Source organism: Biomphalaria glabrata, chromosome 17 (genome assembly GCF_947242115.1).
Source record: "Biomphalaria glabrata chromosome 17, xgBioGlab47.1, whole genome shotgun sequence".
In the NCBI taxonomy this organism is placed as follows: domain Eukaryota; kingdom Metazoa; phylum Mollusca; class Gastropoda; family Planorbidae; genus Biomphalaria; species Biomphalaria glabrata.
The window spans coordinates 26,735,567-26,796,514 of record NC_074727.1 but is presented as its reverse complement, the minus strand read 5'-3'; the positions used below and the strand labels follow the sequence as shown (position 1 = coordinate 26,796,514).

At 37.9% G+C, this 60,948-nt stretch overlaps 1 protein-coding gene across 1 annotated transcript; it reads right to left on the bottom strand.

Moving 5' to 3' along the window:
- Positions 1-2,375: 2,375 nt before the first annotated feature.
- On the bottom strand, positions 2,376-50,838 carry LOC106069399 (MICOS complex subunit MIC27-like). Its single transcript, XM_056015531.1, has 9 exons — positions 50,789-50,838; positions 49,390-49,451; positions 35,908-36,042; positions 33,577-33,699; positions 32,913-32,967; positions 30,014-30,109; positions 18,236-18,412; positions 7,083-7,114; positions 2,376-2,684 (listed from the first exon to the last, which is right to left on the bottom strand). The coding sequence occupies exons 3-9, from the start codon at positions 35,968-35,970 to the stop codon at positions 2,565-2,567; spliced, it is 666 nt and encodes a 221-aa protein (XP_055871506.1). The 5' UTR covers positions 35,971-36,042; positions 49,390-49,451; positions 50,789-50,838; the 3' UTR covers positions 2,376-2,564.
- Positions 50,839-60,948: the final 10,110 nt, after the last annotated feature.

The window sequence follows — 60,948 nt, the reverse complement described above, 5'->3', positions numbered from 1 at the left end:
AGCCTGCTTAATGTTTACGTAGCATTTGTCGAGCGTTCTGCCCTGCCTTGTGGGGAGGGAGACATACTGGCAATAGTTTGACAGTGTGTTGTCAATATTTAGGTTGTTGAAATCTCCAGTTACGATACAAACAGAGTCCGGGTGTTTTGATTGTACATTGTGAAGCACATCAAAAATTATTTCCGACGCAGTCGCTGTGTCAGCCGTCGGTGGTATGTACACAACAACAACACACACCTGGGTGAATTCTCTAGGCAAGTAGTAAGGCCTAAGTGTGACACACATAAGTTCAATGTTAGGGTCACAAATTTTATTCCTGATGTTCACATTATTGGCGTTGCAGTATTCCTTGTTTATATAGATTGCGAGTCCTCCTCCTTTTGACTTTCCACTATTAATTGTTCTGTCTGCTCTATAAACGTAAAATTTATCGAGATCAACAGAAGAGTCGGGTATCGTATCATTGAGCCAGGTTTCAGTGAAACACATTAAGGAACACTCTCTAAATTGATACAGATGTTCATATATATATATATATATATATATATATGTATGGTACCAGCCTATTAACTAGCAAGGCGGACGTTGTACTCAATCGCTGAACAGAACACTACAGTCTGCTACTTGATGACAAACGTACCGGAGGAGTCGCTGGCAAATGTCCCTCAGAAAATGATGAGAGAGGAGCTCGACGACTCACCGACATTTGAGGAAGTTTAAACAGTAGGACTAATTCATACACTCAAAAAACAAACAAACACACACAGCACCTGGCTCTGATGGACCTCCGGCTGAAATATTTAAAATAGGTGGTGTCTCCCTGTCTGGCCACTTCCCAATAGAAAATGGCGTGAAGCAGGGCTGTGTACCTGCTCCTACTCTATTCGCTATCTTCTTTGGCGTAATTCTGGGTCAAATGAGGCAGCGATTGCACGAAGGCATCTACATCAGGTTTCGTTCTGACGGCAATGTGTTTAATCTTCGACGTCTACTATCCCATACAAAAACAAACGAGATGGTCATTACGGAGCTTCTCTATGCCGATGATTGTTAGCTCACAATTGACATGATCTCCAGAACGCGGTAATTAAATTTGCATTCGCTGCCGCCTCTTTCGGTTTATCTATAAACCTCGGGAAAACAGAAGTCTTGTTCCACACGTTACCCAATAAAACATACCCAGCCCCAAAGATCATCGTAAACGGACAGCCCCTTAACGTGGTAAACCACTTCACATAAATGACGCCTCACTTTCAAGGGAAGTTGACAACCGTTTGGCCAGGGATTCCTCCAGGCGAGAGTTTGGCGGAATAGATCGCTCTGCCTGTCTACAGAAATCAATGTCTACCAGGCGGTGGTTCTCTCAACCCTTCTATTTGGCTCTGAGACATGGACACTAAACAGAAAGCAACTAGGACTACTTGAGCTCTTTCACCAAAGATGCTTGCGCTTCTATCATGGACATACGGTGGCAAGACAGCACTACAGACAGCGATGTCCTTGCGAACGCCGGTATGGACAGTATGGAGGGACTTCTTATGGCCCGACAGTTACGTTGGGCAGGGCACGTATCCCATATGGGAGACGGACGTATGCCAAAGGCAGTCTTTTTTGTTGAGCTTAAAGGTGGTCGACGTAACAGAGGCGCTCCACGAAAACGCTTAGGCGCCAACTTGCAGCTGGGTTAGCTTGGTCACGTGAAACACTGCACACTTACATTGCCTTTATTATTAAATGTAGCATTGTCCTGAACACATGTGTGTGTGTTTTTGTGTTTGTTTCGAAGTCAAGATTCGTTTCTCTTCTAATAATTGGAACATCTTGATGAAATCTTATGGTGCTACTGTGCTAGGAACATTTGTTGTTGTTGTTTTTAAACAAAGCTGTCTGTCTGGTCAAAAGATATAACAGCGTTCAATAATCTAAAAATTATGCATTCAATAATCTATATAAATAATTGAATATAATACAATCAGAAGACAATCATTACATAAGATCTACAAACAAAATTTCATTGCTCATTGTGTGTGTGCTGTTTAAATTTTGATGTCAGGGTCTTTCAATCTGTGAAGCAGCTGCTTCCTATCGGTGCTAAAAAAATGAGAAGCTACGTTGTTTTTTAGGCAAAGAAAACGTAGCGAATTTGAATTCTAGTTATAAATTCATATTTGACAATTAATGAATTAAAAACATTATTACGATACGAATATTTACAAAATAAATTAGTTTCATTAAATGAAGTCGTTTCATCCCATAAGTACCGTAAAAATATCTTTGAGGCAAAAAAATAAATATTGAAAGCCATACAAAAAAAAAAAAAAAATGCAAGAAAAAGAAAACGACCTCAAAATTTAACAAACAAAATGAAATCACAATTGAATATATAGCTACTGATTTTATTAGTAAATAAATCTTTGGGCTTTCCATCTCTCTGAAATTTCCACATTTAATGTTTTCACTTACAGTCACATTTTATGTTTGTATTGCTTGTTATTCATATTAAATGTACAGTATGTGAATGTACAGTACAAAATTAGTGTGTCAAATGTATAGATCACAATACATTAGGAGGATCTTGTGCTATACATGTCTTTATCTTCGGGGTTGGACTGACCCAGATCTCCTTGGAGTTGACCAGCTGCTGGTGGTGTGTAGGAGACTTCGGTGGCCATGAATTTCAGTTTCTGGAAATAGATGTGAGAGAGAGATCATAAAACAATACAAGCCAAGAAACAAGTCGTTGTCAAGAGTAGTTTAGACACGCGTGTATTTTACTTTCTCAGTACTCTGTGTTCAGTTTGTTCTCGACTAGTAAAACCTTGTGTATGGGGCGAGAGCGGCGCGTGTAGTTTTGTTATGAATCGTTTGCTACGTCACAAAGTCGGTTGACATTTAGTGGTCATCCTTTGTCCTCAGGCAGTTAACCCTCTGAAGTTGGTTGAAACGGATGGTGTGTTGGTCAGTAAAAGATTATTTGTTCTTTCAAAAAGTACTATTTCCTTGGACTTTTATTGGTAGGAATTTAGGACCCTGTGAGTTACTTATTTGGGATAACTCTTATTATATGTTCTATGAGGTTGTCACTATTTCTAGTTTTAGAGTAGAAGTTGAGTTTTGTTTGTTTTTGTGTTTCTAGAATGCGAGTGTTGGAGTTGCATTACTGAATTTGATTCTTTGCCAGTGTTGGCGTTGTTTATCTACTCAGAAGTACCTAGTACAGTCTTGAGTGTCATTCTCAGATTGGAGATCATAGACATCGATGAGTATCAGTGGCCGTTACACAAGAGTTGGTGCCAGATGGGAATCAGTTGAGGTCTAACTCTATCATTGCTGATGTCGGTCAGCGCCTCGTTTACTATGAAACCATGGTGACAAGTTTGTAGCAGTAGCAAGTGCTAATGTGTAATTATTGAATATATATATAAGGCTAGTCTTCGAGTCCGAAGATTAGTGAGGAATGCAGTATTTCCCGTGGCTGCGCAGTCCCGGCTATGACCTACATATTTTGCCACATCCAGGGCAAGCATAACTTTTGTTATATTGTTTGTTGAAAAACAATTGGAAAAGAAAATGCTGGAAATACAAAAGCCATTGACAGTAGAACTTTTTCAACGTTCCTTACACTTTCATAATAATTATCACGATTGTATATTGGAGAGACGTGCATTGTATCCACAATCATCTGACATACACAGGTTCAGAGTTGCCTACAATTTTATCCAACAAATGAAGCTATTCAGCGCTGAATATTTTTCTTGAGTTTATTACAAAGTAAATAATCCAAAGTACAAGTCACTTAAACAATGACTTGAAATCAGAGTAAGGCAGTGTTTCTCACATTTCCTGGCAACGACTCCCTAGATAACAATGTTTTTGTTCGAGCCCCCTTTAGAAGCTGTGGGATTCCACAGTGAGGTCGTAAGTTTTTTAAAGAATGTAATAAAAAAAGAAAAGAAACTTAGTCATAATTTTTAGGTTTTATTTTTCATTTATATTATTTTACACTGTGTATAGTGACGTCATGACATTTCATTAAAACGTTGCTGTTGTTGTTTTCGGAAATTGTGTTGCCTACGTCATTTGTAAGCATTGTCAAAAGTTCTTCCTGGAGGTAGAATTGAAGATATGGCAGGTTTCCGCTCAAGTCGGCAAAGGGTCGGAACATTTTTTTACCGCCCCCACCCCCAAGTGTTTTTGGTCGGTTGTTGGCTTGTAGCTCCAGCAGCTTGTACAACTAAACCGATGTAGCTCCAGCAGCTAGTACAACTAAACCGATGTAGCTCCAGCAGCTAGTACAACTAAACCGATGTAGCTCCAGCAGCTAGTACAACTAAACCGATGTAGCTCCAGCAGCTAGTACAACTAAACCGATGTAGCTCCAGCAGCTAGTACAACTAAACCGATGTAGCTCTAGCAGCTAGTACAACTAAACCAATGTAGCTCCAGCAGCTTGTACAACTAAACCAATGTAGCTCCAGCAGCTAGTACAACTAAACCAATGTAGCTCCAGCAGCTAGTACAACTAAACCAATGTAGCTCCAGCAGCTAGTACAACTGAACTGATGTAGCTCCAGCGGCTAGTACAACTAACCGATGTAGCTCTAGCAGCTAGTACAACTAAACCGATGTAGCTCTAGCAGCTGTACAACTAAACCGATGTAGCTCCAGCAGCTAGTACAACTGAACCGATGTAGCTCTAGCAGCTAGTACAACTGAACCGATGTAGCTCCAGCAGCTAGTACAACTAAACCAATGTAGCTCTAGCAGGTAGTACAACTGAACCGATGTAGCTCCAGCAGCTAGTACAACTAAACCAATGTAGCTCCAGCAGCTAGTACAACTAAACCAATGTAGCTCCAGCAGCTAGTACAACTAAACCGATGTAGCTCTAGCACCTAGTACAACTAAACCAATGTAGCTCCAGCAGCTAGTACAACTAAACCGATATAGCTCTAGCAGCTAGTACAACTGAACCGATGTAGCTCCAGCAGCTAGTATAACTAAACCGATGTAGCTCCAGCGGCTAATACAACTAAACAGATGTAGCTCCAGCAGCTAGTACAACTAAACCGATGTAGCTCCAGTGGCTAATACAACTAAACCGATGTAGCTCCAGCGGCTAATACAACTAAACAGATGTAGCTCTAGCGGCTAATACAACTAAACAGATGTAGCTCTAGCGGCTAATACAACTAAACAGATGTAGCTCCAGCAGCTAGTACAACTGAACCGATGTAGCTCCAGCAGCTAGTACAACTAAACAGATGTAGCTCCAGTGGCTAATACAACTAAACCAATGTAGCTCTAGCAGCTAGTACAACTAAACCAATGTAGCTCTAGCAGCTAGTACAACTGAACCGATGTAGCTCCAGCAGCTAATACAACTAAACAGATGTAGCTCCAGCAGCTAATACAACTAAACAGATGTAGCTCCAGCAGCTAGTACAACTAAACCAATGTAGCTCCAGCAGATAGTACAACTAAACCAATGTAGCTCCAGCAGCTAGTACAACTAAACCGATGTAGCTCTAGCAGCTAGTACAACTAAACCAATGTAGCTCCAGCAGCTAGTACAAATAAACCGATGTAGCTCTAGCAGCTAGTACAACTGAACCGATGTAGCTCCAGCAGCTAGTACAACTAAACCGATGTAGCTCCAGCGGCTAATACAACTAAACAGATGTAGCTCGAGCAGCTAGTACAACTAAACAGATGTAGCTCCAGCAGCTAGTACAACTGAACCGATGTAACTCCAGCAGCTAGTACAACTAAACCCCATGTAGCTCCAGCAGCTAGTACAACTAAACCGATGTAGCTCCAGCAGCTAATACAACTAAACCGATGTAGCTCTAGCAACTAGTACAACTGAACTGATGTAGCTCCAGCAGCTAGTACAACTAAACAGATGTAGCTCCAGCAGCTAGCACAACTAATCCGATGTAGCTCCAGCGGCTAATACAACTAAACAGATGTAGCTCCAGCAGCTAATACAACTAAACAGATGTAGCTCTAGCGGCTAATACAACTAAACAGATGTAGCTCTAGCGGCTAATACAACTAAACAGATGTAGCTCCAGCAGCTAGCACAACTAAACCGATGTAGCTCCAGCGGCTAATACAACTAAACAGATGTAGCTCCAGCGGCTAATACAACTAAACAGATGTAGCTCTAGCGGCTAATACAACTAAACAGATGTAGCTCTAGCGGCTAATACAACTAAACCGATGTAGGCGTTTTATACGTTTGAATCAATACACTTTTAGTCACGTGAACAAACTTTTTTGTGAACAAAGACTCAATAGAACTTGTAATGAAATAAACTGAGATTTAAACAAACATCCATCTCACAACAAAAAAAAAAGTCTTTACTCTTTCATGTCTTAAGATCGTCTCACATTTGCACTGGGTACATTAATTTCATCATTGTCACTGCATAATCACCAATCAATCGCTTAACCTCTTCTCACCGCCGCTTAGGAAACACACACTCCATAACAATCCTTTTTGTCAGGAGGTTGCGCCCTACCCCCTCCCGTGAAAATGTTTTAAAATTAAAATTAATTACCGGTAATATATCTACTTACAGTGCGGGCTATTCAACTCAAAACAAATATTACAAACAACCAGCGAAAATTCAAGGCCAGAAATGAGTAGGCACTTATGGAAAAACTCGTGGGAATCCCTTGCACGCTGCTCTATTTTTTTTTGTTATAGTTTCAAAAATAATTTCTTATGTACGAATATCGTTTATATTTTCAAATGATAATGGAGTAATCAGAATTGATATAAAATATTTTAGTAATTTTTTTAAAAGTAATCTTGAAATAATGATTTGACCGCCCCCTAATGACGGCCGCCTGCGTGCAATTGTTCATTGCACAATAGGCAGCGGCGGCCCTGTAATATATATATATCATACATATATACATACATATATATATGTCATCTACATCACTCCGACTGTGTGTGTGAATGATGTTCTTGTCAGGTTCCAACTCAGGACCTTAATTTTGTTAACCTATTCAGCCACATATATAATCAATCCTTAAACCTAACAGTAGTCACTGGGATTATATATTACCTTTTGTGGTAGCTGCACCTTAGCGTCTTGTCCTGGAAAATAAGAAAAACACAAGTTACAAAATGAGACATTTGATAGAATACATTGGCAGAGTAAACACTTAATAGAATACATTGGCAGAGTAAACACTTGATAGAATACATTGGCAGAGAGTAAACACTTGATAGAATACATTGGCAGAGAGTAAACACTTGATAGAATACATTGGCAGAGAGTAAACACTTGATAGAATACATTGGCAGAGTAAACACTTGATAGAATACATTGGCAGAGAGTAAACACTTGATAGAATACATTGGCAGAGTAAACACTTGATAGAATACATTGGCAGAGAGTAAACACTTGATAGAATACATTGGCAGAGAGTAAACACTTGATAGAATACATTGGCAGAGTAAACACTTGATAGAATACATTGGCAGAGTAAACACTTGATAGAATACATTGGCAGAGTAAACACTTGATAGAATACATTGGCAGAGAGTAAACACTTGATAGATTACATTGGCAGAGAGTAAACACTTGATAGAATACATTGGCAGAGACTAAACACTTGATAGAATACATTGGCAGAGAGTAAACACTTGATAGAATACATTGGCAGAGTAAACACTTGATAGAATACATTGGCAGAGAGTAAACACTTGATAGAATACATTGGCAGAGAGTAAACACTTGATAGAATACATTGGCAGAGTAAACACTTGATAGAATACATTGGCAGAGAGTAAACACTTGATAGAATACATTGGCAGAGAGTAAACACTTGATAGAATACATTGGCAGAGTAAACACTTGATAGAATACATTGGCAGAGTAAACACTTGATAGAATACATTGGCAGAGTAAACACTTGATAGAATACATTGGCAGAGAGTAAACACTTGATAGAATACATTGGCAGAGAGTAAACACTTGATAGAATACATTGGCAGAGAGTAAACACTTGATAGAATACATTGGCAGAGTAAACACTTGATAGAATACATTGGCAGAGTAAACACTTGATAGAATACATTGTCAGAGTAAACACTTGATAGAATACATTGGCAGAGAGTAAACACTTGATAGAATACATTGGCAGAGTAAACACTTGATAGAATACATTGGCAGAGTAAACACTTGATAGAATACATTGGCAGAGTAAACACTTGATAGATTACATTGGCAGAGTAAACACTTGATAGAATACATTGGCAGAGAGTAAACACTTGATAGAATACATTGGCAGAGTAAACACTTGATAGAATACATTGTCAGAGTAAACACTTGATAGAATACATTGGCAGAGAGTAAACACTTGATAGAATACATTGGCAGAGTAAACACTTGATAGAATACATTGTCAGAGTAAACACTTGATAGAATACATTGGCAGAGAGTAAACACTTGATAGAATACATTAGCAGAGTAAACACTTGATAGAATACATTGTCAGAGTAAACACTTGATAGAATACATTGGCAGAGAGTAAACACTTGATAGAATACATTGGCAGAGTAAACACTTGATAGAATACATTGGCAGAGTAAACACTTGATAGAATACATTGGCAGAGTAAACACTTGATAGATTACATTGGCAGAGTAAACACTTGATAGAATACATTGGCAGAGAGTAAACACTTGATAGAATACATTGGCAGAGAGTAAACACTTGATAGAATACATTGGCAGAGAGTAAACACTTGATAGAATACATTGGCAGAGTAAACACTTGATAGAATACATTGACAGAGTAAACACTTGATAGAATACATTGGCAGAGTAAACACTTGATAGAATACATTGACAGAGTAAACACTTGATAGAATACATTGGCAGAGTAAACACTTGATAGAATACATCGGCAGAGAGTAAACACTTGATAGAATACATTGGCAGAGTAAACACTTGATAGAATACATTGGCAGAGTAAACACTTGATAGAATACATTGACAGAGTAAACACTTGATAGAATACATTGGCAGAGTAAACACTTGATAGAATACATTGGCAGAGTAAACACTTGATAGAATACATTGGCAGAGTAAACACTTGATAGAATACATTGGCAGAGTAAACACTTGATAGAATACATTGGCAGAGTAAACACTTGATAGAATACATTGACAGAGTAAACACTAGAGCTGAAGTCCAACGTCTCGGAAAGACTCCAATCACCACGCCTTAAAACATCTATTGGACACGTGACTTTGATAAGTGCCTATGCTCCAACTTTGAGTTCTACACCAGAAGCCAAAGACATCTCAGTGAGATCTCAAATAATGAGCCTCCTCGGCGATCTCAATACACGTGCTGTATGGAACAAGTCTGCTTGGGACAGCTGTAGTGGAGGATTTGGTGTCGGAAAAGTCAATAAAAATGGACCAAGGCTCCTCGAGGTTTGCTCACTACACTTCCTCTGTGTCACTAATACCTATCTCAAGACTAAACCCCAGCACAAACACACTGGCACCAACTAGATCTAATCATGGTAAGACAAAAGTGCTTAAAATTTATCAAGCTTACTAGGTCCTATCATAGTGCAGACTGTGACACAGATCACTCCCTGGTATGTTGTAAGATCAATCTTCTCCCTAAAAAAATCCGCCATACCTAGCAGATTGGAATACCTCAATCTGATGTAAGCAAGATACCTTTAGATACAGTTTGCGGAATCTTTTAAACGCGACAACAAAAAATGCTTCTGGAACAACAACTGAAGTTGGAACCTGAGAGCTAAGTCTACTAAACAATAGGGTAACGGTATTGGCATACAAGTATTAAGTGGTTCCATGATGATTTAATGCTTTCTATCTGTACATTTGAGATTACTTTGAGGTTTGATCATTCTCTCACCATTGTTGTCCTCCCTTTGACATTATGTTGCATTCCATATTTCACAAAGGTAATTCTTTTGTATAAATGTTACTGTGTTCCAACCTGTAATGCACATGTGGGTGTGACGGTCCGTCCACTGAGCAAAAACAATCTGACCCATAAAATTACGCTGACATTATTTATTTCATTTTGGCCACATTAAGCCCAGTGAAAGGTTTGTATCCAGAGTATTTTCCTCCACCTCTCTCCCATCTTTTATCGCTTTGACTTTCCTAGCTCAAAGCACATTGGCTATTCATTCAGTTTACTCATCTGGCCTATGGCTCTATTGTTCTGTCCAGGTCTGTTAATTGTGATAGCGCGAGATGATGAATTCCTTTCATCTTGAAAGGCGCCCGACTATCCCTTCTCCCTGGTCTAGACCCTGAGCGCAAGTCACGCTTATCCTTTGACCAGGTGTTCTTAAGACCTCATGGGAGGCGCTAATCTCGAATGGATGTCACGTTGACATTAAGTTTCATTCCATTGTTCATGGTCAACGGTTGTATGTAAATAATGGCGTCATGCTTGATGACCACTATCCATATTTCTTGTTTAAGTTACCCCTCCCTTTTGAATTATGATCATTCCCCTTGGACTGATCTGATCTCATTGACCTGCATTGTTTGTGGCAAGTGACCTTATGTGATTCTATTACTGATGGCTATGCCCGAAGAGAGCACAATGCCCTTTTATATAATGAATGTCTTGAGCTCTGTCTTTTTGTATTTCAGCTTGATTGCTGCTAGAGACACTAACTGGTTCCAGCCTGCTACTGGATCCGAATTCTTGATTCCTCCCTGTTACTATATCTGAATTCCTGTTAGTTCCTGCTGAACCCACCCTGTGGCTGGAGGAAGGAACCTTGGCATCAGCGAACATTCAGTACCATTTTCTACATCTGAAGTTAATTATCAGCCCCGCAGCCTGCCTAATCATTGCTGATTTTGCCCAATTTCCACTGCGTCACTCCCACTTCGAGGACATATAACAGCGGCCGGGCTATTCCTAATTCAACACTACAGTATTCAACTGCAGTACTTCAGCTGGAGCTGGTACCTCCCAAGATGATGCTCGTGCTAGCAGACTAAAATTATCTACAGCTGCACCAAGGCAGGGGGGGACAACCCATCCAGGAACATAAAGAGCTAAGTCATACACAGACAATAGGACATATATATATCTGTCTAGTCAGCCAGACAATAGGACATATATATATCTGTCTAGTCAGCCAGACAATAGGGCATATAGATATCTGTCTAGTCAGCCAGACCATAGGGCATATAGATATCTGTCTAGTCAGCCAGACCATAGGGCGTATAGATATCTGTCTAGTCAGCCAGACAATAGGGCATATAGATATTTGTCTAGTCAGCCAGACCATAGGGCATATAGATATCTGTCTAGTCAGCCAGACAATAGGGCATATAGATATTTGTCTAGTCAGCCAGACCATAGGGCATATAGATATCTGTCTAGTCAGCCAGACAATAGGGCATATAGATATTTGTCTAGTCAGCCAGACCATAGGGCATATAGATATCTGTCTAGTCAGCCAGACAATAGGGCATATAGATATTTGTCTAGTCAGCCAGACCATAGGGCATATAGATATCTGTCTAGTCAGCCAGACAATAGGGCATATAGATATTTGTCTAGTCAGCCAGACCATAGGGCATATAGATATCTGTCTAGTCAGCCAGACAACAGGGCATATAGATATCTGTCTAGTCAGCCAGACCATAGGGCATATAGATATCTGTCTAGTCAGCCAGACAAAAGGGCATATAGATATCTGTCTAGTCAGCCAGGCCATAGGGCATATAGATATCTGTCTAGTCAGCCAGACCATAGGGCATATAGATATCTGTCTAGTCAGCCAGACAACAGGGCATATTGATATGTCTAGTCAGCTAGACCACAGGGCATATAGATATTTGTCTAGTCAGCAGTCAATATGAAGATTTATTTCTATCACTTATCTTCACTCAAAAACAGGTTGCTTTAGTATTTAGAGGTATCTTTATTCTTCCCACCATTGTCATCCCTTGCCTTTTTACCGTTTAAACATTAAACATTTATATCTTTTTTATAACTTAAGTAACATTGTATTCTACCAGTGCGTTTGTTTCCCAACCTGTAATGCACACTGGTCTATGGTGGCGTGAAAATGGGTGCCATTCCCAGCATGACAGTTGGTCTTTGGTGTTGTAAGAAACCCTTAGACCTAATGATATCAAAACTAATTTATTGAATAATTGATTGAATTTCATTAAAATTGCCCTAGCGGCACATGACAGTTCCATAGACGCTGAATGAACAGGGATGACAAGAGCATTTGAGGTGATTAGAAGAGCCATATGAAACCACGGTCAACTCTTGCTCCAGTCTTCTAGACTTGGGCTGGAGGCACTCAGCCCCGAAATAACATCCGCCTATTTATTGGAGCTGTCATTTTGATGCAGTGGGTGGCCTTCAGAGTGCCACCCTGGCAGTTTTAAATCTCAAGCAACAACCTTTTTTTTTTACAAGCAACAGCAGCAATTTGAGAACTCATTCCTAAGTAGTGGTTCGAATCCTATGACCAAACTATGACTCGCAATGTTGCCGATGTGAAGAGAGCATATAGACCGTGTTGCATAGCTTGTACCCCAGCACAGAAAGTTCAATAGGAACAGGCCTGAGCGGTAATAAATCTGTATCGGAGCTACCAGACATTACGCCTAGTTTTCAATTAGTCTTTATTCCTCGGTGCCCTATCAGAGTTCATCTCAGGTGTCATACATACTATCAGATAAATCTGGTATATGTCATACATACTATCAGATAAATATTGTATATGTCATACATACTATCAGATAAATATAGTATATGTCATACATACTATCAGATAAATATAGTATATGTCATACATACTATCAGATCATGACCCCTTTATCCAAGGCCCAGGAATGCGCCCCGGAGAGGAAACTCTGGTGCTGCTGCAAAGCGGCTAAAACAACACGGGAGACAACAGTTACGGGTTATAAGTCCAACTTGATTGGCGTAATGTATGGACGCCACGGGTTGTCTCTGACGGTGGGAGAGGTCTTCGCGCCTCACTGATCAGCTACCGCCCGCCTCAACCTGGGCAGCCCCCAGTCAGTTAGGTGCTGATCCGCCACAGCCTGCCTGCTCTAATGGGTGCTTAGAGCTTAGTTTAAAACGACAAGTAGGCTGGAAACTTGCACCAAGCAACAAAAGAAGAAAAATTAAACTGAAAAAGAAAATCCCTGTCATGCGACTGGCCACTTGGAATGTCAGGACAATGTGTCCTGGTCTCACTGATGATCTAAGGCAGATCGACGATGCAAGGAAGACGGCAGTTATAAACAACGAGCTAAAAAGGCTACATATTGACATTGCAGCCCTGCAAGAAACCCGACTGGCCGAAATCGGCATGCTCCGCGAGACTGACTACACTTTCTTTTGGAAAGGGAAGGCACAGGATGAGACTCGAATACATGGTGTGGGCTTTGCTGTCAAGAACAGTCTTCTTCCCATGATAGTCCCTCCAGTTGGTGGCTCGGAACGGCTACTAAGCATAAGTATGATGACAGCATCTGGAAAAGTCACTCTAATTAGTGCCTATGCCCCCACACTATGCTCGCTTCAGGAGGACAAAGACAAGTTCTATGAAGACCTCAAAGAAGCCATTGCAAACATTCCTCAAAAAGAACATATGATCCTTCTAGGTGACTTCAATGCCAGAGTAGGATCAGATCACACTACCTGGCCAGACTGTCTTGGGCTTTTTGGAATCGGAAAGATGAATGAGAACGGACAAAGACTGCTTGAATTCTGCACATACCATAAGCTCTGCATTACCAACACATACTTCAGAACAAAGCCACAGCACTGTGTCTCATGGAGGCACCCTAGGTCTGGGCACTGGCACCAGCTGGATATGATACTGACACGAAAAAAGGACATTGGAAATATACTGCTGACACGTAGCTACCAAAGCGCGGATTGTGATACTGATCATACTTTAGTGTCCTGCCGGACAAGACTGCTGCCAACTAAGATCCACACTTCACAGGGAAAAAGAAAATCACGCCTGAATACTACTAGCACAAAAAATCCTGATCTTTGCACCGAATTTGAGAACAAATTAGAGGAAGCTTTTAAAAACTTCTCTGTGACTGAGGTAGAAAAAAGCTGGACGTTTATGCGTGATACAATCTACCAAACATCATCACTGGTCTTTGGAAACAAAACCAAGAAAAGCGAAGACTGGTTTGAAGCTAGTCTACCAGAAATGGAAACTGCCACTACGAACAAAAGAGCAGCCATGCTAATCTACAAGAAGGATCCCACCCCAAGCAACTTAAAAAGGCTCAGAGCTGCACGTAACAATGCCCAAAGAGTAGCGAGACAATGTGCTAACAAATACTGGCAGGAGCTATGCGAAGATATTCAATCTTGTGCCGACTGTGGTAACATAAGAGGACTATATGAGGGCATGAGAAAAGCCTTTGGACCTCACACCAGCAAGTGTGCTCCGCTCAAGTCAAAAGATGGCTCAATCATCAGCGATCGTGCGCTGCAAATGGAACGATGGGTAGAACACTATGCAGAACTCTATCAGATTGAAAACGCCATCTCACCAAATGCTGTTTCCAACTTCCCATCACTTCCAGTTTTGACGGAATTAGACGAAACGCCCTCAGTAAAGGAGCTGAGCATTGCCATTGACATGCTTGCACATGGGAAAACACCCGGAGGAGATGGCATTCCTGCTGAAATAATTCAGGCTGGAAAACATGCCCTAATCAAACCACTCCATGAACTGCTAAGCTTGTGCTGGGAACAAGGAATGGTCCCCCAAGAATTGAAAGACTCCAACATTGTTACAATTTATAAAAATAAAGGCGACCGCTCTGATTGTAACAATTACAGAGGCATCTCACTGCTTAGCATAGTCGGAAAGGCTTTAGCTAGAGTATTACTAAAGCGATTACAGATCCTGGCAGATCGTGTTTATCCAGAGTCGCAGTGTGGCTTTAGGGCAGGTAGATCTACAACAGATATGATTTTCTCTCTGCGGCAGCTACAGGAGAAGAGCAGAGAACAAAAGCAGCCCCTCTTCATAGCTTTTATTGATTTGACCAAGGCCTTTGACCTTGTTAGCAGAAGCGGTCTGTTTGCTGTACTAGAGAAAATCGGCTGCCCAAATAAGTTAAGAAAACTAGTGTCAGCTTTTCACGAAAATATGCAGGGCACCGTTCAGTTTGAAAGTTCTTCCTCCAGGCCATTCTCCATTAAGAGCGGTGTAAAACAAGGATGTGTACTGGCCCCTACACTATTTGGCATCTTCTTCTCAGTCGTACTATCCAGTGCTTTTAAATCCCTGGAAGACGGAATATACATCCATAGCAGATCCGATGGAAGGCTCTTTAACCTGGCACGTCTTAAAGCCAAAACGAAAAGGCGTCGTATCTTGATAAGGGAGCTGCTGTTTGCAGATGACGCGGCACTCGTATCTCACTCACAAGGAGGTCTACAGAAGCTAGTGAACGCCTTAGCAGCTGCTTGTCAAGAGTTTAGCCTTACTATAAGTCTCTCCAAGACCGAAATCCTGGCACAAGACGTCGCAGAAATACCTATAATACAAATTGGGAACCACACCCTTTCAGTGGTGCAGGAATTTACCTACTTGGGTTCAACAATTGTCAGTAACCTAGACTTAGACATCGAGCTGACAAAAAGGATAGGAAAAGCTACCACAGCATTGGCAAAACTCTCCAAGCGCGTCTGGGAAAATGGTAAATTGACCACAGCGACCAAAATCCTAGTCTACAACGCCTGTGTTGTGAGCACTCTCCTTTATGGCAGTGAAAGCTGGTCAACATACATGTACTAAGAGCACAGATTGAATAGTTTCCACTTGCGCTGCCTGAGACGCATAATGGGCATCTCTTGGAGGGACCATGTCTCCAATCAGGAAGTTTTGAGATTGGCCAATATGAACAGCATGTATGCTCTCCTGACACAAAGAAGATTACGCTGGCTCGGACATGTCACCCGAATGCCAGATGGTAGAATCCCGAAAGATATCTTATATGCTGAGCTTGTGGAAGGAGTCAGACCCAAGGGCCGCCCAAGACTAACATATAGAGATGTCTGCAAGCGAGACATGAGAGCCTCAGGCATCAGTGAAAGTATGTGGGAAAACATAGCCAAAGACCGGAGTGCATGGAGACAGACTGTGCGTGCTGGGACAACCCTTGCTGAGAACAAAAGAATTGAAGCGGCTTTAATCAAGAGGGAAAAAAAGAAAGCTGCCCTGTCTGCTAGCCCTAAATCAGAGGCATACACATGTACGAATTGTGGCAAAGTCTGCCGTTCTAGAATTGGCTTGATTAGCCACACCAGATTCTGCCCCGTCTCAAGATTAAGCCAAAACCAGTGACTCACTTGGGCGCATCCATTGCCTTTCGAGACAAAAGGAGCCATATATATACTATCAGATCACACAGACTACAGATAAATAGAGTATATGTTATACATATTATCAGATCATACAAACTCCATATAAATACAGTATATGTCATACATACTATCAGATCACACAGACTTCAGATAAATACAGTAAATGCCATACATATTATCAGATCACACACACTCCATATAAATACAGTATATGTCATACATACTATCAGATCACACACACTCCATATAAATACAGTATATGTCATACATACTATCAAATCACACAAACTCCATATAAATACAATATATGTCATACATACTATCAGATCACACAGACTACAGATAAATACAGTATATTTCATACATACTATCAGATCACACACACTCCAGATGAATACAGTATATGTCATACATACTATTAGATCACACAGACTACAGATGAATACAGTATATGTCACACATACTATCAGATCACACACACTCCATATAAATACAGTATATGTCATACATACTATCAGATCACACAGACTACAGATGAATACAGTATATGTCACACATACTATCAGATCACACACACTCCATATAAATACAGTATATGTCATACATACTATCAGATCACACAGACTACAGATAAATACAGTATATGTCACACATACTATCAGATCACACAAACTCCAGATAAATACAGTATATGTCATACATACTATCAGATCACACAGACTACAGATAAATACAGTATATGTCACACATACTATCAGATCACACAAACTCCAGATAAATACAGTATGTGTTATATTAAAGAAACAAAAAATTATACATGTATTCAGTGATGGGAAAAGACTTTGCAAACATTTTAGGAAATTTTCTACACCCGCGTTTTTGAAATGTCATTGAACTGACATTTCGCATCGACTTAAAAGATAAGTTTTCTGGGATTCTTTTTAAATAATGTAGAATTAATTAAAATTAATTTTTTTAAAAATAATTTTGTATTACATATTAATTACACTGCATGAGCTTTACTGCACATGCAAAAAAAAATGTATGCAAAGTATTATTGTTTGTATATTATTTAGAAGAGTGGAGACAGCTTTTTGCAGACCTGTGCTTTATATTTGGTCAAGACAGTCTAAGCACTCTATAATATATCATTGCTTGACTGGTATTGTAACAAGCTATCTCTCTCAAACAACCCTAAAGAATTAATGTGTTTGAAAATCAAAACATGCTGGAGTTTTGGCAATGCTTCAATAGTTTGAGCTTCTGTTTAGGGGCCATCCATATCAAGTGCACAAGGTGTCAGCCAGGCATGAGACTGAGACTGAGAACTCTACTCATATCACTCAATTCATATAACTCTACTCATATAATGCCCAAGGAGTTATTCAAATTCTAGATCTAAATCAATCAAATTAAAGAATCCAGATATCTTATCTAGATCTATCATGAGTGATTCTAATCACTCTACATGTAGAAGTTGAGCTCTAGGACTAGGGTCTATAGATCTAGATTCTAGACTAGTAGAGAGAATGAGATTTGTTTAAAACTAGAACTTCACTATAGGGTCTGTGCATGTTTAAAACAAGTCTTAGTTCACATTCTTCCCAAAATGGAAAAATAGTAAAATGAAGATTTTGTTTCTATTTAAAAAAAAAACTGAAAAAAAAAAATAAAAAAAAATTCAGAATTGTTGTTTTTTTTAACATGTCATGGAAAATTTGGATTTTTTTTGTTAGCAAAATGGATCAGAAGAAATTTGCAGAATTCTGAAATTTTTTGGAAAATTCCCATCACTGATGCATTATACAAAAGTCTACCTTGTTGGGTTTGTGGCCAGATTTCAGAGAGTGATGACTTCACACCAGATTCCTTCCATAATTTTTGAATAGTGTCTGAGAATTGATTGGCTAATTCTACACTTTTCTTTGGATAACAAAGTGAAGCACAGGACAGACCCGCAATGGTTCCATAGGTTAACTTTTTGACTACTCCACCTGAACATAACAATCAAGTGGGAATAAAGTGGTATAGTTCATACAAATGAAAATAATGAATCAATTAGTTTAGACAGCAGCTAAAACAACTAATCATAAAGTGTAAGAACCCATGGTCCTGCACTGTACAAACCAGGTCCTGCACTGTACAAACCAGGTCCTGCACTGTACAAACCAGGTCCTGCACTGTACAAGCCAGGTCCTGCACTGTACAAACCAGGTCCTGCACTGTAAAAGCCAGGTCCTGCACTGTACAAACCAGGTCCTGCACTGTACAAGCCAGGTCCTGTACTGTACAAGCCAGGTCCTGCACTGTACAAGCCAGGTCATACACTGTATGGTCCAGGTCCATCAACTCAATGTCCAGCACTGTAAACTCCAGGTCCAGCAATTCATGGATAAATTGTAACTAAAAGCATGCATTTTTTTTATCAACACCATAAAGTCACTCTGTAACACAATTTTTACTAGCAACAAGCTTATAAGGCATTTTGTCAGTTTGCAGCATTTCATCATTGGCCTGGTTTTAATGGCTAGTTTGGTTAATATACACATTCTAGAGTGTCAGTCAGTACACATGTAATAACATTGTCAGTCAGAAGTCAGTTAGTACACATGTATTAACACTGTCAATCAGTACACATCTAACAACACTGTCAGTCAGTACACATCTAACAACACTGTCAGTCAGTACACATCTAACAACACTGTCAGTCAGTACACATCTAACAACACTGTCAGTCAGTACACATCTAACAACACTGTCAGTCAGTACATATACACATCTAACAACACTGTCAGTCAGTACACATCTAACAACACTGTCAGTCAGTACACATCTAACAATACTGTCAGTAAATACACATCTAACAACACTGTCAGTCAGTACACATCTAACAACACTGTCAGTCAGTATGCATGTATTATCACAATCAGTTATTACACATGTATTATCACAATCTGTTAGTACACATGTAACAACACTGTCAGTCAGTACACATGTATTAACACTATCAGTCAGTACACATATAATAACAGTGTTGATCTAGATATTTATGTAGGTCTATCAATAAAAAAAAAGTTTGTGAATCTAAACCAATGACTAACATAGCCTATGAACAAGGCCTAGCAGTCACTGTAATAATGAGGTGATCATAATATTTGTGTCCTATTTAGAAAAGACCAAAGCAATGTGATTGGTAGGAGAGAGACAATGTCTAATCACAAAATCTCATCCCATTTTTTTAGGTGTGAAGAATGTACTGTCTAATTGAATCATAGAATCAATATAAATGTTTCTAAGCATCTCAATAACAAATGTTTTACTATTGCAGCTTTTTACGCAGACTTGAGCTGCAATTTGAAAAACCATCAGAGTTTTCCTTTCAACACTTAGACATCTACTGTAAATGTTTTATAGCAGACTCAATCAATACTAAGTTAATTACCATAAAGTAGACATGTTCATAGACAGCACAAATTGTATAGTACATAGCTCAATTAATAGATTAAAAACCAATAGAATACAAGCTCTTTCATAGAAATTCTATTACAATTATTTACTGATTAAATTACTAACTCAACTTTGTACTACACAATTATGAACTAACTTATAGTGTGACTGGCTCTCTTAACACCTAACTAGAGTCTGTCTACTTTCAATATAATGTTAGCTGAAGGTCAGAGGAATTAACTCTAAAACCTAGGAGTGTTATGAAGTAGAAATGGGAATCGAACCCAACTTTAAAGTTTTAAAGAGCATAACCAAATAGTGCTTTAGAGTTGTCTGCTCCAAAATATTTCCCTCTAATATCCTGGTATCTGAGGCAATCAAGGAGGATAATTTCCACAAGTGTGTGATATAGGTGTGGCCTATTTTAAGTCTGGAAATAGTCATGCTTCCACGCCGTGTCAGACCTTAAGATGAGGACCGCCACCTAACGTCCGCCACAATCTGTCTAAGCTTGTTGTGGGTCTCAGTCTCCCTCCCATCTTGCCACTTTCGATAGGTTGCAGAGGCAATACTCTGCCTCAGGTCCGAGCAGGGAATTTGGGTTCCTGACACCGCTTGATTTAGGGCTCATTTTGCCATTTCATTTCCCTCTATGCCCACATGGGAGTAGATCCAGATGAAGGTGATATCCCTATGGTCAGCTGTTATTTGGTCCAAAAGCTTTAGGCTCTTATGTAACAATGGAATGTCAGTCTTCATCCGCCCCAAAGCTTGCAATGCAGATTTGGAGTCGGAGCATATGAGAAATTTTCTCCTGTCTGATGCTTTTACAGCCATAAGTGCAAGCAATATTGCATGTAATTCGGCCGTAAAGATGGAGCATCCATCAGGGAGTCTATGGGAGATAGTTTTGTTCCAAAAAGAGCAGGCACATGCAAGCTACTCATCCATCTAGGATCTGTCAGTGTAATGGTGCCACAATCTCCGTAGTTCTCCTGCAGTTCCTTAAAGTGAACTTGTAGTATGCTTGGGTCTGTATTTTCTTCTTTAAAATTAAGAAGGGATTAATTTAATTTAGGTTTATTCAACAACCAAGGATGGTTCATGGTTCTGTAGGATTTCTATTTTAGAGACTTGGTCAAGGGTGGAGTTAAATTTTGGATGAATTCTCTCATTTGAAGGCCCTATGGCTGTATAATGTTAGGCCTTCGATTGTATAGTTCTACCATCTGTATGGTTAAACATGAGTCAAAAGCAGGGTTTGTGTGGTTGGATTTTAGCCTTCATTACAAGCTTTTTCATTTTGATGTCCATGGGGAGTTCTCCCGCCTCCATGTGGAGACTTGGGATTGGTGATGTATGAAATGCGCCAAGACAGAGCCACAGGGCAGCATTTTGTATGGGCTCCAGTATTTTAAGGTATGATTTCCTAGCTGCTCCATATATTATGGATCAATAGTCTACCTTGAATTGGATCAGACTCTATAGCAGCAGCAAGGTTTCCCCAGTCTGTATTGCTGAGTACTCTGAGCATGTTTATGACTTTTGGCATTTCTTCTTAAGTTCCTTAATATGGGGGAGAAAATTAAATTTTGAATCTAGGCCTAAAAATTCTGTAGTTTTAACAACAGGAATCTTATTTTTGTCTAAAAGTAAATCAAGGTCTGGATGGATTTCCCTTAAATTACAAAAATGAATGCTAACAGTTTTGGAGCCCGAAAATTTAAAACCATTATCGTTTGCCCAATTTTGAATTTTAATTAAACATAATTGTAATTTTCTTTCTAAAGTATTCATGTTTTTGCCATATGTTATCAACATACAGAGAGCACTCTAAGCCAGGGGACAGAGCCTTATAATGAAAGAATGCTGCCCTGGGAACGCCCATCTCCTGGTCTTAAGTGCCAGAAGCGGAGTTGCCCATTCGAACCTAAATGTTCCAATCCTTTAGGAATTCTCTCATAAAGCAGGGAAGGTGTCCCTTTAACCCCATAATCTTTCATTTTTCCAAGCTGTATCATAGGCCTTTTCTATATCGAAAAAATGTTCTCATCTTATAAATGCATTCCTAATGTAAGATTCCGCCTTACCAGGTGGTCAGTTGTCCGCCCCTGCCAAAATCCACACTGATAGTTAAAGAGTAATTTATTTCTCTTGAGGAACCAGACCAACCTATTATTTATCATTCTTTCCATGGCTTTGCAGATGCAGCTTGTTAGTGCTATTGGGTGATATTTAGCTAGGTCCGACCCATCTCTTCCCGGTTTAGGTATTGGTATAACTGTGGCTTTCCTCAAACTGTTTGAGAAAGCACCTGATTGCCATACACAGTTATAGATTTTTAGCAGGGTTGTCAATGTGGGATCAGGAAGATGCTTGAGGATCTGATAATGAATTTCATCTTCTCCTGGCACTGTGTCATGTGATTTGTCCAGGGAGTCCCTCAGTTCTTCTAGTGAGAATGGCTTGTCATAGCCTTCATTGTTCTCTGATCTGAAATCAATGGGATGTCTCTCCTCCCTGATTTTAACTTTTTGGAATTCTGGCATGTAGTGCGCAGTGGATGATTTAACTGCTATTGAGGATGCAAGGCAGTCAGCTATATCTCTGGGGGATGTAACAGTTAGTCTTTGGTTTTTCAAATGCCCTATTGCATTTGATTATTTACCCTACTGCCTTCCAAACTGCTCTAGCAGAAGTTTTGGCTTCCAGACTGCCAGCAAAATTTGTCCAGGAATTCTTTTTGGCTGACCATATGGTTTGTCTAGCCTTCGCTCTAGCAATCCTGAATAACTTTATATTTTCCTGGGAAAGATTCTTTCTAAATGCAGCCAGATGTTTTTTCCTATCGCCAAAAGCACTCTTGCAAGCTGGATCAAACCATGGTTTACTAGGCCATTTTGGATTTGCAAAGGTTAAGGGTACAACTTTCCTGGCAATATCAAGTAGCTTGCTAGCAAAAATGACTCTGTTCATGAAGGATATTTTCTGTGATATCCTCAAAGCCTCTTTTTTGAATTGTTCCCAATCTGCTTTATTCAGCTTCCAGCGCTGAGGTCGTCCCAATGAATGTAGATTGTTAGCAATGATGATTGGGAAGTGGTCACTTCCCCATAGATCATTGCTTTCTGACCATTTAAAGTCATCCAGAAGTCAAGGAACACATATAGTGAGGTCAATGCAAGTGAGAGATCCAGTTCCTGGATGCAAGTAGGTCGGTGATGTTGGTCATGTTGGAGGAAGATATCCTCCAGCATACGACCTTTTGTGTCAGTATTGATGGTTCCCCACAAAGCGTTATGGGCACTGAAGTGTCCAAGGGTTATATAGGGCAGAGGGAGTTGTTCTATTAGGTTTTCAATGTCTGTTGGAGCAACTGGAGGTATATACAAGCTGCAGCAAGTCATAACCTTGTGTAGGGTTATCCTAGCTACTAAGCCTGTAGTGTGGTTTGGAGTTCTACCCTATCATGGGGGATGCTGTCCTTCAAAAGGATACAAACTCCACCTGATGCTCTCTCTGCATCTTCAACAGCCCTGCTGTACGTGCTGTAACTGCAGAAACTGATACTATCTGAGGTTTTCAGAAATGTTTCCTGTAGGCAGACAGCTACAGGAGTCTCCAGTCTATCTTCTTCTTCTTCTTCTAGCCAGCTTTATTGCTGCTGAGCTGTGAGCTCTTTTGCAGACTGTGCGAAGGAAAAAAGTGTGCTGTTTTCTTCAGTTGTTCAGCACAGCCGTACAGGGTGTTGGTTATGTTGGGCTGTAGTGGAAGTAGGGTCTGCCTAATCCAGTCTATCAGTAGCTGCATTTCCCCAAAATTGGCATTGAGGCCTCTACAATCCCACTGCACAATCCTGGAATCCAAGGTTTATTGACTTACTTGGAGCTATTAGGCCTTGGAAGGCCCCCAAGATGTTTCCCTTTATTCACACGACCTTTGTGTTTTTAGACAGGTTTGGAGAGAGGAGGAACCCCCCCCCTTTTTGGGGGAAGTCTTTCTCTCTGGAGACGAAAGATCCCTTCGGTTAAAGCAGAGGTTATTTTCTCCTCCCTCACTTTGGGTATCTTGTACTAAAAACGTGACCTCAAATCAGTGAACATCAATACTAACAATTGGGAAGACATAGCTCTAGTCCGCAACAGGTGGAGAGAGACAGTGACCAAGAAAGCTATGGACAGTGAAAGTACATGGGTCTCAGCCCAGGAAGAAAAACGCACAATCCGAAAAACGGCCAGCTCCTCTACCACCGAAGCAAAAGCCACCTTAACCTGCGCTATCTGTGGACGGGAGTGTCTCTCCAAAATAGGGCTCCACAGCCACATGAGGAAGTGTGCTCTGAGATGAACCAGTCATTTTACGACTGAAGGAGGCCAATTAAGGCTTCTCCCCTTAGGGAGTTGATCAACCACTAATTCAGTAGAGGTTGGGGTGTCTGGCTGGGTTCTCCCAGAGTAATGGTTTTCTCATGCTGCTCAGTCTCCATGCCTTCATCAACCAGCAAAGAGAATCTGTTCTTTAGCATGACCTTCAATCTTCTTCTAGCCAGCTTTATGCTGCTGAGCAGACTTTTGCAGACTGTGCCAAGGAAAAATAGTGTGTTCTCTTAAGTTGTTCAGCACTGCCATACAGGATGTTGGTTATGTTGGGCTGTAATGGTATAAGGGTCATCCTAAGGTGAATTAGGGAGGGGCATTCAAAGAGGATATTGTTTAGTTTAATAAGGGCAGGGGCAGTGTCTACAAAGGGGGAGCTGTGTGGAATTTTTTTGTTAAGATGGTAATTTAACAGAGGTGTGTGTCCTGTTCTTTGTTTGTAGATTGTTAATACTGTCCAGTTTGTTTGTTGTTTGGCATGGTCATTTCAGCATGACCTTCACAACAGGGCTTTCATTCTGCTTTGGAGGTGGCTTCGTGGTAGTGTTGGAGGAAGTGGTGGGGGTCAATGTGTCCATCTGTGTGGCTTATGACTTACCTATCTTAACCACAGCCTGGGCAGAGGTCTTTGTCAAGCCGAATTAACCCTTGGGTAGGGCCAATACAGCCAATTTCGCCTGGCTGAAGGTACATACATTTCTTGCTGTGTACTCCAGCACGGCAACCTCCTGTTTCCACACAGGGCAGTCCTTGGAGTAGGCTGAGTGGCCAGCCTGACAGTTTGGGTATTGAACTGGGCTGTGCAGCCCTTGTCCTCATGACCCTCTCCAGCACATCTGGCACACACAGTGTTCCTCTTGCAGACTGTCCCGGTGTGTCCATAACTCTGGCACTTAAAGTACCTCATGCATTAGGTATGTAGGGTCTCACTGGAACTTGTAGGAATCGGGGCCTTCACATATTCTGGCCGTGTCCTAGTTTTGAATGTGAGGATAATAGTGGCGGTTTTGACCTCCTCAACATCCCTACGTCTGGTAATGCACTGGGCATGGGTGACTCCTTCAATTCCCTCCACGTTTTCCTTCTCGGAACATTCCGGCAGGTCTCTAGAGCTGATAACATCTCTGCTGGTGTGGCATGACTTCCACATGGAGATCATTAATACTTCTGCACCGTAGAAGCCCATCAAAGTGTATCTTGATATCAACTTCTACAAGAAGTTCAGATAAGTTGTGCAGCTTTGATACACTCTTGGGCTCTCCCACCACTGCGTTAAGTTTCTTGTAGATCAGGTGTGGGCAACCTTTTTGTATTGAGGGCCGCATTAACAAAATTTTGGGAATGGGGGGACCGCATATATGTATATATATATATATATATATATATATATATATATATATATATATATATATATATATATATATATATATATATATATATATATATATATATATATATATATATATATATAGTGTGTGTGTATACTTACAACTTAGAAAAATACGCTAGTTAACTGTATAATGTCTTTTAATTCATATTTATACTGTATCATACATTCACTTTTCCTTTTTTTCACATTCCAAATTGAGGAATTACTAGAGTTAGCAATTTCTGAAACCAATTTAACAATTTTTTTTTTTAATTTGCTATTGTCTTTTCATATTACATTTCACCACAAATGTACAGTTGTACTTAATGTGAGGAATTTAACTATTTACACTCATGCGTAATGTTCCTGAATTGTGGAGCTAGCTTTCTAGTTGTTATACTTGTGACTGCTGTCAAATTATAGTCATTCACCATCGACCTGTGATTACACTTTTTTATTTTCCACAAGAAAAATACTTGTTCACATATGTATGTGTACCAAAATAATGTTAAAACTTAGCTGCAAAGTTTTTTTAAAGTGTGGAAATACAGCTTCTGGCACCCATTAAGCTACCGTGGAAGTACTGACTTGAACTTCTCTTACAGGTTATAATTTGCATGGCATTATGTTCTCTGGAGCTGAATCAGCTTCTGCACTAAATGGTGAGCTGATGGTATTGAAAACTGGTTCTTGACGTCTTAAAATTTGCCTTCATAAATTTCATAATTAAGGAATCCAAATAAGTCAGGTAATATTAACCATTTCACTAGAAATATTTTCACCTTTCAACAAAGGAAAATGACAAAACCTATTTTCCCCTGCTGGCCTGGAGAAATTGGAAAGCCTTGTTTGAAAAATTTAACATGCATTACATAAGCAAGCAGCCCATTGCAATAGCTACCATGAAAAACATAAAATATCTTCCACTCTTCATTAGAAATATTAGTTTCAAAGTCACAGTCAATATCCTTCTAAGAATATGGACATTTCTACTTTGAGAATTTATATTCTTCTCATTACCTTGCCCATGCTAAGCCAGCGGATGCATCAGAATATTTAGTTTATATATCTACAAGTACTTTTCTATACTGCCTGTGGTTATGACCGTAAGTCTGATGTTTTTATTAACGTATTTTCTTTCGCATAATATGATGAGAATTCATGCAGCTTTGTGCAAACTTTTCTGTTTAGAGTTTATGGTTGGGATATTCTTTAAAAAAAAAGTTTTTCTCAGTCAAAGATTGAGCTACATCAGTTGTTACACTTGCCATCTTGTTCCAATCATACCCAACATTCAACACAGTTCTTCAAAGCATTGAAGAAATACTGGCCTGAGATTGTGTCTTTGACTTTATATAATGAGAGAGTTTGTATAATTTGTAGGGAAATTTAGAATTATTTTTAATAGATTAGCACTTTATATGTGGGTACACAAGAGTTCTGTAGGTATTTGCGGGCCGCATAAAACACTTCAGCGGGCCGCATGTGGCCCGCGGGCCGTAATTTGCCCACCCCTGTTGTAGATGAGAAAAGGGCTCATCTTTGTCAGGCTTTTCCCCTCTTCTGTGCACCTGACCACCATAAACGATGGTCACAGTGTGACCAACTGTGACCAGTCGGTCGACCCAGAGCAGGGGTTCCATGACAATTCATTCACTGACATTTTGGTCAGCTGACAATTCATTCACATAACTATTTGTTCACCCGACATATCGCTCACCAACAACTTGTTCACCAACAGTTGGTTCATGACAAGCGTTCACTGACAATTTGTTCACCGACAAATTGTTCACAGACAATTCATTAACCGACAAATAGTTCACAGACAATTAGTTCACTGGATAGTAACACATTGTTAATATTATTTATTCTTGTCGCGCATTTAATTTTGTTTACATCCAGTGAACGATTTGTCTGTGAACAAATTGTTGTTTGAACGCTTTGCTGTGAACCAACTGTCGGTGAACAAGTTGTCAGTGAGTGATATGTCGGGTGAACGAATTGTCGTGAATGTTTTGTCGATGAACCAATTGTCATGTCCCCGAGAGCAGACAATCTGTGCCTCAGGTCTAGAGGAACTTAGAGCCAAAGTACTGTGTTGTAGTAACATATCTTCAGATAGGCACCTACTCAAATACCAGGATCTCTTTATACCCCCCCCCCCTTTAACCTTAACAGTCCATGGCAAACTGTCACAGTCTCAGTTGACATTGCTTGATTTAATGTTCACGTCATGTTAAGAGTTAAAAGACACGTGGAATTCCTGATGTAGAAAACAAGAAGTAGAATGAATAAAATTGACTTTGAGTTCAGTCAAGTCAGTCAAGTGGTATTCTTTGGACCGGGTCGTCAAGTAATATTTTAGTCCGCAACAGACAGTAGCGACTTAGAAAAGTCTGTAGTAATTTCAGTTAGAAAGTAACTTGTGGGCAGTTGTTGTCAGTGGTCTTTTTGAGACAGGTATTAGTTAATCTATATTTCTACACAGTGTTACCCGCTGAGATGCGGACATGATTTGTAATCTAGAGAGTTTAAGGTATTGGATATATTTGATACCGCTGTTATGCGGATAGGATTGTTTATTATTTCTTGACTTGTAGCACTAACAAAGAGTGCAGTATTATTATTATGTTGTAAAATAAACTTTATATTTGTCTGCTGAAACGGACTTAAGTCAGTTTGTAGGGTCTTTATTTGTCATGTGTCAAGAGTACTCCAGGAAGCAAGAACCCAGCATTTCATGACATTCGCATTCTTCAACATTACACCATTTAACCTTTTACACAAACGGACTGGTCTAAGAAGTAGGGAGATTTTTAAGTTAAGGAGACAGTGATGGGTAATGAAGGCAGACTGAGGAAAAGAGGAGGCAGACACAATGATAGAAAAGAAGTAGGGCACTTTTGATCTCCAAAAGTGCTAAGCAAAGAGGAGCACAGTTTAACGGCATGTTTAGGGATGATTACTTTTGTTTCTTCGAATCTCCCATTTCATTTACGCACAAATATTAAATGTTACAACACCCTTCATGTTGATACCCAAAATGATATAGGAAAATTGGACACACAAGATGTCAAGGACAAGGCTCAAGACAGCAGGAGAATTTTCCAAGAATTAAATATAACTGTCAAACCATCTAGCTGAAAACTAAGGTGTTTTTTTTCTAGAATAATACAAAATCTTGATTCAGTTTGGTTAAGGTAAGGTTGGTCGTTTAGTTCAGTTCGTATGAATCAGTTTTAAAGTTCGGGTTGGGTTCAGTCATAAGTGAGGTTCAAGTTTGATTTGAATTGGTTTGTTTTCCATCTCTATAATATGAAGTTAGCTCGCTACATGTGGACGTTGGAGTTTACAACTTGTGGAACTAACTTTGAGGGGATGACCAGGTAATAACACTGTCAGTACACAGGTAATAATACTTTCAGTCAGTACACATGTAATAACATAATATATAGAACAATAAAAACAACACAAGATACAGAAATTTTAAAAAGAGAATTAGATGAAAAATGGCAGTTATTAAGAGTAACAAAAAAGCTAAAACAAATTAATTCCGCTTATCTTATTCATGGTAAACCAGTAATACAAACTAAAAATGCAAAATACCTAGGTGTTATAATAAATGAAATCCCCATATTGATGAAACTATCAAAATATCAAACAAAGCATTAGGGTTTATTAAAAGAAATTTCTATAAATCAAATAAGAACATAAAACTAAAATGTTATTTAACCTTGGGTAGGCCAATAATAGAATATGCATCCTCTGTTTGGGACCCCCCCAACTCAAGAAAACATTAAGAAACTGGAACAGACACAAAATAGAGCAGTGAGATTCATAACAAACGAATATTCACACTTGACTAGAGTAACACCTTTAGTTAAATCACTAAATTTAGAAAGCCTTCAGGATAGAAGACTTACAAGTAAAGTAGCAATTATACATAAAACACTGAACCATAATCTTCGAATACAAAAACAAACAAAATTTAATAAAATACTCAGAAAGACACAAGGCACATTCCTCATCCTATATGCTGGGACAAATTAGTACAAATACTCCTTCTTTCCTAGTGCTATTACAGCATGGAATGGGTTGCCTGAGCTAGCCAGGAAAACCAGTGACTTGGCAGAATTTAAATCATTGGTTAATATGCATGACTGAATGCATGACGCATAGGATGTAATCATCTTCTTTTTTGAAGTAACGTCTGTATTATATAAGATAAGATAAGATAACACAGTCAGTCAGTCCATATGTAATAACACAGCTAGTCAGTACACATTTAATAACACAGCCAGTCAGTACGCATGTAATAACACAGCCAGTCAGTACACATGTAATAACACAGCCAGTCAGTACATTGTCACTCAAAAGACATAGTGTAAGAAAAAGGTATTTACCTCTGTAGCCCAAGACAACTCCACCCATACCAGCCACAGCTATAAAGATGACACGAGGTAGTTCTCCAGGATTGTTCTGTATGTAGTCCAAAGTTGCTGGAAACATAGTTTAGTAGACACATTGAGCTACAACAAAGAGCAGTCATTACAGTCCAACCATTAAGAAAGAGTGCAGTTTTAGGGAGATAAGCAAAACCAGTTTTAATTTACATGTCAGCTACAGCATGTGAACACTTTGTGAACTAACAGCCTGATTCATACACAAAACTGAGACAGAACCTGATTCATACAGACAAAACCTGATTCATACACAAAACTGAGACAGAACCTGATTCATACACAAAACTGAGACAGAACCTGATTCATACACAAGACTGAGACAGAACCTGATTCATACACAAGACAGACAAAACCTGATTCATACACAAGAATGAGACACAACCTCTTTAATAGACCTCTCAAAGTAAATATTTTCGTTCATTATTCTATGTTACTGTGCTTTTGCTAATGTTTTTAAAATCATAGTCCTAATCCATATATATATGATATGCATGATGTATTTTCAGAAATATAAAATGAACATAGTAACATAGTAAAAGCTTTATATTTTGTCTAAAATAAATGTATCCTTATAATTACAAGTAAACAAGATAACAAATAGAGTTTGTGTAATCACAAGAGCTGAAAGGAGGCCCCCAACTGAAGATACATAAGAAATATTCCGAATGATGTGTAAGGACAAAATATTTTCTCACTATGTCACAAGGCTTAGTTAGACTAAAAATGTCTGTTTTAATACGAGAGAGTTGACAAGGGTTAATAAACATTTTTGCATTCCTTCTTATAGTATCTTATTTAATGAAATAATTCGAATGATGGCAAAGGAAAAAAATCCACTACAACACATGGTCTAAGAATATTAATTCCAAAGCTTAAGGATGAGTGCAGTGCTACATACACATGATCTCCTGCAGCCATTGTCCACATGATCTAGTCAAACTTAATGTCTTTTTCATCAAAAAGAGTAAACCTTGGTGCATGAGTTCTTACAGCATTTCATTTGATTAAATCACTTAAAATGACGTCAAAGGAAAAAAAAAAAAAACTTTCCACTATGACACTTTGCTTACTTAGACTAAAAATTTCATTTTCAGCACGGAAAAGTTGACGAGAGTTAAGAGACATAATCACTTGAATTCTTATAGCATTTCATTTTTAATAACTTTCCATATCACGACAAAGGGAAAAAAAATGTTTTCACTACATCACACAGTTAGACTCAAAAATGTCTTTTTAAACATAAGAGAGTTGATGAGTTTGATGAAAGTAAATAGATATAAAAGAACACATTTTTTATAGCATTTCATCAAGCTAAATCATTCAGAGTGATGTAAAAAAAAAAAAAATCCCACTACATCACATGGCATGGTTAGACTAACAAAATGTCTTTATAAACATGCGATAATTGACAAGGGTTACATTGGTCCACCCAGTTCTTATAGTATTTCATTTAAGGAATTCATTCCCATTGAAGTCAAAAAAAAAAAAAAGATCCACTTTGTCACACAGTCTAGTTTAACTAACAAAATGTCTTTATCAACAATTGAGAGCTGACAAGGGTTACTATACATTGGTGCACAGAGTTATTATAGCATTTTATTTAAAGAATTCATTCCATTTATTGTTAAATAAACAAAAATTTCCACTACATCACAGTTGGAATTAAAAAGAAATCTTTAAACATAAGAGAGTTGATCAGGGTTAATAGACATAGGCTTTTAAGTTCTTATAGCATATCATTTAATGAAATCATTCAGAGTGACATCAAAGGCATGGTAAGACTCAAAAAGTCTTTTTTAACATAAGAGAGTTGACGAGGTTTACTTAACATTGTGCACGAGTTCTTATAGCCTTTGCTCCAATGTAATAGCAATATTAATCAATGTAAATGTAAAGATAAAGATATTCAGAATCCTGAAATAATGTAATACCGATAATTAAATTTTAGAGATGGTCTAGCATGACAATTATATGTACCATAATTTAGAGGAGAGATTTTTATACAATTCTTTGGTGTTAAGAAGTTGCTTTCCTTAAAAATACGGAACATAATATTAACGATAATGAGATTTTTGTGACATTTTAACAAGAAAATTAATTGTTTTATATATTAGATGAGCAATTTCAAAATTCAAGCAGTCATTTGGTGTTAGTAGAATTTTCACGAAAATCTTGAACAATCTTTCTTTGTTAATTAAATTTTGGCGATGATTGGGATAAATAGTTTAGTAATATAGGTCAATTTCTTTTTCAAAACAAAATCTGAAATGATCATTTAGTGAATCTTTTGTGATGTTTCAGCAAAAGTGATTTCAATCATTTGTAGTAAAAGACTTTCACCTTTTAAAGTCCTAAACAGCCTATTGTCAATATTTTTGTAAAATAAGTCATTTGACATAAATTTGTTTTAAGATGAAAGTCTGGAACAATTTGATATTGATAATTAAACTATACTGATGTAAGAATATTAAGTGTAACATAAGTCAGAAATGTAATCTCAAACAATTATTTGATGTAAATTAGTTTTTTTATAAAACAATATCCCGAACAACTTTATAGGTAATGAAATGTAAATCAGTATAGAGATTTTCATTTAGCGTTATTTATTTTAAAAATCCTGAACAACTTATTTTTTTACACAAATTTTTTAAAATTTAAACCATTTAAATATTACTTTTATTGTTGTTATAAAATCATTTTAATTCTACATTATAAAATACTATTAGATTTACATTATTCATATATTTTGACTTGTAAAACAAATAAATCATTAATTCAAATCAAATGTTAATCTGGATTAATTTTTCACTTCTATTGAAGTCATGTGAATGTAACATACCTTTAGAGTGATCAATACTGGTCTGTGTTTTAGCCTGAAATGTTTTAAAGCTCTCCTGAAATCAAATCATAATGGAATGAAGAAAAATATGAAATTTATGTTAAAAAAAAATAGTATCAAGCCTATCTTTAATTGCATCACTAACATTTTTTATTAAGCTTATCTTTAACTGCAACACATTTTCATTTGAATTTTTTTTTTCAGATAATATTCTATTGATTAATGAACTTTAATTAACTGCTTATATTTTACATTAGAAATTCATACAAAGAAGTAAACTACAAATTTAAAAATCTAACAACCTGAAAAAAATTCTCATTAATTAGATTTTTTCAACATTATGGAAAAAAAAAATTTGAAGAAAACTCATTCAATTTCACTTTCCCTGTTTATCACACATTAGATCATCAGCACAGAAAAGAAGGCAATTTATATGATATTTTAAAGTAAAGATATTGTTTCTGAGTCTTATATTCTATCTTAAAGTACAGATATTGTTTCTGAGTCTTGTATGTTATGTCTAAGTACTGAATGTCTTTGGAGTCTTGTTTTGTTATCATTGAGCATAAAATATTAACTTAAGGTTGTAATTAATTTTTGAGTTGTCAGTCTCTTATCTCTTAATTACTTATAAATACATTTTGAGTAGTCAAGAAAAACTCACTTCATACTGACTGAAAAAATCCACAACAGATTTCCGCATACTGCTAATGTAGGCTTCAACAACATTGCGTGGAAATGGTTCTTCTTTAAATGAATCCTTATTATTCACAGGATATAATGGTAACTAGGAAAATCAAAATGTTTAAATTTTTTTAAAAAGTAAAAAGATAAAGATCCCCTTTTGACCTACCAAAAGTGGTTCAAATGTTTTTCTGAGACCAAATCAGTCAATGCCATACTAGATAAGGTAGACTTCTGTGTTGCATGTTTGTTGTAAAAATGTTTTACCAAATCAGTCAATGCCATACTAGATAAGGTAGACTTCTGTGTTGCATGTTTGTTGTAAAAATGTTTTACATGTTTCGGATGTTCCTTCAGAGTTGAAGTTTACTTCCTAGTCCAAACGTCCCGCAGGACGACAGGGGATGGGAGCGGGCAGGGTTTGAACCCTCGACCGTCGATAAATCCGAACAACAGTCCAGTCTTGGACCTTATATTCCCGCCACATAAAAAAAATTCCATCCAATAAACTATCCAAGGAAAATTCACAGATTGTGGTTTGACCACATACCAGACTGAAATCCTACAAATGTGATCCATGAACAATACCTAATACCCATGACACAGCAAAAATGTCCCATTCATTAAACTGGTCACGTAGTCCATATGCCTCCCCAAGCAACTATGTGTTCACTCTCAACAACACTAGAGTACTCTCAAGGGCTCAACAGAAGAAATGTGAAATCTACACTCATGACTAAGAAATGCTAGACATTGGTTACTTCTTAAGGCATGGAGTCATGAATGTTGGTCAAGCTAGGAGGCAACTAAGAGCAATACAAACAATGAAGAGTGAAAGCAGGCAACCCAACCCACCAGTATGTGCAGTTCTCTTTGGACTTCATAGACATCTTCAAGTTCATAGGGAATGAGATTGTGTTCATCATGAAGGGGGTGCTATATATATACTATATGATATATATGTATGGCCTCCTTCAGTCGCGAAGCGACTATGGATATTCTCATGGAAATGGGATGAATGCCTGGGCATAAGTTGTGGTCGGAACGATGTCGCCCACACAACAGTTCCCCCCACTCCATGCAGCTGATGTATCCAAAGGAACAGCAGTGCCGATACAGTTTGGGGTCAGTGGCGTTGCAGGTTCTGCCAGAGTGTAGCACTGGGTGCTGTAAACTGCCTTAGGGTCGCCAGCTCCTGATTTTTCCTCAGGGTTGACTCCCGAAGCCTTTCCCATGATTGGGTATAGCTGCAAGGCAACAGAGGTTTGAATTCAGAGTTTTCCTTCTCCTAGGTGGGTAGCCAGCCTTGGCTAACGAGACCCTCCTGCCCGAAGCTTACTGGTTAAGGCCCCAGTTACTTGCCTTTGCCCCTTCTCCTGTTATATATATATACATATTGTTACGTATTTCTGAATCTTCTGGCTAAATGTACTAGTAGACACACAAATAAAAACACTGCAAAGAACTTGATGACTCAACTTTCAGTTTCATATAACTTTAATGACTATTAACTCTAACAATTCGTCACTGTAACATGTAGCGTAGAAGACTGTACAATATCTGTCAGTTTACAGTTAGCTATACTTTGTTGCAATTCATCTCTTCTCAACTTGCATCGAGCCGTATTCCACAGAACAGACCAACGACACACTTCCCAGTGTCGCTCCAGGTCACCCAAAGCTGAACCAAGTCGTACTCAAGTCTACAGAATCAGAGCCGCACACGTATCGACTGTAACGGCTCAAGTCCACTGTAGTTCGCTGTATAGACTTTAACGACAGTAGTCCACTCCAGTTAACTCTACCCTGCTATTATCATCTGGAACAACATGTGAGGAAACGTCACATCCTGTCTTTGTTTTTACATGTAGATTCCAGAGAACACTCGCTGCTGTGTCATCTTGCCGGGGTCATACGTTGACCTCTACCTAGTGTCATCAAGCCGGGGTCACACGTAGTGACCTCTATCTGTCACTGTTCATTAGTAACTGACCCTTCTTAGATCTGTTCGTCCCCTGGAACAACATGTGAGGACACGTCACATCCTGTCTTTGTTTATACATGTAGATTCCAGAGAACACTCGCTGCTGTGTCATCTCGCCGGGGTCATACGTTGACCTCTACCTATCACTTCATTTGTAACACTATATATAAAAATATAAAGATTCCATACTAACAAATAAGTAAACTTCTCTCATCCCCTAAATCTTGCAATGGCTATGTTACAACATCTAAAGTAAGATTCAACAGATAGAATGGCTACATCATAAAGTAAGCTCAAGGGATATGTTAAATAGTAATAGTAAACTTACTTCACGTATTTTATACAATCTTTTTTCTGGTGTAGAACTAGCCACTAAATGCTGACTCCTCATCCTGTAGCCAACTGCAATACCAACAACTGGTACTGTTCCAGCCACAATAACTAGCCTAAATATTTGTTTAGACTAAAACAAAAACAAAACAATTTCAATCGTTTTAAATTACTATTAACATTATAACAAAAATAAATGACGGAAATAAGTATTACACACAAACTCTTAAGCCCTACACTAAACATTGCACACAGTTTAAACTCAATCACATGAACATTGACAAAAAATGATTGTGATCCTATAAACTATACATTAACCACTAATAACAAGAGCACACAAAAATATATATATATATGTTCACATTACATTTTCTCTTAAGCATTACATAGGAAATTTAAAACAAAAAGTTACAATTTGTTAAAATCCTGAAGCAGAAGTGTTTTTAGAAAGCTTAATATCTACTCTGTCTGTTAAAAAAATTTGTACACGTTATTTCTCCCAAACCCAATCTGGGGGCAAGCTGAATTTAGCACAATTATTTCTTTTACCTGACAAAACAAGAATGAATTAAAAAAATTAAACAATAAGTTAATTAACTAATTAACTATTGGTAATTAATTATTTTGTTTGGTATCATGAATAAGGGAAAGAAATAGTGCTGATGTGGTGGTATAAGTTGAATTAGCCCCTTTTATAATTTGTAGATCACCACTATTCACCACTTTAAAGTTTGAAGCTAACAATAGATAACAATAAAACCTTCTATTTTCAAAAGCGATTCACTGGCATCTCATACTGTATTGGCTAGAGGAGGCTTTAGCCCTCCAGTTCACAGTCAGATTGCTCAACTTTGTTTTTTTTTGTGAATTCATTCAAAAAGCGATCACCCAGATATATCTTTCTGTCTCCCCTACCCTTTTCCAAGTGGTCCAGACAAGTGATATGATCATAGCATACTGAGAAAGATAACAGCATGAAATTATGCTAAACAATAATAATTGGTAAAAATATTTGTAATCGCAAAGATCCATTACAAATTTTATTAGATGATTGATCCAAATTAAAACTAGGCTTTATATATAAGCTTTGTTGTGTTTTTTTTTTTATTATTTTTTTAAATTATGTTTTTCTTGTTTTATGCATAAAATCTTAGCAACATTTTTCTCAAACAAGCGTCCAAGGGCGGTTTGTTGCTAATGATCTTAATAGCAGGATTTAGGATTTTATAAAGTTTATTTTTATTTTTAATATAGTAAATTTCCAAATGATATTTCTTTTTTTTTTTTTTTTTGCATTGAATATTAAAGAATTGTCATGACAGTATTTTTTTATGTTATTTATTTTTATTAAATAATTATTCATGTTTGAGCTCTCTGAGAGCAGGGCAAGAGCCAAATCATCTGCAAACTTAGTTTAAAAAAAAACGCCTATCTGATTAAAGGTCATTAGTATATAAAATAAACAAAATTGGCAATGTTTAGGGAAGTGACGTTTGACTGAGGTAAAAACAAAATCTCAAAGAACCCGTATGTCAAGAATTTACTGACTAATTTATTAAATATAAATGTTTCTAAGCATTTAAATAAAAAATGGTAAAATGTTTACTATAACAACTTTTTACGCAGAATTTAAATATGTCAATAACTCAAATTTGAAAAACCATCAGAGTTTCCCTTTAACACCATAATCAATCACAACCGAAATAGCTTTGAAAACATAATGGGGCCATATGGCTCTGCAGAAAGTTTGGTGAGTTTGGTTCGGGATGGTGTTTAGGATGTTGTATGGGTTAGAAGTGTCCGCATCAAAGGAATCAAACAGTCCTGATGTAAACTGAGGTAAACTAAAGATAACAACAAAAACCTATGGTCATACATTAAGTCTAAGAAAATGGAAACAACAGGCGTAGCGCCATTAAAAGATGAACATAACATAATACATAATGATAATGAAACTAAAGCAAACATTCTAAACAAATACTTTGCATCAGCATTCTCAGCCCCAGGAGACAAAGACATATTACTGAATTTGAACCAAGTAGACAACATAGAAGATATAGTAGTACAAGAAATTCAAAAACTATTAGCCAACACCAAACCAAATAAAGCTTCTGGACCTGATGGTATTCCAGCTAGATTACTCAAAGAACTAAGTAATGAGCTAGCCCCAGTGTTCAAAATACTCTTTCAGGCTTCACTTAACCAGGGCAGAGTACCAAAGGACTGGAAAGAAGCTAATGTCACCCCCCTATTTAAAAAAGGAGAAAAATCTGACCCAGGGAACTACAGACCAGTATCACTTACCAGCATCACATGTAAAATCCTAGAACACATAATATGTAGCAACATCATAAACCACTTAGACAAACATAATGTCCTCACACCATACCAACATGGCTTTAGGAAATATAGATCATGTGAAACACAACTAATAGGACTAATTGATGATTTTTCAAAAGGTTTAGATAATAGTGAACAAATAGATGCTATCTTACTAGATTTTTCTAAGGCTTTTGACAAAGTTCACCACCATAGTTTGCTTAAAAAATTAAAATATTTCGGCATTAATGGTCCACTGCATCAGTGGATTAAAGACTTTCTGATAGGGAGAGAACAAACTGTAATAATAAATGGCTCTAAATCAACACCGATAACAGTAAACTCAGGTGTACCTCAAGGTACAGTCTTGGGTCCACTACTATTTTTAATTTACATAAATGATTTACCAAATTGCATTAGTTCAGGAACAAAAGTCAGATTATTTGCAGACGATTGCATAATATATAGAACAATAAAAACAACACAAGACACAGATATTTTACAAAGAGAATTAGATGAATTACAGAAATGGGAATCAAATTGGAGCATGTCTTTCCACCCAGAAAAATGTCAGTTGTTAAGAGTAACAAAAAAACTAAAACAAATTAATTCCACTTATCTTATTCATGGCAAACCAGTATCACAGACTAAAAACGCAAAATACCTAGGTGTTATAATAAATGAAAAACTATCATGGAATCCACATATTGATGAAACTACAAAAAAATCAAACAAAGCATTAGGATTTATTAAAAGAAATTTCTATAAATCAAATAAGAACATAAAACTAAAATGTTACTTAACCTTGGTTAGGCCAATAATAGAATATGCATCCTCCGTTTAGGGACCCCTCAACTCAAGAAAACATTAAGAAACTGGAACAGACACAAAATAGAGCAGTGAGATTCATAACAAACGAATATTCACATTTGACTAGATTTACCTTTAGTAAAATCACTAAATTTAGAAAGCCTTCAGGACAGAAGGCTCAAAAGTAAAGTAGCAATCATACATAAAACACTGAACCATAATCTTCAAATACAAAAACAAAATTTAATAAAATACTCTGAAAGACACAAAGACAAAGGCACATTCCTCGTCCCATATGCTAGGACAAATTTGTACAAATACTCCTTCTTCCCTAGTGCTATTAGAGCATGGAATGGGTTGCCTGAGCTAGCCAGGAAAACCAGTGACTTGGCAGAATTTAAGTCATTGGTTAATATGCATGACTAAATGCATGACGCGTAGGACGTAATCATCTTCTTTTTTGAAGTAACGTCTGTATTATATAAGATAAGAAGATAAGAAAACATCAGTGATAATGGTAAGCATTTGGTTTCTCACTGTGCATCCAACAGTCTTTCAGTTAGAAACAACAATATAGCTTGCATAGTATATATGACTTTCTGGGCACTATAACAGTTTTAAAAGATTCTTTTTGAAAAAATGCAGATTTTGTCTCTCGTCATTGGTCATGGATACATAAATAGGGTTATTTGTTAGAAGTTAAATGTCAGGATATAGTGCTTATGAATGACAGGGTTTCATTGCAAATGAGACAAGCTTATCAAGTTTCAACTTGTATTGAAAACTTGATTTGTAAATGAAATTTTTTATTGTATTAGAAAACATGAAAAGCAGCATGAAATGTATCCCTGAGCCAAACTTGGCCAGTGGGATGTAGTTTGCCCATCACTGATCTAGATTCTAGATCATTAATTTTTAGTAAGTAGATGTACTAGTTAGTGTCGACCAAACTTTTCATTAACGGAACACTTCCCATATTCTGAAAATTTAGCAGAATGCTTTTATTTATTTTTATTTATGTAGAAGCCTACTAATTAATAATAAATCAGTAGTTTGTGAAACACCTATATTCAGGTCTTGCGGAACACTAGAGTTCGGCGAACACAGTTTGGGAAACACTGCAGTAGACTATAGTAAAGTATAGTTACTAATACTAGAGTAGAATGTAGAATCTCACTATAGTCTATAGTTAAAGTTAATTAGATCTAGTACTAGATCTAGATTCTAGTAGAAGTATTACTAGTATTAGATCTACTACATCTATATGACTGAGCTAGTTAATCCAGTAGTAGAGTACTAGATTCTAGACCAGTGTTTCTCAAACTGTGCGCCGAAGATTTGCAGATGTGCCGCAGGAGTTTTCAGAACCCCATAAGTGCAGCGTTACTGTAGGCCGCCTAAGCAGACGAACAGCAGTTTTTGAATTGGTAACAATAATAATAAGCGATGCGTTTCATGTAAATTTTGTAGTCGTATGCTAATAATAACAAATTATCAATAAGCATTATTCATTGTTATCTGTGGAGAAATACGTTAGCAAGAATGAAACTTCTAAAGCGTTAAATGAAAAGCAAGGAACCAAACAAAGGTACAAAGAAGATTACATCGGATATGGTTTCATATCTTCTGGACCTGACGATGCTTCATTGCCATTTTGTCTGATCTGCAATGCAACTGTATCGAATGAGGCGCTTGTTCCAAGCAAATTAAAGAGACACTTGGAAACAAAACATTCAGCTGTAAAAGCGCAACCGAAGGAATACTTGGAAAACATCAGGACTCAACAAACGAAACAAGCTAAGTAACTTACGAACTACCTAAAGCTGCCAGAAAAGGGATTAATTGCAAGTTATAAGGTTGCTCAGTTATTAGCAAAGCGCAAGAAAGCACACACAGAGGCTGAATCTGTCATTGCACCAGCAAGAGTTGTTGAAACGAACGTAGGTCCCGATGCCACCAAAATAGTTAAAAAGTTCCTTTAAGAAATGATACTATCTCGCGCAGAATTGAAGACTTATCGTCAGATTTACAAGATCAAATCTGCTAACACTTCGGCGTGACTGACGATGAAGTGTCTCTCCTGTGGTCTCTTCAAGTTGATGAATCCACTAACGTTAGTGGCAAAGCCCAGCTGCTAGCTTTTATTCGGTTCATAAAAGATGAAAAATGTGTCAACGAATTCTTATTTTGCAAAGACTTACCAACTACGACCATAGTCGAAGATATTTTCAATGTGGTGAACGAAGACATTTTCTTCTTCAAACTACAAAGTGGAGAAACTGTGTCAGCGTTTGCACCTTCCATGCAGGGAAATAGAAAGGGATTCGTCACTCTTGTGCGTCAAGAAAATCCAAATGAATTAGTTGTTCAATGCATGATCCACAGAGAAGCTCTTGCCTTCAAGTCTATGCCGAAAGATTTGATGTCTGTTCTGGATCAAGTGGTTGAAGTTGTAAACTTCATCAAATCTCGACCGCTAGCATCCTGACTTTTCTCTCAGCTCTGTAAAGCAATGGATTCAGAATACAAATGTCTCCTGTATCATACCAACGTTCGTTGGCTCTTCAGGGGGAAAGTGTTAAAGCATGTCATCCAACTCAAGGCTGAGCTAGTTTCATTCTTGGAGGCTGAATAAAAAAGACTTTGGATTTTCTATTCATGACGAGATCTGGTGGGTTAAGGTGACATTTCTCTCTGATTTATTTGACAAATTAAATTCATTGAATTTAAGTCTTCAAGGATCATCACTACATCCCCAAAACTGAAGTCAATTGGTGAAAAATTGTCTTTGTGGCAAAGTAAGATCTCGAAAGGAGTCTTCGACTGCTTTCCTACTTACAATGAATGTGCTTCACCCCCAAAATTCTGGACACTTTGACACACCTGCAACCAGCATTGCAGCATTACTTCCCAACAGTTGGAAGTCTTGAATATGTATGGGTCAGCTATCCATTTGGAAACAATGAAGCTACAAATCTTACAAATGAAGAAGAAGAGCAGCTCACTGATTTGAAAAATGATGCAGTTCTTAAGTCAAATTTTGTGGAATATAGAGTGGACATGTTTTGGATTTCAATCAACAAGTTATATCCTGCAATCAGTTTATATCTTTATGGTTTGTGAATTAGGATTTTCAGCACTGACTGAAATCAAGTCTAAGAAAAGAGAGAGACTTTTTACAATAGACGATGAAATGCGAGTTTATCGACTTTGAAGCCTCAATTAGATCGCATTTGCTCTCAAAAGCAGGCACACCTTTCACATTGAATGTAATACTTAAAAAAGGTAAAATAATTTTTCATTTTATTATAAAACAACTGTTGCTCTTCGTGGTGTGCCACGAAATATTTGTACTTTTTTTAGTGTGCCGGCAGACAAAAAAGTTTGAGAAACACTGTTCTAGACCTAAATCTATATTTAAATACTAGCTAACTAGTACATTAGATCTCAGCTACTAAATTTACTAGATCTAGGTACTACTTGTAGAGACTACTATGTTTATGTAATATCTAAAGATAACAACAAAAACCTATGGTCATCCATTAAGTCTAAGAAAATGGAAACAACAGGCATAATGCCATTAAAAGGAGAATATAACATAATACATAATGAAACTAAAACTAACATCTTAAACAAATACTTTGCATCAGCATTCTCAGCCCCAGGAGACAAAGACATATAACTTAATTTGAACCAAGTAGACTACATAGGCGATAAAGAAGTACAAGAAAAGGGAGTCCAAAAACTATTAGCCAACATCAAACCTAATAAACCATCTGGACCTGATGGTATTCCAGCTAGATTACTCAAAGATCTAAGCAATGAGCTAGCACCAGTGTTCAAAATACTTTTTCAGGCATCTCTTGACCAGGGCAGAGAACCAAGGGACTGGAAAGAAGCTAATGTCACCCCTCTATTTAAAAAAGGAGAAAAATCTGACCCAGGAAACTATAGACCAGTATCACTTACCAGCATGACATGTAAAATCCTAGAACACATAATATGTAGCAACATCATTGTTACGTTTTCATATTGGATGAGACTCTTTAGACATGGAAACGACAAAGCACATTTTATAAATACTTTAATCTTTATTAACACTGAAAACACTTTCTTGTTCATATTCCTCCATTTTGGTTCTTCTTTTCCTTTTAACACGCAATCGCACCATTTCACATTTTCACTAAGATGCGCACGTAACACCCCCCCCTGTTTAACAAGTTCGATGTACATCGAACGTCCAAAATACAAATCACTGAAATTTTATCAGACTATTCCAAGTTTTTAAAAAAAATCTGTAACATATAAAACCATAAATTAATAACCAAACACAATGTCATGTTAATACCATTACAATTTGAACATCAAATAATAATTATATTAATCACAATAATAACTGTTATTATGAGCAATTGAAACAACTTCTGTTGATATATATCTATAAGTAATCATATTTCTATTAATACAACTCCCCACTCATAATTTTATGCCTGTACAAAACACCCTCATTCTAGCCGTAATCAAATATTTAATAAACTAAGTCTGTCTTGCTTACAACACTCCTAATACCATAGATACCATAGACCCAATGCTATTTACGTCTTAGTTTCATCAGGCCTATATAATAATTCCAGTCTTGATGTTTCTTTTTATGTATTTCTACCACACAATTTCGATAATTTTCTTACAAATGTAATTTTAATAGAATAATTATAATCAAACAGAACCACACAAAATTAAATACATTGTGCAAAATCTACGTATCTACTTTCCACTACTTATATTCTTTTACATTTCCTATATAGCCTTTACTAAACTTCTATAATGTAGTATCCTTAACCTATATGCATATGTAACAACAATATCCAATTCATTACACATATATTTATTCATTGTAGTATAGAACAATAATTAGTGTCCATCATTCCTACCTTTTCTAATCATATCTATATAATTCTAACATTATTGACATGCCATCCTTGCCGCTTCCCTCCTTTGCAATGATGTCCCATTGTGATCCCACTACAGAATGGTCTAGCTGTACTGTTTTCTAGATTGCGAATATTCCTCTCTTTTCTCATATACACCTCCCCACTATTGTACCTTAATTCCTTAACTCTGATTAACTGTTGACACTGTCTTCTAATATGCCCCCTTCTCCCACAATTAAAGCATAAGATGTATGGACTTGTACGTCTGTATGTGGGTTTAAATCGCTTTCCCTGCACCACTGATTGCCTTACTTTACTTTGATTTTCCAATTGTATTGCTTTCTACCTTATCTGTTAATTCTTTCTTCTCGTGCTCTCTGCTACCCACGTCGTCTGATGTATGGAATCTTATGTCTTCTTCCACATCCCCATTTCTACATCGAGTAGACTTTATCCCATAATATTTCTTCCAATTCTCAATCTCCCTTACTGAACATATTTTCACCCCATGAATGTTCCCAATAATTAAATCTATCTCACCCTGCTCTACAACATAAGCTTCTACTGCCCCCTTAAAATACGGTGTGTCTATACTAACTTTAGCAATTGGTAATTGTACAATATTCCCATTAAACATAACACACTTCCTAGATTCGCCTGTATATTCATGGTCTTCCACTAATTTCTTATTCACTCCTATAATAGTGCTCCCTGTATTCCTGATGGTCTTGGCTGCCTTGTTCCCTACGAATGTCTGAAAAATCTCCAATGTTCCAGTATCAGATGACAATGATAAGCCTTGCTCTATTTTACCTTTCTCCCAGTCCTTTCTTTCCAGTCTGTTTCCTTGATATCTTCCGTTGCGGCTATCATATTGTCTTTCATTTGTACCACATCTATAATGTCTATCCTGTGTCTCCCTTGTTCTGTGAGAGTTATTCTGTGTCTCACACGTTCTGTTAAAGGCAACTATTTCTTCTATATCACTGCCTCTAGATAATTTCTTCTCAGGATGTGCCACTTTATAAGCCCTTATCAGTCTTACTATGTCTTCTATGGATTTCGGTTTCCTCTCCAACAGAAATATTTTTAATTCCTCCTGACACTCGTACATCACTTTGTCCAGCATGAGAAATGTCTTAAGACTGTCAAAGGTTTTTTCTACCTCAGCGGTTTCTATCCAGTTATCGAAATGGCTGCTCATTTTGTCCAAGAAGGTCTGCGGGTCATCCTCTGGTTCTATCTCACAATTAACAAACTGTTGGCGATAGAAAGCTTCTGTTTTCCCGAAAGTTCGAAGTAGTTGTTCTTTCACAATGCTGTAGTTACTCTGGTTCATACATATTTTTGAAGGCACCTCCGCTGTAAATGATCTCGACAATAAGCATGTCCATTTGTCTTCAGGGTACTCCAGTTCTCTCATTTCTATTTTGAACTTCTTCAAAAAAATGTCTATGTCCATTTTGTCTTCGTTGAATATCAAACCTTTATATTTTGCCAGTTTATTCCCTGTAGAGTCACTCTTTCTTTTATCATTCTCTTTTCCTTGGTCTGTGTTTAACTTTTTCTCTGCTGTCTCTTTTTCAAACGCTAATCTTTCTCTTTCAATGGCAACTAATTCATTTTTCTTTTCCCTTTCAATTGCTACAACCTCCTTATCCTTTTCTCTTTCTATTTTGTCCTCCTTATCTAATCTCTCCTTTTCTTTTTCTCTTTCCATCGCTAATCTCTCTTTTTCTATGGCTAATCTCTCCCTCTCCATTAACCTTTCTTGTACGTATTTTCTTAGTTCTGACCTTTCAAGCTCCAACAACCTTCCCTCTTCCTTCAACGCTGCTACCTCAGCCTTGTCCGCCATAGTCTATTACTAATAATATCGAATCGAATGTTCTCCTGTCTCTAGATCTAGACTTTACTATCTCTACTGTCTGCTGACGGAGATCCCCTGTGTATAGAGGAATACGTGGGTTTTACCTTTGCCTTGGGCGCCACTTGTTACGTTTTCATATTGGATGAGACTCTTTAGACATGGAAACGACAAAGCACAGTTTATAAATACTTTAATCTTTATTAACACTGAAAACGCTTTCTTGTTCATATTCCTCCATTTTGGTTCTTCTTTTCCTTTTAACACGCAATCGCACCATTTCACATTTTCACTAAGATGCGCACGTAACAATCATAAACCACTTAGACAAACATAATGTCCTTACTCCACACCAACATGGCTTTAGGAAATATAGATCATGTGAAACACAACTAATAGGACTAATTGATGATTTTTCAAAAGGTTTAGATAACAGTGAGCCAATAGATGCTATCTTAATAGATTTTTCCAAAGCTTTTGACAAAGTTCACCACCATAGATTGCTTAAAAAATTAAAATATTTTGGCACTGATGGTCCATTGCAAAAGTGGATTAAAGATTTTCTGATAGGGAGAGAACAAACTGTAATAATAAATGGCTCTAAATCAACACCAATAACAGTAAACTGAGGCGTACCTCAAGGAACAGTCTTAGGTCCACTACTATTTTTAATTTACATAAACGATTTGACCCAGAGATCTCAGAGGGTTAGGGTAAACAATGTTATATCAAATGCACGCATAGTTAACACAGGGGCACCCCCAGGGGGCTGTGACATCACCATTGTGGTTTTGTACACCAATGATTTTCAATCCGATAGTCCTTTTTGCTCCTTCACAAAATTTGCTGATGATGCGGCTCTTCTTGCCCTGCTCTCAGAGAGCTCAGACGTAAATGAGTATTTCAGAGAAATAGAACACATTGAAAAATACTGTAAAGATAATTTCTTATTATTAAATGTAAAAAAAAAAACAAAGAAATGATAATCAATTTTCGTAGGGAAAAGAAGGAAAATTAAATTGTTTCTGTAGCTGGAGAGACTATTGAAATAGTGCAAACATTTAAATACCTTGGTACTATCCTAGACAATAAACTCAATTTTACTGCAAATACTGATTATATCAGCAAAAAAAGGGCAGCAAAGATTACGATTATTAAGAAAACTGTCCTCGTTTAATGTTAGCGAAAAGGCCTTAGCTATGTTTTATCACGCTCACATCTGCAATATTTTAAGTTTCAATATTACTGCCTGGTATGGCAATCTGAGCATTAAAAATAAAAATAAACTTTATAGAATCCTAAACGCTGCTGGTAAAATCATTGGCAAAAAACAAACCCCATTTGGACAGTTGTTTGAGACAAACATCTATAAAAAAGCTAACAAGATCCTCGAAATAAAGAATCACCCTTTGTGTCAGGATTTTGTGATTTTACCATCTCAAAAGAGATACAAGACACTGATAGCAAAGACAAACAGACACAAACACACTTTTGTTCCCCTGGCAATTAAATCATTAAATAGAAATAATCTGATATAAACTTTGTCCCATGTAAATTATGAGTGAGTCTGGTGTGAATGTACACTTTGGTTTCTTATAGTTATAATGTTTTTTTGTTTGGTGTAATGCACAAATTGTAAGACAAATTTCCATACGGACAATAAAGATTATTATTATTAAATTAAATTAAATTATTATTATTCAGGAACAAAAGTCAAATCATTTGCAGACGATTGCATAATATATAGAACAATAAAAGCAACACAAGATACAGAAATTTTACAAAGAGAATTTGATGAATGGGAATCAAATTGGAGCATATCTTTCCACCCAGAAAAATGTCAGTTATTAAGAGTAACAAAAAAACTAAAACAAATTAATTCCACTTATCTTATTCATGGTAAACCAGTAACACAGACTAAAAACGCAAAATACCTAGGTAATAAATATATATATATATATATATATATATATATAATGAATATATATAATATAAATATAATAAATGAAAAACTGTCTTGGAATGAAACTATCAAAAAATCAAACAAAGCATTAGGGTTTATTAAAAGAAATTTCTATAAATCAAATAAGAACATAAAACTAAAATGTTATTTAACCTTGGTTAGGCCAATAATAGAATATGCATCTTCTGTTTGGGACCTCTCAACTCAAGAAAAAAATTTATAACAAACGAATATTCACATTTGACTAGTGTTTACCACCTTTAGTAAAATCACTAAATTTAGAAAGCCTTCAGGACAGAAGACTCAAAAGTAAAGTAGCAATTATACATTAAACAAGAACCATAATCTTCAAATACAAAAACAAAATTTAATAAAATACTCAGAAAGACACAAAGATAAAGGCACAGTCCTAGGCTAGAGCATGGAATGGGTTGCCTGAGCTAGTCAGGAAAACCAGTGACTTGACAGAATTTAAATGGGTGAATGCATGACCTGTAGGGCGTAATCATCTTCTTTTTTAAAGTAATGTCTGTATTATATAAGATAAGACTAGATCTAATCTAAATCTAGTAGATCCAGAACTTTAGTAGTAGATCTAAATCTAGTTTAACTTTAGAGTAAATATTGAGGACCTCTATTACTCTATAAAAACAGATATTTATACTATTTATAGAACAGATCATCTAGTACTAGGATTAGGAGGATCTAGTTAGTAGTCTAGAGCCTAACTAGATAGTAACTAGAGGTCTAGATAGTAGATCTATAATCTATAATCTAGACTATAAAGAAATACTAAACTATAAATTTATTTTTAGGCTTCAACCCTATTCCCAGTCGACTGGGTCAAATTAGGTCAAAACCTTATTCCCAGTCAACTGTGTTTAGGTCAAATCCTATTCAGTTACAGAATTAAATGTTTTATTTTTTTTTTAAATAATAAATTTAAAGGAAGATAACAGAAAATAGCTTTAAAATTATTTTGAGGAATAAAATAAAATTGGTTTGATATTGTTATAAACCTGGTGGTGGCACAGATGGGGGTAGCGGTATGTGTGTAGTCAGCCGACGGTCAGCTGAGACGAGTGTCAACATGACGGTTTGGGAAAGATCAAAGCTCATGAGTGTCATGAGGGATGTAGTCATCTGACCACCCAGAATGGTCGAGCAACGTTCTGTCCAGTTCTAGAAGGCCATTAGGGACCCTAAATAAAGAGCGGAGGTGTTGCAGTGAAGATGGTTCAGAAAAGGGGTTCAGAGCCCGGTTCACTACAGTCCGGTCGACTACAGCACAGTCCAGTGTGGTTCAGCGGTGTGGTTCTGTACGGAGCATTGCAACGCAGTTCAGTGCGGAGTACTATCAAGTACAGTTGAGACGAACGGCATTTTGAACTTGGTCTGTGATCGAGTCCAACACAACGAGCCCAGTGTGTGAAGTCAGTCCTGAACTGTTTAACACAGTGCAAGCCCGGAACGAGACGGAGAGGCCAATGCAAGAGTTGATATGGAGAGATATTTGAACAGCCTGTTTTACGTGTTGCCAATTGTTTAGTATTGGCTGTAATTTATTCAACTATTAAAGTGTTACGTTACTTTGGAGCCCTGAGTTGTCAAGTTCTTTAAGTTGGTGGTGTAAGGTGCAGTTTGCAGAGAGCCTGGATAGTGAGATTCATTAACAATATTGATAAATCTTTACAATTTATTAAACTCTATAATTTTTTCTCTTTTGAAACTTCTTCCATTCCAACTTCAGCACATTCATCACCATAATGTTTGTTTTCTAAACATAAAACATGGTTTTCAACAAAAACATTCACATCTCTCTCTCTTCCCCACCCATCTCTCTCTCTCTCTCTCTCTGTATATAAATATATATATATATATATATGAGTATGAGATGAATGTTCGGGCTTTAGCTGTGGTCGGATCTATGTTGCTCACACATCGGCCCCCCCCCCCTCTACGCAGCTGAAGTATTTAAAGGAAAGGCAAGTGTCAATACAGTTTGGGGTCAGCGGTGTCGCAGACACTGCCAGCTTGTATAAAAAATATTTAAAAAACAAACATTTTTTAAAACAACCAAGCTAACAACATATTAGATCTATACATATAGGCCTAAATCTAGATAGAAATCTATAGATCTATAAATTTAGATTTTATGGATCATTTCAAAAGACATAGATAAAGGAAGGTAAAAACACAAATAAATAACACATCAATCGTATTAAAAAAAAACAAAAAGGAAAATAATGGTAAAAAAATTCACAATAGACAGTATATACAAACAACTAAAACGAAGACAGAACAATAAGAAACGTATTGTTAATTGTATTGACACCAAGTCAAAATTAAAAGAAAATAGCATTGCTTTAAAAACACAGAAGTAATGTTAATTCTTGGTATTTTTGAAGACACTATCTTGGGATTTCTTTGGATAATAAACAATAACAAAATAGTAACAAGATGGCTGACCCATTCACTCCTTCAGAATTACCCATTCACATTCTAAATCTAAGTTTAATCAAATCTAGATTCTAGACTACTACTATCTATCTCTAGATGAGTAGATCTAGATTAATAAGAAACTTCTTGGAAATCCCATCAACCATGCCCAAACAGTTATAATTATAAATATAATTGAGTTCACCATGTCATTAGCTTTCTAGTAATTCTAGTCTCTCTCAACTATAGTCTATCTCTTTTTAGACTTTAAATTTTCCTCTCTGTGACACTGTCTCATTCAACTCATTTTACTCTGTGTCTGAGTCACTGAGTGACACTGCCTGAGTTCTGACCCTGTGAGTGTGTGATAAATTTTAATTTAAATTTATTAATGATCATATGATATTATGATAGTCTAGATAATCCCCTCTATATTTATATCTACTATTATCTAGTCTAGAAGGTATGATTACAATGATTATGATCATGCTAGCTAGATCAAAATATCTAGTTGTCGATTCATTTCTCCTTGAAAGAACCGTTACGTTACCATTTTCACAAATTATCCAGACCAAATTAAATCTAATAAATCTAAAGTATCGGAAGTTTACAAACTGAGTTTTCTTTTCTTTTTGTCACTGGCCTAAAAATCTTCTTCCAATTTACTGGTTTTCCTGGCTGGCATATGAGACGAGGAATGTGCCTTTATCCTTGTTTCATTTTGAGTATATTAGATTTGGTTTTTGTATTTGAAGAGAGTTTGTGCTATCACACAAACTCAGAGGCGGCTCCCGTCGGATCACAATCGGATGCCCTATTTGCAAGGAATATTCGAGATTGTCAAAAGTAAAAATGTTTCAAAGATTCATATGACGTTGTAAAAAATATGTTTTTTTTTCTGTAAAGTGTTTTACATGTTTCAGATGCTCCTTCAAAGTTAAATATAATCTACTTCCTAGTCAAAACCTCCCACTGGACGACGAGAGATGGCAGCGAGCAGGGTTTGAACCAGGGACCGTCAAGACAAACAAGCAGGCATTAATGTTAACTTAATAGCTATTAATAACCTATTATTGATAAAGTTATATATATATATATATATATATATATATATATATATATATATATATATATCATGGGCGTAGCCAGGATTTTTTTTCGGGGGGGGGGGTTTGGGTGGGATTTTTTTCTCCCCCCCCCCGCGACCCCTCCCCCAGCGAAATTTTCTTTTTATATGTATTTATGTGTGTGTGTACATAATCTTTATTGCATTCTGACTCTTCATTCTTTCGGAAGACGTTTATTGTGCCCTAGAGTAGGTTCTTCCATGAGTTAGTGGGAAAATTGTAGATTCCCGCAAATACTAGCAAGGGGGTTCTGGGGGAGCGCTAGGAGCTCCCCCAGCGCGGGGCGAAGCCCCCCGCCGCCAAGCACTATTTCTGATATTGAAAGCCAACAAAATGCATATTCTGAGGTATCTACAGTGCATTTTCCTGCTATTAAAAAGTTTTATTTCAAAAACCTAATGTGCTATTCTTACTGACTTAGACCCTCCCGCGCCGTTCGGAGCATTTGACGTCAAGCTGTTTCCATAAAAATCTGTCACTGGTAATGTCTAAAGCCTCTTCCCACCTGCCATAAGGACCTCAATGAAAGAGTGGCGTCAAGTTGCACTAGGATATCATTGCAACTCTTCTTAAGCGTAATCCATTTTGTCGGAGAACATGTCCCGCAAACCTCATGCGTCGCTCTCTCACAATCTTACTAAAGGGTCGACTCCCAGTTCGGCATAGGATTTCCTTGATTTAAACCCGATCTCTATAACGGACTTCTAAAATCTGTCTAAGCCATCTTTGTTGAGCCACTGTACATTTAGTATTATTCAATTTCGGCAGATTACTATTCACTGCAGTTTATTAAGGGAGCCCTGCCACTGATAAAAATGTGTAACCACTCTTGAATACGCTCTTGGAATTAAGTGACTGTAGTTTGCTTTAGATTTTATATCCAAAAAAAAGTTTTATCGTCAAAATCATCTGTTGGGGGTTTTCCACCTCAAAATGCTCTGTAGGGGGATCTTAAACTCAAAACCATCTGGAGGGGTTTTAAACTTTTAACAAACTCCATCTGTAGAAGAGGGGTTTAAACTCAAAACCCCAGATTGGATTGGCTACGCTCAAATAATTTTAGTGTGTAATTTGCTTTTTTTTTTATATTGAAGAGGTATTTTTAGCATTAAACCCCTATGAATGGGGGTTTAAACTCAAAACCCCTTTTGGCAACGCTCATAGCATTTTGAGTGCGTAATTTGCTTTTTTTTCTTACACTGAAGATGTATTTTTTAGCCTCAAACTCCCCTGGCTGGGGGTTTAAACTCAAAACCCCTTTGGCTGCATTCATAGATTTTAGTGTGAGTAATTTGCTTTTATTTATATTGAAGAGGTACTTTTTAGCTTCAAACTCCACTGGAGGGGAGTTTAATCTCAAAACCCCTTTGACTACACACAAAACATTTTGAGTGTATAATTTGCTTTGTTTTTATTATTAAAGAGGTATTTTTTACCTTCAAACCCCGCTGAAGTGGGGTTTAAACTAAAAACTAAGTCAAAACCCATTTAGCTACGCTCATAACATTTTTAGTGCGTAATTAACTTTTTTTATATTGAAGAGGGGGTTTATCGTAAATTTTGGAGGGGGTTTTAAAATCAAAATCTCCCTTAACTGTGCTCTTGGAATTAGGAGATTTTCGTTTGCATTTTTGTTTTGTTTTGTTTTATAGAAGAGGGGGGGGGTTAACTGCAAAAACCCCAAGTAGGGGGTTTAAAACTCAAAACCCCTAGTAGGGGGTTTTAAACTCAGAACCCCCTGGTAAGGGGTTTTAAACTCAAAACCCCATTGGTTGTGCTGGGGCAATTGATGGTTTAGTATTAAAATCTCACCTAAAATAAACAAAATCAAAGCAAAAAATCATTCACTAAATTCCGATCCCCCCCCCCTTGGGGGGGATTTCATTTCGGGGGGGGGGGGGGTTGAACCCCAAGAACCCCCCCCCCCTGGCTACGCCCATGATATATATATATATATATATATATATATATATATATATATATATATATATATATATATATATATATATATTGTTACGTATTTCTGAATCTTCTGGCTAGATATACTAGTAGGCACACAAATAAAAACACTGCAAAGAACTTGGCGACTAAACTCTCAGCTTCATATAACTTTATTGAATATTAACTCTAACAATTCGTCACTGTAACATGTAGCGTAGAAGACTGTACAATATATGCCAGTTTACAGTTAGCTATACTTTGTTGCAATTCATCTTTCACTTCGTTGCAATTCCTCTCTTCTCAATTTGCATCGAGCCGTGTTCCACAGAACAGACCAACGACACACTTCCCAGTGTCTCCCAAAGCTGAACCAAGTCGTACTCAAGTCTACCGAATCAGAGCCGCACACGTCTTACATCGACTGTATCGACTGTAAAGGCTCAAGTCCACTGTAGTTCGCTGTATAGACTTTAACGACAGTAGTCCACTCCAGTTCACTCTACCCTAGTTAATTTGCATCGAGTCGTACACATCTCTCTTCTACTGTCTCGCACAGTAGACAACAGTACCGACGATCATTCACGACTGACTTTCACATTAACTCGCTGGCTTTTATAGAGTCCCTAATCGCTTGTCCATTGTTGCAAAAACACTGCTAGTATCCTCTGGAACAACACGGGAGGAAACATCGCATCCTGTCGTTGTTTATACATGTCAATTCCAGAGAACACCTGCTGCGTGTCATCTCGCCGAGGTCATACGTAGTGACCTCTAACTGTCACTGTTCATTTGTAGATCAGTTCGTCCTCTGAAACAACACGTGAGGGCACGTCACATCCTGTCTTTGTTTATACGCGCAGATTCCAGAGCCTCCTTCAGTCGTAGAACGACTATGGTTCATCTCAGAGCACACTTCCTCATGTGGCTGTGGAGCCCTATTTTGGAGAGACACTCCCGTCCACAGATAGCGCAGGTTAAGGTGGCTTTTGCTTCGGTGGTAGAGGAGCTAGCCGTTTTTCGGATTGTACGTTTTTCTTCCTGAGCTGAGACCCATGTACTTTCACTGTCCATAGCTTTCTTGGTCACTGTCTCCATCTGTTGCGGTCTAGAGCTATGTCTTCCCAATTGTCAGTATTGATGTTCACTAATTTGAGGTCACGTTTTATTACATCTATGTAACGGAGATGTGGGCGACTAGATTTTCTTGTGCCAGTCTCGAGTTGACCCTAACCCAGACTCTTTTCTGCAACCGTGACATGGTGGCCATTGCCTTGGCTATCCTGTTGTTTATGTCTTTATCCAGTAGCGTGTTGTTGGATATGATGGAGCCAAGGTAACAAAAGTGATCAACAATTTCTAGTGGTTGGCCATTAATGCTTACTGTAGGTGCAGTGTTTGTGTATCTTATTCTTGCTTTGACTGATGTTTAAGCCGAACTTCTGGCAAGCAGCAGGGCTATATATTGTAATAACTTAAGTGAGGCAACTCAACGAGGACATAGACGTTTATTTACATAGAGACATGACAAACACAAAGGGGCATCTGCCTTGAGCATAGCGTCTTCATATTGGCTCTCTACTTGGGCGGAAAATCGTTAGTCCCTAATGTCAACATCCGACTTGTTTAGTCACAGATAGTGCGCACCTTCTTTCTGCACTATCTTGGATGGCGATGCGCATGACAAAGTCATAACATTGCCCCCGTCTTAGCACTTTTCGTCCCGAAAAGAAACACTGCAGTGGAGCTTTGACAGTTCAGGTGGAGGTCGATCGGTGGGAACCACAGACGTTAGGGTGTCTGTTGCCCACAAAGCCATCTGCACAGTTTCCCGTGGTCGTCGCTTCCTCTTCTTCCAGTTGGCAAGTCTACGCTTGAGGCGATATCGTGGTCGCTGCTTCGACCTCATAGTCGCTGATGCCAGCCAGCTGACACATGGAGAGTTAGTGGAGGTTAGGGTTTCCAGCCACGTAATACAAACGGATGTTGTGGTGATCACCGTAGATTCCAGGTTTGTTGTTCTAAGACGCTGAGTAAGCAGATCTTTTCCATGGACGTGTTGTGACACAGTTGTAGGCTCACAGCTAGCCATGGTTTCAAGCACATAGTCTTTCTCAGCTTCATCTGTAAGGTATGCCCATGAAGCATCCTTGTAATGTTCATCCATCACTACATCAGGTTTCGCTGGGATTAATTCACCACCGTTCAAGTCATTCTCACTGAAGTGGGCAGAAGTACACATTTCTGTCAAGTTCAGATCTTGTAGCTGGGTTTCTTGGCATGGGCACTGTCCCCGCAGGACGCCGCATACACAGTTCATGTCAATCGCCTGGATGCAGTTGCCAAGCATCGAGTTCTCTCTTATGCCGATGCCAAAGTCAAATTCGTTGTTTCTGTCGCGGCCATTGTTGGGGCCCGTATTCGCAATTTCACTCGACGACATCAAAGGCAAGGAATCAGAAACGGTCCTGAGGCTTTCATGGTTTGAGTTCTCATCAAAGGTACTGACAGATAAACAGAGGTCTTTAAGGTCCACAGCAGCAAGCTTGGACGCAGACCCAACGTTGTCTTGATCTGTCCGGCTCGTTGCAGGTATACCAGGAATAAAAGTTTCAGGCGCATAACGGACTTCCCTAGTTTCTTCATTTGTTTCTTTTCTTTCAATTTTGTATATCCCATTTAAATCGTCGCAGCAATCGTTGTCACGTTTCTCGCCCTGAAAGTCATCCCCGCCAGACTTGCCCACAACACAGTCACAGACAGCGCTCCAATCCCCAGCGCCTCCATCACCACTGTTTGTGCAGCCACAGTCCTGACCAGGCAACTGCTCCTTCCCTAACGAGTTTATTCCTCCTTCCCAATGTTATCACTTTGGTCTATTTGGCCTTCTACTGGCAACACACTTTCACCTACTTTGTTCCACATCATGCTCCTCATCTTATTCCTAATCATGTTCAATTGTTCCTTAAATGCAGCCCCACAGTCTTGGATCTTGCCCATTACATCAACAATCCCAGGCTCAATTTCAAATTGATAGGTCTCCGGATCTTCCTCTTCATCGATCAGAGCTTGCCGCAGACGAGCCGTGAGCGTTTTCCTGCTACCGACAGGTTTTAAACCTCGATCTCGAAGCTCTTGTCTTAGCTCTTTAATTAAGAGCTGATGTAATAGCTTCAGCGATGCCATAAAGTATGATAAAGATCTAATTCTACCTCTTCTCGTTGAGTAGCCTATAAATCCCACTTCTGACAACCGATTGTAATAACTTAAGTGAGGCAACTCAACGAGGACATAGACGTTTATTTACATAGAGACATGACAAACACAAAGGGCATCTGCCTTGAGTACAGCATCTCCATATTGGCTCTCTACTTGGGCGGAAATCGATCGTTAGTCTCTTCATGTCAACATCCTGTTCTAGTTTGGTTACTAGAAGTGCGCATCTCTGCACTAGCCTGGATGGTGGTGTGCATGGCAAAGTCATAACAATATATATTGTTATAAACTTGGTGGTGGCACAGAGAGGGGTAGTGGTGTGTGTGTAGTCAACCGAAGCAAATCGCCCCAGGCCAGCGCTAGACGAGCGGTCAACCGTGACGAGTTACGACTGTCAGCCGAGTCGAGTGTCAACAGGACAGTACGGGAAGGATCGCCGTCGTGAACGGAGCTCAGGAGCGTAACGAGAGTTGTAGTCATCTGACCACCTAGAAACGTCGAGCGGCGTTCTGTCCGGTTCGAGAAAGCCAGTAGGGACCCTATATAAGAGCGGAAGTGTCGCAGTCAAGACGGTTCAGAGCCCGGTTCACTACAGTCCGGTCGACTACAGCACAGTTCAGCGGTGTGGTTCTGTATGGAGCATTACGACGGTTCAGTGCTGTCAAGTACAGTTGAGACGACTGGCGTCTTGATCTTGGTCTGCGATCGAGTCCGACACAACGAGCCTAGTGTGTGAAGTCAATCCTGAACTGTTGAACCCAGTGCAAGCCCGGAACGAGACGGAGAGGCCAGTGCAAGAGTTGATACGGCGGTACGGTGTTATCGAAGAGATATTTGTACAGTGTACGTGTTGCCAATTGTACAGTATTGGCTGTTATTTATTCAACCATTAAAGTGTTACGTTACTTTGTAGCCCTGAGTTGTCAAGTTCTTTAAGTTGGTGGTGTAAGGTGCAGTTTGCAGAGAGCCTGGATAGTGAGATTCGTAACAATATATATAGTGGGGAGGACATGATATACTGGTCGGCTAAGCTTGACCAAGCACCGGTCAGATTTGAATTCCATTTCCTGCTGGCATCCTCAATTTGAATTCCCTTTCCTGTTGGCATCCAGTGTAACATGTCCTCCCCACTACAGAGCCCCTAGCTTGAAACGACCCGTCCCGGGGCGTTTAGCCTAGTATGTTTCTGGAAACAGAAACAACTGTTTCTTCTCCGAACAGCCATTTTCTTGGACACCATATATGTTTCCGGCCTGTAGTGTACTTGAACCTTGGATTCTACAGGGTGGCCTATCAGGTTTCTCTTTGTATGAAGCTTGTAGCTGGTGCTGTGGGCTTTCCATCTGGCAATCGAGGACACTAAAATCTTTCCCAAAACTTGATGTTTGGGAACCTGATGATAGTGCGGTAGTGAGAGGTGAACCAAAATGTCTCTGTTGCTGGTGACACTGCTTGTTTCTCCTGAATGAACATGGTCTGCGGAATTTATCAATCCTGGCCTTGCATGGCTGTCAAGCCTCGAACTTTCTGTCTCTGGATGTAGAGCCTGGTTGGGTAAGGTGACTTGCACCACTGGTGTGAATGCGCCTAGCCTGTTTATTGGCCCGTTGTCCTACTTGGTTCACTTGTGGTGAAATGGCAAGTTTGCTCCTGCTAACTAATTCGGAGTGGGGAGACTTGACTGTTTCTCTCGCAACCTGGGGGGTTTCTCTACATCGAGAGCCAACATTAAAAGGCAGATGTCATGGCGTCGTATCTTTTTTAGTGTGCTTGGATTTAAAAAGTCTTGGGTGTCTCTTACACCTTGCCGAGAGGGTGCGGTTTGATGCGCTTAAGGCAGCTGAACAGTTAAGTTCTGTGGAATTTCCAGCTTTATAAATCTTGATCCAAGTACAATGTCATACAATGAGGATTCTAAAACAGCAGCTGTAATAGTACCATGGACAAAACGGGACTTGACATGCACTTTAGCGAGAGATACTGTTTTGGGTGTTATGTCTAAGTCAAGAGATTGAACTAGGCTGAAAGTAAAAGAAGAGACAACAGGAATATCTAGAAATGGTACAATATATAAAAAAAAGTACTTGTTCAACTTCTGACTTGATTGGAAGGGGTCCGAAGGCTCCTTTTATCGTCTGACATGGAGGTCTGAAAGACTGTCTTTCTTCGAATCCCACTTCTGACACCAAAAGATTTGAATTCCTTTTCCTGCTGGCATCCTCAATTTGAATTCCTTTTCCTGTTGGCATCCTTCATTGAAACTCATTTGGCCGCATCCACTCTAATACCACCTTGTTTAATCCTTCTTAAGTTCATTGTTTTGGTCAAGGCTGCAGGTGTTTAGTGTATAATAAAGAGATTGAAATCGGCATACGAGTTGTCTTCGTCATATCATTTAGAATTTGGTTTGTTCTGTGCCAAACCCACCACATACACTCACACCACATATATATATTACGGGGACACGACAATTCGTTCACTGGCATTTCGTTTACCGACAAATCATTCACGACTTTTCGTTCACCAGACATTTCGTTCACCCGACAATTCATTCACCCGACAATTCGTTCACCAGACTATTCGTTCACGCGACATATGACTATTCACTCACAAATAACTTGTTCACCGACAAATTGTTCACCGACAGTTAGTTCACGACAAATCGTTCACGCGATAAATCGTTCACAGACAAATTGTTCACAGACAAATCGTTCACTGGATAGTAATATTGTTAATATTATATATTCTCGTCGCGTGTTTAATTTGTTTACATTAAAACTTTTGTAGCTATTATTTCCAAAAAAAAAATGTGATTGCTTTAGATCGGGCCTAATCCGAGTTTCTTTGTTAATTGTCGCTCTCTCGAAGTCCAACATAATTTTTTTGAAGCTCCCAACCAGGAAGAAACATTTTTAAACGATTAAACCCTCTTCTATATGTGTCCTCTGATTTTTTGGGAAATAAAAAAAAACAAATTAAAGGCACTGCTTGACCAAGTTTTTTATCATCACCTTCCATTCTGGTTCCATGCAATGTGTAGAAGGAAGTGCTGAGGTGTACATTGGAATGTGCCATCCATAAGCATAGCATTAGGCTCCTACAACTTCTTAGAAAGTCCAGATTTAAATCAGTACCTAACATCAATACCTCCCAATTAGTTGCTAGTCTAGAATCCCACAGCAAAAAAAGCGATGGGGCTGATTAATGTTACCTGTTCATATATATTGTTCTGGGATTTGTGTTTCATCTCGTGATTGTGGCTGAGGCAGTGGCGCCTGTTTCTACCTCTCTGTATATTTCGCTTTATGTAATCTTGCTTTTGCATCTGCAGAAGTTTCCATCAAAGAAGTTTGCAAAATGTTGGTAGTAGTGTCACATCCTATGGCATCAGCAGCAAGTCGTTTCAAATTATTTTTGACCTGACGAATTTCACATCTTAACGCATCTGGAAGATGGCCATGTTGCTTTGTCTGTTCAAACTCCTTTCTGTTGTTTCTCGTGATTCCACGAGATAAAGAATGTTCCGGATTTTGTTTCTTACAAATCGTCGCCAGAAATTTCCGAATTTATTTAAAAATCTACTAACGCCAAATAATTGTTTGAACTCCCTTTTCTAATTAATAAACAAATAATCTTCTCATTTACGAAATAATGTTTTTACGGATTTTTATAAAAAAAATTTTTAATTCACTACTCTCTTACAGTACATTTAACTTTCTAACTAAAACATTAAAAAATCTAATTATCGTTAATATTATGTTCCAATTTTTAAGGAAAACAGAATCCAAACACCGAAGTAAGGTATGAAAATCTCTCCACATGGCTGTAGTACATCTAATTTTTATACGAGACCATCCTAAAAATTTAATTAACGGTATTACATTTATCTGAAATTCTCTTTTCTTTTACTATTTATACAAACATCCGGAACAATCTATTATATAAAATTTTCAATTATGTTCATACCTAAAAATTATTGCGATGTTTTGAAACGTAAAATAAAGGTTAATCAATTTTCAATAACTTTTAGTTGTTGTTTTTTTAAATCAAGATGACGGACAGACTGACTGACAGACAAAACGCAAAAAACAATGCGGCTTTGATCCTCTTTAAATAAATTCTATTAGAACTCAGTGCACCAATGTCTATGAACCCTCGTTAAATATCTCGTGTAAATAAAGACATTTTTTTTTTATAGTACCGGTACTAGCCTATTGTGAGGTAATGGAATTTTTTTTCTTTGACGTCATATGAATGGACTCTTTAAATGTAATGTTAAAAGAACGCACTCGGTGCACCAATGTCTATTAACACTCGAAAAATTGCTCGTATTGATGAAAACATATTTTAGTCTAACTAAGCCGTGTGACGTAGTGTTTTTTTTTCCTTTGACGTCATATGGAATGAAATCTTTAAATGAAATGCTAAA

Coding starts and splice junctions, on each gene's coding strand:
- LOC106069399 (XM_056015531.1), bottom strand. CDS start 35,970: ATGAGGAGTCAGCATTTAGTGGCTAGTTCTACACCAGAAAAAAGATTG. Junction 7,115..18,235: donor CTGGCCACAAACCCAACAAG/GTAGACTTTTGT, acceptor CTTATTTTCCAG/GACAAGACGCTAAGGTGCAG. Junction 2,685..7,082: donor AGGTGCAGCTACCACAAAAG/GTAATATATAAT, acceptor ATCTATTTCCAG/AAACTGAAATTCATGGCCAC.